Source organism: Juglans regia, chromosome 7 (assembly GCF_001411555.2).
Source record: "Juglans regia cultivar Chandler chromosome 7, Walnut 2.0, whole genome shotgun sequence".
NCBI lineage: Eukaryota > Viridiplantae > Streptophyta > Magnoliopsida > Fagales > Juglandaceae > Juglans > Juglans regia.
Window position 1 is genome coordinate 34,505,001 of NC_049907.1, and position 72,089 is coordinate 34,577,089.

The following is a 72,089-nucleotide window of genomic DNA, read 5'->3' on the forward strand; positions in this document are numbered from 1 at the left end:
GACGAGGCATGGTGCGATGTGATTCCTATGACCGTTTGTCACATGTTATTGGGGCATTCATGACTCTATGATCAGAAAGTTTCCTATGATGAGTATGCTAACACTTATTCCTTTAATCTCAAGGGTAAGAAGTTTGTTTTGGATCCTTTGAGTATTTTGGCATTTGAGACTCAAAGGAAAGATGTCCCAGTTTTGACCATGCGTCAATTTTCTCGATTCCTGCATGGTGAAGATATGGTGCTAATGGTAGTGAGGCGTGAAATGAAGCAAGATGATAGTTCTATTCCAGCATAACTCACCACAATGCTAAAAGAATTTCAGGACATTGTGTCGGATGAGATGTCGAAGCAACTTCCTCTAATGCGGGATGTGCAACATGCTATAGATTTGATTCCCAGATCAACCTTGCCTAATTTACCGCACTATCGCTTAAGCCCAATAGATAATGAAGAGTTCAGTCGGCAAATTCAGCAATTGTTAGACAAAGGCTTCATCTGAGAGAGTCTTAGTCCCTGTGCTATTCTGGTTTTACTTACACCCAAGTAGGATGGTAGTTGGAGGATGTGTGTAGATAGCCGAGTGATTAACAAGATCATAGTGAAATACCGATTTCCCATTCCCCTTCTTGACGACATGTTGGATTTGCTAAGTGGTGCATATATTTTCACTAAGCTCGACCTTCGAAGTGGATACCATCAAATTCGTATCCGTATGGGTGACGAGTGAAAGACGGTTTTCAAATTGAAAGATGGTTTGTTTGAATGGCTAGTCATGTCCTTCGGATTAACCAATGCGCCATGCAACTTCATGTGCTTTATGACACAAGCTCTCAAGCCATTCTTGGGCAAATTTGTCGCTGTTTATTTTGATGATATCCTAATCTTTAGCCGAAGTTTGCAGAACCATTTAGACTATGTCGAGTAAGTATTGAAGACTTTGAGAGTTGAACAACTCTATATCAATCGAGACAAGTGTTTGTTTATGAGACAAGCGCTAAATTTCTAGGTTTTATAATTTCTGATCAAGGTGTCAAGGCTGACTCCACAAAGGTGCAAACTGTTCAGAATTGGCCAACGCCCCAGAATTTTTTTGAAGTCAAGAGCTTTCACAGTTTTGCCGCGTTCTCTCGACGATTTATTCGCAGGTTCAACACTATAATGACCCCAATCATCGGGTGCTTGAAAGCAAATAATTTTTTGTGAAGTGTTGCAGCTGCCAAGGCCTTCACCTAAATTAAAGAGAAGATGGGGCAAGCACCAGTTCTTAAATTGCATGATTTTTCTAAAGTTTTTGAAGTGGCTTGTGATGCCTCACATGTGGGAATCAGAGGTGTATTGAGTCAAGAAGGTCACCCCATCGCTTTTTACAGCGAGAAGCTTAATGACACTCGCCGACAATATTCGGTATATGATATGGAATTCTATGCTTTAATTTAAACTCTTAAGCATTGGCGACCATATTTGATTCATAGAGAGTTTATTCTCTACACTGATCATGACTCTTTGAAACATCTAAATTTTCAAAGTAAGCTAAATTCCCGACATGCTCGCTGGATGGACTATTTGCAGCAGTTCGAGTTTGTTATTAGGCATAAGTCATGCACTAAAAATAAGGTGGCTGACGCCTTAAGCAGGAGACCTTACTTGTTACATATGTTTTCAGCTAATTTTGCTGGATTTGATAGTCTCAAAACGCAGTATGCTGATGATGAGGACTTCGACAACGTGTGGAGTAATCTATCTAGTCATGTACGCATATCTGGTGGTGTATATTCTATGAAGGATGAATATCTATTTTACAGGACACAGCTATGCATTCCGCGTGGATCTTTCTGTGAATTCTTAATTATGGAACTCCATAGTGAGGGTTTAGCTGGGCATTTCGAATATGACAAAACTTTTGCTATTGTTGTTGATCGGTTCTATTGGCCTCGGATGCGTAGAGACGTGCACACAATGGTTGATCGTTGTCAAATTTGCCAGATAAATAAAGGAACTAAGCAACAAGCAGGACTCTATACACCACTCCTATTCCAGACAAACCGTGGCAACATATTAGCATCGATTTTGTTCTTGGGTTGCCTAAAACTCTTCGGCAACATGACTCAATTATGGTGGTCGTGGATCATTTTTCAAAGATGTCGCATTTCATTCCATGTCACAAGACTTATGATGCCTCAAAGAAATAATCTGATTACATGGTGTTCCAACTTCTTTCATGTCTGATAGGAACGTAAAATTTGTGAGTTATTTTTGGAAGACATTGTAGACAAAAATGGAGACAAAGCTGAAGTTTTCTAGTGCATTCCATCCCCAAACAGATGGCTAAACTGAGGTAACTAACAGAAACTTGGAAAACTTATTACGTTGCCTCGTTACGGATCATATCACCAGCTGGGATCTAGTACTTCCACAAGCAGAATTTGCTTTCAATAATTCTTTTAACAGATCAACAGGGTGCACCCCATTCAAAGTGGTGTATGGTTTCCGGCCTAGCACTCCGCTCAATATCAACTCCTTACCGTTGCCCCACAGACCAAGTGAGGCTACACTATATTTTTCTAGCTATATGAGGGACGTTCATGAAGAATGCAAACGACGCCTTACCTTTAATACAGATTCTTAAGCAATTTCTACCAATGCAAGGTGCAAAGATAGGCAATTCAACATAGGTGATATGGTTCTTATTCGTTCAAGACCAGAGCGATTTCCTTCGGGGAGTTTTACCAAGCCTCATGCACGATGGACGGGTCCTTTTAAAGTCGCCAAGAAATTGGGCACCAACGCGTACGTCATTGAATTGCCCTCTGATTTTGGTATTAGCCCAATTTTTAACATTGAAGATCTCACTAAACTTAAGGTTGATGGAAACGAATTTTCCACATTCCAAGCTCCAAAAACATCATAGGCACCAATCATGTTCCAGAAAATACAACTCCTCGAGATGAGATTGCCGCCATACTTGATAATCAATTTGTTATAACCCGTCGAGGAGGATATTACAAGTTTTTAGTGCAATGGAAAAATCATCCAAATTCATAATCAATTTGGTTGCAAGTGTCGGAAGTCCAGCGTTTACATCTACATCTATTTGCTGCTTACTCTTGTCAAAACTTGCCAGAGTCAAGTTCTTTAGGGGAGCTGGCAATTGATGCAAATCAGGAGGATCCTCCATAATTAGTGGAGTTGTTTTAATTGATTGTTATCTTTTCTAAATTTATTGCTTTTCTAGTTAGATTAGTATTAGTATTTCTTAGTTTTATTCTATCTGCAATTGTTATTTCCTAGTTAGATTAGTATTCTATTTTGTTGGCTATTTAAGGATCAATGATGTACTATTAAAGACATTTTTTCAATAATTAATGAAATTGCATGAGACTAGCCTAGTGAGACGCCATAAACTTGTTAATTTATTTTCTTGGAGAGATTCCAACTATATAGAGAGGAATTATGTGCTTGTATTTTTTTTTTCTTTTCTTGGCATCGACGTGAGGTTGAATCAGGAAGTTGGCATTAGTAGACTTCCACATCAACAGTGTATTTGATGAGGTATCAATACTCAAATTTATAAATAGACTTAAGCTTGCAAGAATAAAAAATTATCCATGTCGAAAAGGTAAGCAAATTGGTGACACTTTGCATATGTTAACCAATTATATCATGAGGTTGGCACAGGATGTTGTTGAGACTCATGAAGTCCTTGGTTGCGTGATTGATATATCAGTCCAATGCATTGTTTGAAATTTTGAACTGTATGTGTCTAGCTATTTCTTTTATACTTGAATCCCTCTCAAGTTCGGACAATGATTTTGAGGAGGCCGTAAGAATCCAAACCATTATATAATATAAAGAGAAAATGAAGTGCTAATTCATGAGATGCATCCCTGATCGATCCCCATCATCTTTCTCGCTCCGAACATCATGTTCTTTTACAGCCATGTATGCATGGAAATGGATGAAAGAAACGCGTATCTTATTGCCTTGATTTTAGGCTCCACGAATGCTGAATGTACCACTTAATTGCTTTTACATAATTAAACAAAAATCTTTAAAATTCTTTCACCAATCAAATGATCAGGACCCATGCACTCTTTAGAACCCACTGCTCATGCTTTTCCCGCCTCCACTGTTCATGGATCTTTGGCCCCAATTGCACTTGGGATATATAAGTACAAAACTCATGTTGGTTGCTACTTTTTATCTTATGAAAAATTTGTTTATTACCACCATGCACTATAAATCATATGGCAATCTCATGAGCCCATCATCACCACCTATATATCATATGACCTCAGAAGCTCTCCTACTGATCGCTACTTCTCTCCATGGACTTCACAGTCTCCATAACCAACCAAGATGTTGCAACGGAAGAGCCACTGAAACTGGTGTCTCCAAATAATCCAGACCCCCCAGAAACCATTTTCTTATCAAATATTGATCTGGCAGTGGCTTTCCCTGTGGAAACAGTTTTCTTTTTTGAAGTACCTCCAGACAAGAGCTCCTCAACACTGAATATCTCTCACAGATTGGAAAAGGCAGTGGCTGAGGTGCTCTTAGTTCCTTACTATTTTATGGCTGGGAGACTCAACTTCAACCATCAGACAAGGAGGTTGGAGCTTCTCTGCAACAATGCCGGAGCTTTGTTTGTCAGTGCCACCTCGAGGCTTCGGTTGAAGGACCTTGGAAAGCTTTCTCTTCCGAATTCAACATTTCATCATTTTGTTCGTCGGCCTGGCCTTTACAAAACCCTCGCTGAAACTGCACTTCTTACCATCCAGGCAATGCTTTGCTAACTTATTCTCTTACCAATTAGATTGTTTTTTCCTCTATTAAGCAATTAGTTCTTTTTTCGAAAAAATAAACATTAGGTAATTTTGCAGGTCACCAGATTTTCCTGTGGAGGTTTCTCAGTCGGATTTGTGACAAATCACGGCATTCTTGATGGAAAATCAGCTAGTGAAATGTTCCAGAACCTTGCCTCTATATGCAGAGGTGAAAGCATAGTGAACCAAGTACTATACAATGACAGAACATTCTTCAGAGCAAGAATCCCGCCCCAAATCAAATACCCACATATGGAATATGTAAAGCTACAGGATATTTCATCTCTTGCCTCATCGTTCACTGCACCAAACCAGTTTTTTCCCTCTCCTTTAGTTTTTTCAGAAAAATTCACTCACAAGCTCTTCTCATTTACTCCTGAACTGATCGCCACTCTTAAAGAAAAAGCCATGAAAAGATGCTCAAGCTTTGAAGCCGTTGCAGCTCACCTTTGGAGAGCAAGAACAAAGGCTATTTTCACAAACCCAGATGAAGTCTCAACTGTTCTTTTTGCAGTGGACATAAGGTCTAAAACATCTCCACCTCTGCCAAATGGGTTTGTCGGGAATGCTGTGATCACAGCATTTGCGACCTCAAAAGTGGCTGATTTGGTGGAGAAGCCATTCTGTTTCTGCGTCGAGAAGATGAGGGAAGCAATTGAGAGAGTGACAGAGGAGTACGTGAGGTCAGTGATAGACTGGTTGGAGGTTTACAAAGGCGTCCCTGCAACTTGTAATGGGAACTTTTATGTTTCAGCATGGAGTAAACTGCCATTTGGTGAGCTTGACTTTGGGTTTGGGAAGCTTGCCCATGGCGGACCGGTGGCGAGTGGGAACGATGAGTTTGCGCTACTTCTTTCTGAGAGAAAAAGCGTGGGAAATGGGGGATGCATAAATGTATGGATGGGTCTCGAGCGAGACAAAATGAAGAAGTTCGCGGCCCATATTTTTGAAATATGACAACAGTCTTCCATGGCCAACATATATTGGCAATATTTTTCAACTGAAGCGGATTATTATGAAGGTTTTCAAGCTTTTGTCCTAATTAATCGTAGTGGACCGAGATCCCAATATCCGGATCAGAGGATTGGTTACTCCCATTAACCATTAATGCTAATTAGGATTTCCAATTGAGGCCATTTTTATTTACTTGATCGAATTGGAATTCGAAAGTTGAATGTAACGACATGAAGTACATAGTATTAATATCTATATAGAGTTTATTTTGTGAGAAAATCTTAATTAATATAATAGGATGATCTATTTCATGATGTGTATATTTATTTTCAAAATTAGACCATCAAATTTAAAATAATCTCTGTCCCTCTTGCCGATTTAAGTTGGAAGACGTGGAAACTTTGCCGGATAAAATTGCCTCTTAACAGATGATAGGATATTATTTCTCAATATCCTCGATATACTTTCATTTTTATTTTTTTTTCTAAGCAAACATTTCATAGATAAACTAATTAGTTACAAGATACTAGATTCAATGGGTTGTGAGCTCCCAACAGTCATTTCGAAACAAATAAAAGCAATACAAGAAAAATAAAAAAGAGGGACCTGGAGCAAAAAATTTGGCTCCCACCCATTTCTCACAAAGGGAAAGCCGCTTGAAATGGTTTTAGCATAGTCTAATAAACAAACTATAACACTAAGAATACAAGTCGCAATAGATTGGTTTGTACTACGTTTTGCTGGTATGGATTGGCTGAAGGAGACTTTCACAACCACTTCATCTTGATCCTTGCCACGGAGCTGCAAGAATTGGCAAGAAGTGGAAATATATTTAAATCACGAAAGTTCTTTAAGAAAATACTTACAGCGCTATATAATAATTTCTGAAGGATCACGGAGCTGCAAGAAGTGGCAACACAACAATAGAACAGTGTGACTTAAATGTATTTTTGCACTAACTCATTTTACTGTGATCTGGTTGGTTATGCCGGACTGAATCTGAGGAGTAAGGGGATCGGATGGATTGGAGAATGGAGTTGGTTGTGTGATTGGATTGTGTTGGCAATTTTTGGTTGTTGGTTACTGGTGTCGTTTCATGTACATGGCATATTTGCACGCATGATCATGTTTGTAAATGAAACTGGATTTTCGTGTAATTGCATTCATGTTCATGTGTTTATTGAAAACTGGGTTTTCATGTGTTAAAGGATTTTTGAGTGCGTGTGTGTCACGACCCCAAGCCGAAATGGGGCATTATCTCTGTGGAGCTCTTCTAGTCACTCAGGAGCAGAATATACTGAGTGACGTCCCCTGGGTTGTCGCTTGGCAACAACGGGATCGGACGGGATGGTCTCGTGCCGACTCCGTGGCCCTTCTGCTGGCGGGGGCTAGATGATGCTTGGCCATGAACGTGCTCGGTGCGGAACTGGGCATCGCGACGAAGCCAGGACGTGTGGATGGTCCTTAGGGGAGATTATGGTACATACGGTAAAATAGATTATTGAACTATTTTCTGGGAAAATAACATGTGTTGGATATGGATTTTGTGTGAATCATTTTCTGGGAAAATGATGGATTTTGTTTCGGAACATTTTCTGGGAAAATGTTTTACAGATATGTTTGGGCCAAAATGAGATTTTGGCTTGTGTTGGAAAATATTCATTTTCGGGGAAAATGACGTTTTGGGGCATAATGCATATTTCATCATATGCATGCATGTTGGTAGCATTAATGCATTATTAATCTCGTGGTTGTTTGGTTTATACTTACCTGTGGTACCGCTTTATGGCAACGTAGATTTCGATGTAGATGAAGGTGAGGGTGAGTCTGAGGATTCGGCTCCGCCCGAGGAGTGATTTATTTGGTTTGGACTTGTATTATATTTATTTGGGATGACTGTATAACTCTTTTAAAACTGCTTTTACTGATGTTTAAATTGTGTTAACAATTCTGGTACTTAGTTGACTTAAATTATCCGCTACGTTATTTTTGTATATTGTTGCATGTACACACACTTGGCACTATCGTTGGGATGCATGACCGTGTTGTCATCATCCTAGCGTTTCGATCCCCGAGTTTCCGTACATGGGGGTCGGGAGCGCCACAGGTGGTATCAGAGCAGTTCGGCTCTAGGTAAACTCACATGTCCCTTAGGTGAAGTACCAGAAATATTATTTTTTTTTTAAAAAAGTAGTAAGTTAAATTATTTATTTTAAAGTATGATATATTATGGGTTTATTATTTTATTTTACCTTATTTCATTTTTGGTGTTGCTTTCGGTTGTGTTTGATTTTGTTCGGAGATTTAAGCGGGGTTAAAGATTGCTCTATGACAGAAAGATGGTGAGACCAAGAAGGCCGGCTGATGAGCTCGATGATGAATTACCGAGAGGAGATGGAAATTATGCCATGGCGAGGGCGTTGAATAGGATGACGGAGTTCCTCCAACAGAATTTTCGATCACCGCAAGGAGATCTAAATAGAGCAGTCCAAGTTGGGTGCACCTATGAGCGCTTCCTAGCGCATAGGACCCCTGCCTTTAGTGGTGAAGAAGATCCACTACAGGCTAGAAGGTGGATTGAAGATCTTGAAAGGACATTTGAAGTCTGTGGTTGCACGGAGGCTTAGATGGTGTTGTATGAAAGTTACTTGCTGCAAGGTGAAGCGGCAAACGGGTGGCAGACTAAGTGACAACTCCTAGAGATGGAGTTGGGATCTTTTGCAGCTATGTCTTGGCATCGTTTCAAGAAAGAATTTGATGAACCGTTTCTTCCCTGTTTTTGTGAGACGGCAGAAGGCACAAGAATTCAATAGTTTGGTTCAAGGAGACATGACTGTCGAGCAATATGCCAGAAAATTTATGGAGCTTGGGCGGTTCGCTACCCACCTCATTGCCACTGAGGAGTTGCAAGCCGAACGTTTTTAGGAGGGCCTGCGACATGACATACGCAGAAAAGTAGCCTGTCTCCAGATTGTAGATTTTCAGAAGTTGGTGGATTTGGCCACTATTGTAGAGTGGGAAAATAGTTTTGTGGTAGGCTCCCCTCTAGGTCAGAAGAGGCGGAGTTTTGTTGGTGAGGGGAGTAGTTCTGGGTCGCCACATAAGTTTGTACAGAGGATTGTGGCCCGTTCACAGATAGCCTCTAGTGTTCGTGCAGGAGGCCGACCTCCAGTTTGTAACAGGTGTAATAGAGCACATGAAGGTGACTGCGGTCAGAGGGGGATCCAGTGTTTTAGACGTGGCCAGCCAGGTCACTATGCTCGTGAGTGTCCCAACCAAGCTCAGGGAGGTCAAGGAGGACGAGGAGGACGAGGAGGTCAATGAGGTGGGAGGAGTAGCCATAGACAGCGGGTACAAGCCCAGGTCTATGCTGTGACTCCTGGTGATGTGGATTACGAGGCTCTAGAGACTCACGATGTCGGGGTGATTACTGGTATGCTTTTAGTTTAATTTTTGGATTTGATGTTTGGCGTGGGTTGGTTTTTTTTTGAATTTTGCTGGTGTATGTGTTTTCCTCAGGTAGAGTTCGTCTATATGATTTTTATGCATATACCTTGTTTGACACTGGGGTGTCTCAATCTTTTGTGTCCGCAACTTTTGCATGGATGTGCAATCTAGTCACAGAGCCTTTATCACAATCCTTGGTTGTGACTCTTCCAAATGGCGAGATTGTGTGGTGCTCCAAAGTTGCTTTAGGTTGTCCTTTGGTTTTTGGTGAGAGGACACTTGAGGCGGATTTAATTGTATTCAAGCTTCTGGGGTTTGATATAATTCTGGGTATGGATTGGCTGCATCGTTATTCTGCTAACATCAATTGTAGGAGTCGGGTAATTGGCTTTCAACTTTCAGATGGAGACTATTTGGAATTTGTGGGAAGCAAGTTGAAAGTAAGACTGGCAGTTATATCGGCCGTTCAAGCAAGGAGAGACATTGCTTGTGGAGCAGATGCCTTTTTGGTTCAAGTGGTGTCTACACAAAAAGTCTTTAGTGGATATTCCAGTTGTGGAAGAATTTCCTGATGTGTTCGTGGATGGGTTGCTCGGGTTGCCTCCAGTTCGCGAGATGGAATTTGCTATTGATTTGGAACCTGGGGCGGCTCCTGTGTATAAGGCTCCTTATCGTATGGCACCGGCTGAGTTAAAAGAGTTGAAAACTCAATTGCAAGAACTGGTTGATAAGAGATTTATTCAACCTAGTACTTCGCCTTGGGGAGCGCCTGTTTTATTTGTCAAGAAGAAGGACGGTACTCTTAGAATGTGTATAGACTATCGAGAACTTAACAAGGTGACCATCAAGAACAAGTACTCACTTCCAAGAATCGATGATTTATTTGATCAGCTTCAAGGAGCAGTTGTCTTCTCAAAGCTTGACTTGAGATCAGGATACCATCAATTGAGGATAAGAGACAAGGATGTGCCCAAGACTACTTTTAGGACGAGGTATGGGCATTATGAATTTAAAGTAATGTCTTTTGGGTTAGCTAAAGCCCCTGCCGCTTTTATGGATTTGATGAATCGGGTGTTTCGTCCTTTTTTGGATTCTTTTGTGGTGGTGTTCCTTAATAACATTCTGATCTATTCTCGAGATTTAGAAGAGTATGCTTGTCACCTTCGTCGGGCACTTGGGAAGTTAAGAGAGCATCAGTTGTATGCTAAGCTAAGTAAGTGTGAATTTTGGTTAGAAGAAGTTAAGTTTCTTGGACATGTGATTTCCTAAGAGGGAGTGGCTGTAGATCCTAGTAAAGTGGAAGCTGTTTTGTCATGGCCTCGTCCTTCAATAGTTCATGAGATACGGAGTTTCTTGGGACATGCGGTTATTATCAAAGATTTGTGGAATGATTTTCTCGGCTATTCGGACCTCTCACTGCCTTGACTAGAAAGAATACTGAGTTTGTATGGTCAGTTAGATGCGAGAGAAGTTTCCTAGAGTTGAAGAGGAGATTGACAACAACACCTGTTTTGGCACTCCCAGAACCACACAAGCCCTTTGTGATTTTTAGTGATGCATCCAAGTTCAAGTTGGGATGCGTTCTTATGCAAGAGGGATGAGTTGTTGCTTATGCATCTTGTTAGTTGAAAACTCATGAGAGGAATTATCCCACGCACGATTTGGAATTGGCGGCATTATCTGTATGGCGAAGTCTGTGAAGTTTACACTGATTACAAGAGCTTGAAGCATCTGTTTACTCAGAAGAACCTCAATATGAGGCAGAGGCGGTGGTTAGAGTTGATTAGCGACTATCAATGTGAGATCAAGTATCATCCATGAAAGGCGAATCTAGTCGCTGATGCTTTGAGTAGGAAGTCTCAACAGGTGGACGAAGCAGAGTCATCAGGTTTGGACTCTCTCCTTTGTGGGATGAGAAGACTTCTTGTTGAGAGTTCGCAGCAAGAAGAATTGTTATCTTCGGTTTTTGATGTCCGAGTAGTTGATTTTGAAGAATTGAAGACTCTCCAAAGAAGGGATCCAAAGTTGTTAGCCATCAGGAAGAGAGTCAGGAAGTCTAGAGGACCTTTGCACTATAGTTTGGATAAGGATGGTATTCTTTAGTTTCAGGATTGTAGAATGATTCCCCGAGATTCAGAATTTAAAGAGCGAATTTTGGCAGAAGCTCATGCGACTCCCTATTCAGTTCATCCTGGAAGCATAAAGATGTACCGAGATTTAAAAGAAATTTATGGTGGGAAGGAATGAAGATGGACATCGCCATGTTTATTGAGAAATGTGACACATGCCGTCAAGTTAAGGCTGAGCATCAAAGACTTGCTGGTAAACTTCAACCTCTCCCTATTCCTGAGTGGATGTGGGATGATATTTCTATGGCTTTTGTTGTGGGCTTGCCGAGGACCCCTAGTGGAAAGAACTCAGTTTGGGCGATTGTTGATCGGTTGACCAAGAGTGCCCATTTCTTGCCTATCAATAATACCGACTCTTTGGGTAAGTTGACTTAGTTATATGTCAAAGAGATAGTGCATTTGCACGGAGTACCCAAGAGTATTGTGTCGGATCGGGACCCGCTGTTCACGTCCCATTTTTGGAAAAGTTTGCAGGCAGCTTTAGGCACTAAGTTGAAGTTTAGTACTGCATATCACCCTCAAACTGACGGTCAATCAGAGCATACTATCCAAACTCTTGAGGATATGTTGCGAGCTTGTGTCATGGAGTTTCAGGGGAGTTGGGAGAATCATCTGCCGCTAATTGTGTTTGCTTATAATAACAGCTTTCATTCCTCCATTTAGATGACCCCGTATGAAGCTTTGTATGAAAGGAAGTGTAGATCACCCTTGTGTTGGGATGAAGTTGGCAAGAGTAAATTGATTGGGCCTGAGATAATTCAAGAATGGAAGATCAAGTTTGGTTTATAAGGACTGATATGGCGGAAGCCCAAAGTCGCCAAAAGAGTTATGCAGATACAAAGAGAAGAGACTTATCCTTTGAGGTAGGTGATTGAGTTTATCTCAAAGTCTCTCCTATGAAGGGCGTTAAGTGCTTTGGTAAGAAGTGAAAGCTTAGTCCGAGGTATGTTGGCCCTTTTCAGATTGTAGAGAAAGTTGGGCTTGTCGCTTATAGAGTTGCATTGCCGGACTATTTTGGGGAAGTTCATGATGTGTTCCATGTGTCGTCATTGAAGAAGAGTTTTGGACAACAAGAACCACGTTTTGTTGACCCTGAACGCATTCAACTTCAGCCTAACCTTACTTATGAAGTTGCCCCAACGCAGATCGTGGATTGGAAATAGCAAAGGTTAAGGTCCAAGACAATACCTTTGGTGAAAGTGTCATGGGGCAATCCATTGGCTCAAGATTTCTCTTGGGAGAAAGAAGCCGACATAAGGGAGCAATATCCATATTTGTTTGATTGACTCTGGCGGTATGTTCCTTATGTCTTTTCTTAGTTGAATCTTATTCCTGTCCTAACTTAATGTTTGATCATGCCAATTTCGAGGATGAAATTTTATTTTAAGGGGGGAGGATGTAACACCCCGTATTTTAGTATATTTTTATTGAAAGATTATTTTTATTAATTCAAAATTTATTCTCTTGTTTTAAAGTTGTTGGATATTTAGTTGGTTTATTTTTATGATTTTTAATTTTGTGAAAATTAAATTGAATTGTTTCCTTAATATTTAATTATTGTTATGCATTTAAATTTCTCTTTATTCTAAATTAGTTTATTGTTAGGTTTAATTATTTTATTTTCATTTAATCACTACGTTTAAATTATTTTATTTAACTTGTTGTTTTGAAATTATTTTCGTTGGATCATTTTTTGTGACCCAAGATGTGAGGATTGGACCTCATTTCTTTCCCCGACTTTTCTTTTTCCCCTTTTTCTTTCTTCTTCTTTTCTTTCTCCCCTTTCTTTTCCCCTGCTCTTCTCGAGCGCGACGTCCCTCTCTCCCTCTTCCCCGTGTGTTTTCTTCTCCTACCCCAGCCAGCCGCCGCGCGCCGCCTGTGTCCGACACCGCCCACCACCACAGCTTCCCCTCTCCCCGGTCATCATCCCCCACCAAGCTCGGCCCCTAACTTGCTGCCATTCTCCTCCACGCACAGCTTGAAGCCGCGACTTTCTCTTTTCTCCAGTACCGCCGTCGCGCCACCTCTGGCCACCATTTCTTCACCACATCATTCTCGACCTGTTAGCAACCCAATGCACCCAACCCCAGCTCCGATCCACCACCGTTGAAGCCCCACCATCAACATTTCTGTTTTGGACTTTGTGGTCTTCGACTGCCCTCTACGCCGCCACCCACGGCCAACCACCACCACCATTAGCTTCACCAACATCCCTAAACCCTTCCCTAGCAATCTTGAGTCTTGGTTTGTCCCTATTCAAAAGTGAGTTTTGGAGACCCACGGCCACAGTACATTTGGTACTGTTCTGTTGCTGTGTTGCCACTTCTTGCAGCTCTGTGATCCTTCGAAAATTATTATATAGCGCTGTAAGTATTTTTTCAAAGAACTTTCATGATTTAAATGTATTTTTGCACTAACTCATTTTACTGTGATCTGGTTGGTTATGCTGGACTGAGTCCGAGGAATAAGGGGGTCGGATGGATTGGTGAATAGAGTTGGTTGTGTGATTGGACTGTGTTGGCAATTGTTGGTTGTTGGTTACTGGTGTCGTTTAATGTACATGGCATTTTTGCACGCATGATTAGGGGTGATAAACGGTCGGTCCTCTAAATTGTGGACCGGACCGAATGAAAAATAAAAAAGTATATATATATATTTTATATATAATAATTATACAATTAACAATATAAATTTTTAAATATATTATTAATACTTGTTAATATTCTATAAATTAACAATATATATCTTCATCTAACCTATCACTATTAACAATATAAAATTTTAAATATGTTATTAACACTTGTTAATATTTTATGAATTAACTAATATATAATATCAATTAGTTAATTACATAGTAATTATATAAATTAATAATATAATTTTCATCTAATTTATTATCAGACCATATAAAATATTTTTTTATTGAGTTTGTTACATAATCCACATTAATTTAATTTAGTATTTTAAATAAATTTTTTTTATTAATTATTTAAAAAAATAAAAAGATAAAAAAAAATTAGACCGGATTGGATCAGACCGGACCGATAGCTATCGGTCCGTTCCGGTCCCTTTGGGTGTTCGGTTAGGTCCGGTCCGGTCCAGAACAATGATGGACCGAAAATAGTTGGTCCTTTGCCGGATCGGACCGGACAGGACCATTTGCAGCCCTATGCATGATCATGTTTGTAAATGAAACTGGATTTTTGTGTAATTGTATTCATGTTCATGTGTTTATTGAAAATTGGGTTTTCATGTGTTAAAGGATTTTTGGGTGCGCGTGTGTCACGACCCTAAATCGAGATGGGGCATTATCTCGGTGGAGCTCCTCTGGTCACATGGGAGCGGAATATACTGAGTGACGTCCCCTGTGTTGTCACTCGACAACAACGGGATCGGACGAGATGGTTTCCTGCCGACTCCGTGGCTCCTCTGCTGGCAGGGGCTAGAGGATGCTTGGCCACGAATGCGTTGGGCGCGGAATTGGGCATCGCTCGTTGCGTAAAGGATGCTTGGCCATGAACACGTTGGGCGTGGAACTGGGCATCGCTATGAAGGCAGGATGTGCGGATGGTGCCTAGGAAAGATCATGGTGTATATGGTAAAATGGATTATTGGACTATTTTATGGGAAAATAACGTGCGTTGTATATGAATTTTGTGTGAATAATTTTCTGGGAAAATGATGAATTTTATTTTGGAACATTTTTTGGAAAAATCTTTTACGGATATGTTTGAGCCAAAATGAGATTTTGGCGTGTGTTGGAAAATTTTTAATTTCGGGAAAAATGACGTTTTGGGGCATAATGCATATTTCATCATATGCATGCATGTTGGTAGCATTAATGCATTATTAATCTCGTGGTTGTTTGGTTTATACTTACTTGCAGTATCGTTTTACGGTAACGCAGATTTCAGTACAGATGAAGGTGAGGGTGAGCCTGAGGATTCGGCTCCGCCCAAGGAGTGATTTGGGATCACTCGTTTTTGGTTTGGATTTGTATTATATTTATTTAGGATGACTGTATAACTTTTTTAAAATCGCTTTTACTGATGTTTAAATTGTATTATTAATTCTGGTACTTAGTTGACTTAAATTATCCGCTGCGTTGTTTTTGTACACTGTTGTATGTACACACATTTGGCACTATCGTTGGGATGCGTGATTGTGTTGTCATCATCATGGCGTTTCGATCCTCGAGTTTTCGTACATGGGGGTCGAGGGCACCACATCTCAAGTTTCGATCGAAGATCTGTTAGAGCCCTAATTTTCTCCATCACGGAGAAAACCTGGGGTTATGTTGGTGACAAAACGATTAAATGGAGACAATTATCATTCTTGGGGAAGATTGATGCCTAAAGCCCTTAGTGCAAAGAATAAGATGGGTTTTATTAATGGAACCCTCAAGAAACCCTCGAATGGAAAAGATCTAATTTGTCAGGCATGTATTCGGTGTAATGATATGGTAGTATCATGGATTATCCATTCAGTTGCAAATAATATTAGTTCAAGCAATTTATACATTGATGTAGTGACTTATATATGGAGAGATCTAAATGAGTGATTTTCCCAAGGAAATCGACCAATAATTTTTCAACTAAGGAAAGCAATCAGCTCTCTAAAGCAAGAACATAAATCGATTAGTGACTATTACACAGAGCTGAAGTCATATTGGTATGAATTATATAATTTCAAGAAAAATCCACTACTATGTTCCAGTGAAATCCTAATTTTTTTTGAAGAATCACAACAAGAAGAATATGTGATGAAGTTTCTTATGGGTTTGAACGAGTCTTTCAATAGTTTAAAGAGTCAAATTTTATTGATTGAACCGTTTCCCTCCATTAACAAAGTTATTGCACTTGTACTTCAAGAAGAGAAACAAAGAGAGGTGCTTATCAATTCTACATCAAATCTTGAATCAATTGTTGCACTACTGACAAAACAAGCACCGAATCTTGAATCCATTGTTGCGTTAATGACTAAATCTGGAAAACTTGGAAACTCTTCTTCCAAACAATCTGGCTTCCACAAAGATCGACCTATGTGGAGTCATTAATGAATACACAGGGCATACCTCTGATAAATGCTACAAAACTCATGGTTTTCCACTAGGCTTCAAGTTTAAAAGAGCTACAACTCATTTAGCAAATCAAACATGTTCTTCCTCTATGGGTCAAGGAAAGAATGAAGTTCCATAGTTGACATTTACTCAAGAGCAATGTCAGCAACTTCTTGCGATTCTTAAACCTTCTGTTGCTACCCTTCACTCTGGAAATCAGACTATTTCCTCTCCACAAGAATCAAACTCCACATTTCTTTCATAATCGGGTATTCTTCGAACTCCACAATCTTCTCCTTGTGAGAATTGTTCAGGTAAATCCACATCTTCAACATCTTCAATTTCTTCAAACCATATGCCTTGGATAATCGACACTAGAGCTACAGACAACATGGTTAATTTCATTCAATTATTTTCTTCAATTACCTCTGTAATTAAATCTTCAATAAAGTTACCAAATGGTAATCTTGTCGAAGTCACTCATATTGGGACGATTTCTCTTTCTAACAAATTAGTCATACACAATGTTCTTTGTGTTCCATCTTTCTCATTCAATCTTATATCAGCTAGTAAGTTAACCCATGATTCCTTTTGTTATCTCATTATCATTTATAATCTTTGTTTTCTTTAGGACCTATCTACATGGACAACGATTAAGATGAGTGAGGAAAGAGCTAGTTTATATCATTCTTGCAACAATCATTGGTTGGTTCTTCTATTGCTTCCTTAGTTCCTGAAGATTTTGATTTGTGACATTATAGACTAGGCCACATCTCTTATTCTAGACTGAAATTCCTCAATAAATCTGTATCAGAGATACAAATTTCATATTCTACAACTTCCTTTCCTTGTACAATTTTCCCATTAGCTAAACAGAAATGCTTGCCTTTTACACCTAGTGATAATGTTTCCACATCTCCTTTTCCTTTCATTCATTGTGATATATGGGGTCTATTTTCTGTCTTTGCTCTTGATGGTTCTAAATATTTTTTAACCATTGTGGATGAGTACTCAAAGTCTACTTGGGTTTACCTCATGCAATACAAATCTCAAACTAAGGCTGATTTACAGTCATTCTTTAATCTAGTGGAAACACAATTTCAAACACAAATTAGAAAAATTAGAATAGACAATGGAGTTGAGTTTCATATGCCTGAATATTTCTCAAACAAAGGTGTAACTCATCAAAGACATTGTGTGGAAAAACCTCAACAAAATGGTACAATTGAGAGAAAACATCAACATCTTTTGAATTCTGCCCATTCCTTACGTTTTCATGCACATCTACCATTGGAATTTTGGGGTGATTGCATCTTAACTGCAACCCACTTGATTAATCTAACTCCAACTTCTTTGTTGTCAAACAAGTCACCCTATGAAGTATTGCATTCCACTCCTTCCTATACTCATCTTAAAGTGTTTGGTTGCCTTTGTTTTGCATCTACCTTAACTAGAAATCGAACCAAATTTGATCCTAGAGCCAGAAAATGCATTTTCATTGGGTATCCATTTGCTGTCAAAGGATACAAACTATTTGATCTTGAGACTCACACTACTTTCATTTCTCGAGATGTTGTTTTTCAGGAAACAATTTTCCCTTTTCCTCCTTTACTTCTCACATTCTCTTCCACATCAATCTTCCTTTGTTCTACCAAAACTAGTACTAGATATTGCTGATTCTCTTTTCTCTACCTCCTCTTCTTCTACTACAAATCTTCCTTCTTCTCCTACTACTTCTACTTCTCTTCCCATTCGACAATCAACAAGGCCACGAAAACAACCAAAAGTTATTTGCAAGACTACCATTGTCAGCTGGCTGCCTCTCATCTATTACAATTTGTTTCCTTGGTAGATATTTTCTCAGGTACAAAGTTTTCTCTCTCTAACTTTCTTTCTCATCATAAACTCTCTCCCTCTCACAAACACTTTGCCTTAACTATTTCTTTACACACAGAGCCTACATTTTTTTCCTAAGCCTCCCATATACCTGAATGACAAACAACAATGAATGTTGAAATTAAAGCTCGTGAGGACAATGTGTAACGACCCGTTAGAAATTCAAAAGTGAGATTTCTATTGGCTTTAGGAACCTTGTGAAAACCCTATAAATTTTTACGAATTGATCAATCGCATAGGTTTTAGTCTGTCAATATAATTGGTGTTATCACTCACTATGATGCCAGAAGTACAATTCTAATTATTTGAGATAGGTATAAGCGTCGGAATGCGTTATGGTTTGTGCCATTAGACTCAGTTAATTATTTAAGATTTTATGGTTCAATAAGTCCATTTTCATATTTTCGGATGAAACGCATATTCAAAATTGTGAAATTACTTTTAGAGGCACTTCAGGGTTGAATTTCGGTAAACGATTTTCATCATAGGTTAATATGAATATTTATGAATTTTTAGTCCTAAGTTTATGATTCATTTTTCTAGAGTGAATATTAACCTCGATAAGCAAAACAAGTGCAGTGTTTCAAAATCACAATGTGAAATGTCCAAATTAGATTAGAAAAGTTTTATTTAGACACTTGGTAAGATCTTAGCCACATAGTGAATAGTATTAGACATTTGGTACCATGAGAAACGTTTGATGGATTTGAAGGAATCAAGGTGTGAGATCATGTCACCTAAGCAAAAACCAAAGCAAAAACCCTATTCCATCCGACCAATCAAATTGTGCCAAACCAAAGAGGATTCCCACCCTATTGAAATCCTATAAGGTTGAAATCCAATTGAGAACCCAAAAGTATGGTGGAAATCAAAATCCTAAACGGTTTTATCCAAACCATAAAGTTGACCTCCAAAAAACCTAAATGAATTAGTTTCTAGCATTGTGTTTAATCGCTTGATTAAATTACTTTCATATGCTATTAATCCTTCAAATTGGTGTTAAAATATCATTATCCAACCTTGTTAACCATGGAAAATTGATTGGGCCAAGAGATATTGGATTTGAGCTCGATAGCAAGCCAAACCCTATTAAAACCCCAAAATTTAGGCCCATTCGGTTTAGGCCCATTAAGGCGCACGAATTTGGTCATCTTAGCATTGCTTTTTGACTAAGCAAGTTCACTCCCCACATGGCTAACCAGATTTTTTCAAGAGGGACTAGAGGATTTTGAAGTAAAAAGCTAAATGGCAACCTCAGTCTTTCACTTCTACACTCCACCAAGAGAAATATCTTGGACTGATTTTTGTATAATGTAATGGGAAGAAAAGGCCAACACTCAACCTTTATTTCAGTCCTATCCCTTTCCATAACTTGTTTAAGAGGCTATCCAATCCACTTCCCATGAAAATCAACTCTACTTTACACTTTTCTTTGATTAAACACAAAAGACACTCTCTGGCAGTTTTTCTAAATTCTTTTGCACGCTCGATTCAAAGCTTTTGTAAGTGTTTCCTCAAAAATTTTCCTTCATTAAAGTTGTTCAGTTTTGAGTCTAGTCTACATTGATATCTTATTTGTTCCATTTGGAGATCATATCATTGGTAAAAAGTTATTTAAACCCCAGAAAGGTCATTCTGGACGAGAAAATGGAGAGTGCGTTATATTTTAGAACTTTTGACCGAGCTAATGAATAGATCTTGGTCCGAGATTTTTATGAAGTACTGTTAACATGTGTATATGATTATTGATTGAGGATTTGTTGCATGATTAAAAGTTTTGGTGAAAGATTTTCTTAGCTCTAGAAACTTAGAAACTGGAAGAGGAAAAACAGTTTGTGTTTTGAGAAAATTTAAATCTTTTATGGTTTTGAGAAAGGATATACTCAAGTTGAACTTTTTCTCTAGTTGCAAAATTGACCACAGTGCGATGTTTGTTAGCTTTGGCAGCTACAAAAAATTGGCATCTACATCAATTAGATGTAAATAATGCCTTCTTATATGGTGACCTCAATGAAAAAGTTTACATGGATATACCTCCTAGTAATGCATAAAAGGGCGACCATCTTGTTTGTAGACTCAAAAAGTCTCTTTATGGCCTACGACAAACATATAGACAGTGATTTCACAAATTATCTATTGCTATAGTTGATTATGGTTTTCATCAAGCACATTCAGATCATTCTTTGTTTATCAAGTCTGATGCTTCTTCTTTTATTGCTTTGCTAGTTTATGTTGATGACATAATCTTAGCAAGCAATGATCTTCAATCCATTATTGAATTGAAAACTTTTCTGGATAACAAATTAAAATCAAGGATTTGGGTGTTTTGAAGTATTTCCTTGGTTTAGAAGTGGCCAGATCATCCAAGAGCATCTCTTTATGTCAAAGCAAGTATGCCTTGGATATTTTGCAGGATTCTGGATTTTTAGCAACCAAAATGGTGAAATTTTCTATGGAGCAAAATGTCAAAATTTCCTCTACTGAAGGTGAACTTTTGGTAGATCCTTCTAGCTATCGCAGACCCAATGGTAGACTCATCTACCTTACTATATCCAGGCCTGATCTTGCATATGTTATTCGAGTTCTTAGTCAATATATGGACAAGCCGAGACAACCTCACCTAGATGATGTGCATAGAGTGCTTAAGTATTTAAAAGACACACCTGGTCAAGATCTTTTCTTTTCAGCCACTTCTAACCTTCACCTTAAAACTTTTTGTGACTCAGATTGGGATGGGTGTGTAGAGACTCGCAAGTCTATGACGGGTTTTTGTGTTTTTATTGGAGAATCTTTGATTTCCAAGAGATCAAAGAAACAAAAAATTGTTTCAAGGTCCTTAGCTGAAGCATAATATAGGGCAATGACTTCTACAACATGTAAACTTTCTTGGTTACTTGCCTTAATGTTAATAGATTTTTAGCTCCAACACTCTCAGCTATTACTTCTCTTTTGTGACAATAAAACTGCTCTTAATATTGCAGCCAACCTAGTTTTCCATAAAAGAATCAAACATATTGAAATAGACTGCCATATAGTTAAAGAAAAGTTACAGGCCAATATGATAAAAAATCTTCACGTTGCTTCTCACCACGAATTGGGTGATCTTTTCAAAAAAGCTTTTGGTTCTACTCAATTCTTTTCTTTGCTTAGCAAGATGGATGTTTTGGGTATATACACTCCATCTTTAGGGAGACTCTTAGAAATAACATACTGCCATGTTGGCACATTAGTTACATCCTATTGGCTGTTGACTGTAATAAGTTTTAGTTTTACTTTGAATTTTGGGATAAATACCCAACATGTATTTCATAACAGAAAGTGAAAATATTCACAGTTTCATAACAAATACGTGTTGATCAAGTTTTCTTTCTCATCTTCTCAACTTCTCTCTCGTAGACTTCCATGGCAGAGTTCAGAATTTGTCACAAAGTGCTCTATAGATTTGTTTTACAGGGCTTATTCTTGTTACCGGGCAGAGTCACTAAGACGCTAGCTTCTTGAAAACCAGTCAATGACTCAATGAATTGGATTTACTGTATGTATGCGTGCAGTATGTATGTATGTGTGTATACAAATCAGAGGGCTTTTTATTTATTTATTTTTATAAATAAATACACTAAATTATAAGCTAGACTCCTTTCTTTTCTCCCTTTTTGCTGAGACACAGACAAAGATCGGTGTGGAACTATAAAACCTTTTCTTGAGTCGACCGATCGATTCAAGCTCTTTTTGTTTTTTTGTTTGTGGAATAGTGAGATCAGTACTTTCGCAAGCCAAATGGCAGCATCAGGTGTAAATTCACATATCCATCACTATATAAATGATTTTGATTTTATTTTAAATGAATAAAATATTCTTATTTTTTTCTTAATTATCTTCGTTGTATGTATTTAATATTATCTGTGGTTATTTTTCTGCATTACAGTTATTTTTTGTTTACTTTCCCTACTTTGAATTTATTTACAGTTATTTTTAATTTTTTTTTTTTTTTCATTTTGAGCATTTGCTGGACCCTTAATATCGGGGCTTTTGGTCTTTGCAATGACTGGCGAGGGACGAATATGTCCTTCCAATATATATTCTTTGATTCATAAGTATGAAACGTAAGAGCATTGATACAGGTCTCTTCAAAATGAAGGAATCTTCAAAATTTAAATGATTTGTGATTAAAAATGCTGGATTGGATCGGGTAAACATCAATTAAAACTCCAATTTTAAGTTACAGTATATTTACTTTTATTTTCATATTTGAAGACACTCTGTTTATGATCTATTCTCATTCTTTTATTATAAAATCACTTCCTCAAACTTTCAAATTAATGTCATCACGGTTTAAGTATTAATCAAGATTAATTTAGTTGATAATATTTTTTTTTAAAAAATAATAATTTAAGTATCAAATTAAATTATTAATTAACATATTATTAGTGTAATTGTAAAATATGAAAAAAAAATTAAAAAAAATATTATATTATTATTTTGACTAATTCATTAATTGCCAATCTAATGTATGGTTATGATTAAGAAAGTTTTGAATTTATAAAAAAATATATTTTTTATTAAATTTCAGATATAATTTTAATGAAGTCTTAGGAGGAAAAACTAAAAAAAATCTAGTAATATATACGAAATTAATTAAACAGATCATCAAAGTGGATATGCCTGCATCATGCTCTTGACTTTTCAATATGGGAATGAAGTGGAAAGTGCCGGCAATCTTTGAGCTCATTGATGGTACTTAGCCATGGCTTTGTGTAGCACTAACTGTACGGCCTTGAAGTTTATTATAATATTTGAGACCCCACTAACTTTCATAATTAAAATATAACAAGAATTAGTACATTGCTGTCGTATAGAATGATGTAATCTCAAGTATTTAATTAGATCCTTCTTATTTTTTAAATCTTTTTGAAAGGTCTAGGACCTAGGTGGTTGGATCCATGCCACGACATGATGCATTCACAAAAGTCTCACCTTTAAAGCTCGTACGTGTTGACCAATGACCAATAATATTATTCTACCTTAATGTAGATTTATATGCTTAGCCTGCATGCGCTTGGTCATAATCCACACATGATGATGATCCTTGAGCTTGCTTTAGGGCCGGGCTAGCTGGTTCTTTACAGATCATAGAGCTTTGCAAAACCCTATCAGCATCCATTAGTTGTTCTACTGTTTGATCCTGCAGTCGAATCATTCTGCAAACTAGGTATTCTGGTTTGTCGTTTTACAATTAATATAAATTAGGTGGTCTTTATTTATCTAGTAAGGCTAGAAATAAGTCTCAAATTAATGAATAAATTTTAGATAAACTTTTTGTAAAATAGAGAATTTTATTGAGTTTTGTTATATATCAGTTATTATTTATTTTCATATATACATCATATCTGATAATTTTTTTTATAAAATATAGACTATAAAATAGTAAATAGAGATTAATGAAAAGAATTATTCCATTTTTATCTAATCAAATGATATTCTTGATTTCTTGTTGTCCAATGGATTTAGATGAGGTGAGGCCCCACCATTGATGCTGGCCTGTTCGGCACAGCCACGTTACATATTGAACTTTTGACCTGATCACCTTTAAAATTATGGTGGCGAGAAATATTAAAAATTTCCTTCAAAGGGAGTCATGTGTAGACCGACATCATGTGGCTCCGGCACTGATGTATATAAATATATAAAGAGGGCTTGTACTGATCCAGAAGGACCATTAGTACTGTATGCTCACTGGTCAGGAACAAGCAGTTTGCTGGAAATGGTCGATAATATGGGTGCTAGTGCTTCAAATGAAGATAATTACATGATCAACGAGCAAGAGAGATTGCTGCCGATAGCCAACGTTGGACGGATCATGAAGCAAATTCTGCCACCCAACGCAAAAATCTCCAAGGAGGCCAAGGAGACGATGCAAGAATGTGTTTCGGAATTCATTAGCTTTGTCACCTGCGAGGCATCCGAGAAGTGCCGGAAGGAAAGGCGCAAGACCGTGAACGGTGACGACGTCTGCTGGGCGCTGGAAACGCTAGGTTTTGATGACTACGCGGGGCCAATAAAAAGGTTTTTGCATAGATATAGAGAGCTAGAAGTAGATAGAGCCAATCAGGAAAATGGTAGGAACATACGGCCGAAAGATCTAGAATGATCATGAACCTGCATTTTAAAGTAGAATTAAGCACCAAAAATAAGAAAACAGGTTGCAGCTGATGATCTGAGTCGACCAAGAAAGTCAATGTGATCGAAACTGAAAGGCCTTTTTTTTTTTTTTTTTTATAATGTTTTTTTAAAAGATTAATAGACAATGTCGTGATTTCTATCTTCTAATTACGTACCTTTATTTGCTTATATATGATTAAAAAGACCATGGATCATTTATCTTTCATATGCTGCTCGAGCGCTTTCATTATATAGATATTAGATTTGCGAATATGGGCTTCGTTTCTGAACTTCACATGATGATGAGCTCAAGTTATGAAGATTCATAGGATGCAATTTATTTTTTTTCATATGCAGAAGTTGATCATGAGCTCAACTTCACGAATATTCATGTTAGAATTTATTTTTTTAATATTATTTTTATTTTAAAATTAAAAAAATTTAATTATTTACTTTATTTTATACGAGAATTTTAAAAAATTATAATGATTAGATGAAATGAATTGTGAAAACAATTGATCATCTTCTAGCACACGCGCAATTGGACGTACGGAGCGCAAAAGATCACTAGTACTAAATATCTTACATTTAGTCGGCATTTGGTCTGAGAAACAGATATAGATGATAATTAATATTGGAATTTGCTAACGCTGTGTTTGTATATTATTGATCTACTCTGGCCAGTATCGTTTGCATGAGTAATGATTTGTTTGCAAATTAATTAGCTCAAGCTGGCCTACTGCCGACACTAAACATGATGCATGCTGGTATGAAATCCTTGTCTAGGTTAATATTTTTATGTTGACCAGGCTAGCTAGGAGGTTGAAAGTGATTCCCAATGTCTAGGTGGCCAAAGTACATGCACCACTACACGTCAAATGAAAACACATTCAAATGTATATTAATGGGCATGTTGACCATCACATATATATATTGATGATTCAATATTAATGTATCCGGTTATTTTCGTAATCATAAGAAGACAAATAGATATATAGAAATTGAGAGGTGTTAAGGCATGGAATCTTTAAGTAATAGCTAGGACGTACGTAGCTTGTTCCTTAATTCGTGGGGCTTTTTAATTGGGATCCCTTAAATTGAGTTAAGACGTACGGTTTGAATGACAATAAGAAGAATAAAGGCTAAATCCACCAACCATGCATTCTCCAATACTAAATTGTCCGATATAGATAGATAGATAGACCGTGGACGTACGTTGCTACGTATATAGACCCGCATTTGCCCCCTGACGCGGCGGCCACATCAGCCATTATTAAAAAGAAAAAAAAAAAGAAGGGTCAAAACACGTCCCGGATCATTCATTTCGTCCCCATTTGAACCTGTTTCTGAAACCCTAAAACCTCATCCTGCGCCTCGATCGGCCAACTGCATCTTCGATAAAAACCGAGCTCCATTTCTGGAAAAAAAAAAAGAAAAGGAAAATACAACTATGCATGCATTCACTTTTGAAATAGACATGAGTTAATCTTCAAAATGGTCCGTCTATTAATGTTCAAAAAACAGCACACCAATAAGTAACTTACGCGTTGCCTCCTCGGCTTTCCTACCGTGTGTGCCCACCCAAGTACGCAATGGATCCCTCATCCCCTCACTCTCCACCCGAATCTAGATACGAATTTTCATCTCCCTACTCTCTTCGCCCCCTCTCTCCGTCATCAACACCCCCTTTCTTCGTCGTTGCACGAGGAAGGCGAATAATGAAATGAAGGCTTACCACACGAGAAACAGAGGCCACTGAGGGAAGAAGTGCACTGTGCAGCTGTAGCTCCAGGCGGCGGTGAAGCTGAGATAAGTCCAGGCGAAAAATCTGTTGATGTTTCGATCTTTCTATTCTTTTCTTCCTAAGTTTTTTTGACAACCAAACAGAGATGAGTTTCACTGTGATTTTGAATGGATTGTAGTTTGATTGTGGATTGATTTTGGTAGCCCGACGTAGCCACCCAATCCGAAGCCAAACATAATAATCATTGGAAAAACTTTCCCCATATTTACTTCCTTGCCTCTGGTTCACAACACCCACAAGCATGCAGACAACTCCCAAGAACCTGCATAGAACTCAGAACAATCACCAATGGCATTTTCTGTGTGCGACTTTAAACTCATGTAGCTTTTCAAGGCCATTGAATTCAAGATTTTTTTTTCTTTTTCCGATTTAATCTCTCTCTCTCTCTCTCTCTCTCTCTCCGTTTCTTTGTAAATGGCGGATGTTAATCAATTGTCGTTTCATTCTCTTCACTTCTCTCCTTCTCTGCTCATCTCCTTTGCATCCTCCTTAATTGTGGGTTGATTTTGGAGAGGAGATGGAGATGGAGATGATCGACGGAGATGGGGGAGATCAGCGACATAGATGGGTGACGACGGAGATTGATTGGCGGCAGAGATGCTTGCTAATGACGGAAAAAGAAGAGACTGAGAACATAGAAGAAGAAGATACAAATAAATAATCTAGTGTGATGCACTCCAATGACTTAATGTGAAATAGGTGAGGTGTCACAATTTAATTGGGGCTGTTTATAGGTCAACAACAGACCAACCGCTCCACAGCGGTTCTGAATAGAAATTGTTTAAGAAACTAGGAGCAATAGCACCAAGAAACATATACAATATTTTCTAGCTGTGAAAAGATTATCTAGAAGGTATATAAGACAAGAAGCCCAAAAACGAAAAAACTCAAGAAAATAAGAAATTTTAATTGGTAGTTTCAAACAACAAATAAAGAAACGAAATAAGAAATGGAGAAATGGTGCAGAAGAAAAGCAAATAAAATAGCAAGTACCTGAAAGCTGAAGAAGATTGGGTGAAGAATTGAGTTTTTGTGACGGTTTTGAATTTGTGACTGTCCTGAAACCGTCAACAAAAAATCATTTATGATTCCTGGCCATACCATAAAAAAATTTAGTATTCGCATCCCTTCCTTTATCCATTTTACCTTCGCCTTTTGAGCCATAAAGATTTCCTCTTGATGCATCCAATCATGCAAACTTTTACAAGCTTCTTGTAACAATTTTTCATCATCTATATCACCCGACTGTAGCACCTTGTCTTCCAATAAAATTATCCGATCTTCCCACTTAGTAATTTGCTGAAAAATATTGCCAAACACATTTCGATTCCACTCCTTTAGAGTATGGTTCAAACGCTTCAACTTGGTAGTCAAATTCAAAAGCCCCTCAAACTTTGTAGGTTCCATCTAACTCTTAGTAAGTACCTCTCTGAACTGCGTATGTGTAATCCACATATGTTGGAAAAAAAAAGGCTTTGGTCCATAAAATTGTCTAGCATTTGAAACACTAACGTGTAGCGGACAATGATCTGAAGTATTTCTAGCCAAAATAAAAACCTTCGCCGCAGGATATCTCAAAATAAATTCTTGATTAACAATGACCCGATCTAGCTTAGCCCATATTTGACCTCTTCCTTCTTGCCAATTACACCTTGAAAATCTTGAACCCTCCTCTTGAATCTCCAAAAGCCCACAATTCATTATACTAGTGTTAAAATCATCTTTAACACCCTGAGATTTTAATAGACCCCCAACTTTTTCATGATCATATCGAATGACATTAAAGTCACCACCAACCACCCACGAGATATCATGCCTTTGAATTGATTCTAGGTCTCTCCAAAGCTGCAAACGACCAGCTTGGAAACAACTCGCATATATAAAAGAAATTAACATCTCCCCTCACCTTCTTTATACAACTCAGAAATCTCTTGCTTAGAGCAGGAAATAGTTTGCATATCAACATCCTTCTGTCACAAAACCCAAATCTTACTTTCTTGTTGAAAATTAGTCATAAAGTTATCAAACTTCAACTTCCTAGCCCATTTCTTAATTTGACAATCTGCCACAAAAGGTTCCAATATTGCCAATACATCTGGCTTTATCTAAAAAATATGTTTCTGTAATTGTAAATAAGAACTACCCACCCCCTCACATTCCAAACTAAAATATTATCTAGCCTATCAGACCTGTTTAGAAGATCGAGTAAGCATACCTGGTGGCGCAGCTACAGCCTTTTTTTTCTTCTTTAACTTTATAATGGGCAAATCTGATTCATACTCTGTCTCTACTGCTACTTTTTCGGCATTGTCTACATTTTCTATACTTTCAACGCCGTCTATATCCTTCCCCAAACTCACCTCCATTTCTGCTACAAAAGACTCACTATTCGTATCTGCCCCTTTGAGAATCCCAGTCCATTTCTCGTTATTTTCCATAACTTAAATAACATCTGTACCCACATGTATATGATATGACCCATTGCTACATCATCAGTTTCTTGCTCCCTGGACTACACCTGAAAGTTTTCCCTGCCCTCCAATCCACTATCACCATCTACCACAAGATCTGAAATCCTATCCAAATCTGCATCCACAACTTCTTCCAAAATCAAATCTGCATCTCTTGGAATCTTTTCATCCTCAAATATATTATCCAAATCCTGAACTACATCCATGCTTTTTCCACTGTCACTTGGCACTACTTCTCCCTCAGTGCTTTGCAGAATATTTCCTTCCTGATGATCCACCATTTGATTGTCCGCTGCTAAGGATGGCATCATTATCCCGTCTTGCATTGCATAATAAACCAATGGCTCTGCTTCCTTTGGCTTCGGTTCTTGCACTTCAGTTTTTTTTTATTCACCACTTTCCACACCATCGAATTTTTTTCCTCTCTCTTCAGATCCTCACGCACCTGAGCCACACTTCCTTTTGGATTGCCTGCATGTAACTTCTCCTCCTTTCTACACGTAGTATTCGAGTGCCCTTGTTGACGGCACGTTGAACAATATGCTGAAAGAGTCTCAAAGATCACTTCTTGAAAATGACTTCCCAATTTATTCGGTATACCAATCCAAAAATAAAGCCTATGCTCCTTTGAAATATCCATTTCCACACACATTCTTGCTCCCTCTGGCCTTGAAACACAAGCTGTGGCATTATCTCTTTTCAGATATCTACCATACGGACCTGCAAAAATCTTCAACGTAGATTCATGAAAGAAATGAGGTTGTAATCCTGGTAGAAAAATTCACACCAGAGCTAACGGAGATTCCTCATATTCATTAAACGAAGGCGTCCAATGAAAAATTTTGTAAGGGACATTTGCAATATTCATCACTTCCCTAGACATAGCAGTAACAAAATCATCTTCATTCATCAACCGCACAAAAACATTTCAAGCCCTTCTCATAGCACCAACAACCGACATTGATGAAACACCCCAGCGATTTTTAATATATCCCTGGATCGCATCAAGTGAAGGACGACGCCATTGAAATGTTAAGACCATTGAAAAACGAAATGGAGTAGCCGTTCTTGTGATTTCTTCCTTGTTGAAAACAATGTACAAGTCTCCCTCAATCAGCTTTGCTTCACGCATGGAAACCTCTACCTCTGGAATAGGTTGAGGCCGCACTGAGGCATGCAAAGCTCCAGCCGCCATAACGATCAATACAGATCAGCTACTCTCTAAAATTTTTTTCCTGATTCTAACTATATAATATAGATCACTATCTATATATATACTACATTACTAAACTATACTATATATACTACATCAATGCACTATACTAATCTATATAGATTACTATACTAACTATATAGATCACTAACTATGTACTATATATACTACATTACTATACTATTATTTTATAAACCATTATTTATAAAAATATATATATATTTATGATATGTGGTCCACATTCGTACAAACAAATGTACGTTCGAATGATCCAACGGTGTACGTTGGAACGAAACGTTTGAACACTTTTGAAAAAATGGCAGACCTTTCTCACGTTATTTCTATGGCATCTGAACATTCGAACATTCTAGCATGACGTTCGAACATAAACACTAGTTAGGTTTGAACGTTTCTAAAAAAATTGGCTGCACCTTTCTCACGTTAATTCTATAGGAGATACATAAACCTAATTCCATACAAGTTTGCATGTCAACAGGTCTACGTTCAAACGTTGCGGAAAGTAAAAAAATTGGCGGGACATTTCCTTAAAAGGCTCCCACTCTGTTCTTGCATCCTTGTTTCCGTGTCGCACAATACATCGGAAAATGCTCAACTCGTGAGGCTCCACTCATTTGAACAAAAATCAATCTATTGGAGGCACTGTGCAAATGGGTAGAGATTTGATCGAGATAAATATAAGAACCGAGTGCAGAGCTAGGACATTGGCAACATAATGTGTGAAGATTGGAGAAATGCCTTGGACAAGCTTAGTGTAAAAATGTGCAAGACCTGAGACCAAGTGCATGCTAGTATCAAAAGCTATGTCAACTAATTTTACCAGAGAGATTTTTCTTGTTAAGATCATAAATGTAATTCTCTCGGTAGCCATAATTCCATAAATACATAATAGTCACTGTAACCTTGGCAAATAAAAAATGAAGATACTCTCCATAGATAAATTTGTAGAGTGCTGAGCTCAAGAATAGGAGTTCTAAGAGCTAGATAGATAGGGCATAGATGACTATCAACTACTTGCTTGTCTTCCATATGATTACCATCACAAGGACAAGAAATGCATATGTGATCGTAAATACAAACACCAGGAAATTCTTGTGAACAGAACAAAAATAGAGAAAATGGCTTCGATATAAAACTAGCAATGTATATAGTTTTGGCAACCCATTATAAAGTTCCAAAAATTGTATGCATACAAAAGATGATGGCTAAACTTGATGTGTTCAAAAGAAAGATCATCCTATGTATGATTTTCAAAATATTATTTAAAAGAAAATACTTTGATGATGAGAATTTTTTCCTAAATAGCAATGCAATTACCAACCCATGCAAGCTACCTCTTTCCAAGTTTTCAGTACATATTGATAATTTATTCATCAGCATCTCATTTAGTCAAGAGTTTGTAAAAAATATTGGAAATAAAATAAATGAAGACGTTGATGATGATAAGCATATATAGGAGACATCAAAAGAATACCACCACCACTATCGTTGGCTGCTAGAACAATGAAAACATACTTGATCAAAGTGATTAACATGAGCAAATAAAAGATAAGAGACAACACCCCAAATATATCATCATTCTTCTTAATCCTAGTAGGGAAAATGCCAGTAACATATATGAAGGTGAAGTGCCTAAATCACCATATACAACACCAATAATCTGAAATGCTAACTGAAAAGGTAAAGACAAAAACCACCGCACTTTTCTTGGTGGCATGCGTATTGTATTTATACAATATTCTGTACAATTTGATAGCTAGATGATTTACAACAGAATCAGACTATCCATCTATGCTATAGGCTATAATCAAGGGATTGCCTAGAATCATGTGATTGTGATATGGTGAGATTTGCTGAATTACTTGAGACGTGATTTTTGGATCCTTCCATGACCTTAATACCCCCGCAAGCCTAGCGACTGAGAATCTTAGACGCGTAGCTTAGATCGCAAAAAAATGAAGGCAGGTTTGCCGAGGCTCTTTGTGAACACATCTGCAACTTGGAGATTAGTAGGGACATAACGAATGTGCAGCTCTCCGGAAACCACCAGTTTTCTCACAAAATGATAATTCAAATCAATGTGCTTAGAACGTTTGTGAGAAACCGGATTAACAGCAAGAAAAATGGAACTTTGATTATCACAAAGCGTTACCGGAGAAGAGACCGAAGGCACATGAAGATCACGAAGGAGATGACGGAGCCATTTAACTTCAGCGGCTGTGAGAGCCAATGCCCGATATTTCGATTCATAACTGGAGTGAGACACTGTCGGTTGCTTTTTAGATCTCCAAGACACAAGATTATCACCAAAGTAAATTGCATAGCCAGAGATTGATCGACTTGTGTCGGGACACCCAACCCAATCGGCTTCAGAGTAAGCAAGGATCTCCGAGAAGAAGATGGAATAAAGACCAGTCCAAACCAAAGAGTTCCTTTAACAGAGCGAAGAATTCGCTTAATTGCTTGAAAATGAGAGACAAATGGTTTATGCATGTATTGACTGACGACAGTGACGGCATGAGCAATGTCCGGATGAGTGATAGTGAGATATTGAAGAGCTCCAACAAGTGATCGATAGAGAGAAGGATCATCAAAATTGGGACCAGCAGCCGATAGATGACGAGCGACCACCATTGGAGTACTGACCGGTTTGGAATCATGTAGCTGGGCACGCTGGAGTATTTCATGGGCGTAGTTGGCTTGACTGAGAAAAAGGCCAGCAGAGGTCCAATGGGCTTCTAGACCCAAAAAATAGTTCAAGGACCCGAGATCCTTGGTAGCAAATTCACATGTCAATTTGCCAATGAAACCATCAAGGAGAGACGAATTGTTGCTAGTGACCACAATATCATCAATATAGAGTAATAAATAAATTAAATCAGCACCTCTAGAGAGCACAAATAAAGATGAGTAGGCACGACTACAAGTAAAACACATAACCAAGAGAAAGGAGCTGAACCGATGAAACCAAGCACGTGGGGCTTGCTTGAGTCCATAGAGAGCTTGGCGAAGCCGACAGACATATGTAGGATTTTTGGAATCAACATAGCCAGGTGGCTGGTCCATATAGACTTCTTCTTGCAAAAAACCATTGAGAAAGGCATTCTTGACGTCGAGTTGATGAAGAGACCAATTATTAGAAACGACCAAGGAGAGGACGACCCGAACGGTAGAAGCCTTCACAACAAGGCTGAAAGTGTCATGGAAATCAAGACCCGGTTGTTGAGTATACCCCTTTGTAACAAGAAGAACTTTGAGACTGTCCACGGTGCCATCGGATAAATATTTAATACGGAAGACCCATTTAGAGCCCACAACATTTTTATTGGGCAGTCTCGGAACTAGATCCCATGTATGATTCATTTGAAGAGCTCGAATCTCTTCACCCGTGGCAGCAATCCAACCTGGATGTTTTGCAGCAGACTTAAAGCCTTTGGGTTCATTTGGTTGGGGTTGAAGATTCCTGACTTGGCCCGAGTTTGCATGGGGTGAGTGCCAAGAAGAAGAGGGTGGCCCAATGCTGGTCTGGAGGAGACTTTTGCAATGGGAGTGGGATCAGTAGGCAAGGAAGCAGATCCATTAGAAGACTCAGGCAGCTCAACAGAAGTATCCTGCAAAACAGAAGAGGGCACAAGACTAACGGAGTTGTCAGTTAAACAAGGTCCACACGAAAGCGGTAATGGACTGGATTGTGATGATAATGGAGCCTCTGAGCTAGTAGTGAGCTCAAGAAATGCACTAACGGGAGAATTAGGCAAGGGCCCAGAACATGGATTCCCCTTGAAAGGATAATTAAGTTCATAAAAAATAGCATGCCTGGAGATAAAAACTTGATTAGTAGATCGATCAAGGCAAAAAAATCCATGATGAGACATACTGTAACCCAGAAAAACACATGAACGACTGCGAGTGGTAAGTTTGTAAGGAGCATAATCGCATAAATAGGGAAATACAAGACAATCAAAGGGATGAAAATTGGAGTAAGTTGGAGTCTTACCATACATAATTTCATATAGAGATAGTCCATCAAGGGTGGGCATGGATAACTGGTTAATCGTGAAAGTGGCAGTGCTGAAAGCATCAACCCAAAATTTGAGTGGAACATGTGAGTGAAAAAACATCGCTAAACCAGTTTCAGTTATGTGAAGATGTTTGCGCTCAGCATGACCATTTTGAGATGGTGTGTGAGGACATGACATTTGATGACGAATCCAGGAGTTGATTAAGTGATCTCGAAAAGTGTGATTAGTAAACTGAGTGCTTCCATCACTTTGAAATATTTTGATTTTAATGGAAAATTGATTTTCTACAAGCTTCTGAAATTGAATAAAGGTTCTAAAGAAATCAAATTTTAATTTCAAAGGGTAGAGCCACGTAAAGCGAGAATAATCATCAACAAATATCACGTAATATTTAAAACCTGAGATGGAATTGACAAGGGATGGACCCCATAAATCATAGTGAATAAGAGCCAACACATGAGAAGCACGTTTTTCATTTGGTTGGAAGGGAAGTCAGTGACTTTTTGCAATTTGACAGCTAGAACAAATAGAAGGATTAGGAAGCAAAGAAGTCACAAATAAATGACGATTTTTATTCAAAAGAGAAATAATAGAATACGACACATGGCCCAGCTGAGCATGCCAAACATCAAAAGAGGCTCGGGGGAAATTATTGGAAAAAAAGAAACTAAAGAACGATGTCCACGCTCAAGCACATAAAGTCCATTCTCACATTTTCCGGTTGCCACCACCCTTCTTGTGACTTGATTTTGTATGATAAAACGATCATTAGTGAAAGTAATGGAGAAAGGAAAATCTGACGTAAGTTTACTAATGGAGATCAGATTTTTGGTAAGGCCAGGCACAGCTAAAACATCTTTTAAAGTAAGAGAAGAGGTGGGGGAGGTGGTACCAATATGAGATATAGGGAGAGCGGCACCATTGCCTACAATAACACAGTCCTTACCAGAGTACGTGTTAGCTTTGCCCAACTGAGCAACATCATGAGTCATGTGCGTCGTGGCACCGGTGTCTGTATACCAGTTGGAGTCTTGAGTGTCATTCAAAGAACAAGAGGTGAAAGCTTCCACCAGGTTGGCAACATTTGAAGCGTTGGAGGAGCGGGAGTAGCGCTCACGATAGAAAGTGGCATAGTGCCCTTTTTCACGACAAATCTGGCAAAGGATGGGGCGGTGACGTTGAGAGCGACCGCCTCCTCGTCCATGTCCACCACGGGAGTTGCGGCCATTACCACGGCTAGAAGCATATTTGAATTTGTAACTGCGAGAGGCAGTAAAAGCAGCAGTAGTAGATCCCATTGTAGGGGATGAGTCTAGTGATTTGACAAAAATTTCATAACTCTCTGCTTGGGGAACGACATCAGCAAATGAAGGAAGAGGAGTAATAGATAACTGAGTAGTAAAGAAAGCAGAGAAGGCAGAGCCAAGTCCACGTAAATACTAGTGAATTTTGTCAAGATCATCAATCAGACGACCCATGGCAGCAAGTTGGTCACAAATAGATTTAAATTCGCAAGAAAACTCAGCAACACTTTTATCAGCTTTCTTCAAGTGTTGTAGCTCATCTTTCAAGTGAAGTTATCATGATTTGGAACGATTGCTGAAGGTGTTCTCCAAAGTAGACCAAACAACATGTGAAGAAGTCAAGCCAACAACCGTGGACAGAGCCTCTTCCGTCAGCGAAGCAAAAAGAAGACTCATGATCAGTTGATCTGTTTGCTGCCATTCAACAAATTTTGGATTGACAGTGGCAGAGGCATCCGACCCAATGGTAGCAGGTGGAGATCGGAGAGAGCCATCCACATAACCAAGAAGGTTCTGACATTGCAGCAAAGGTAAAACTTGACTGCACCAAAGAAGGTAGTTAGAGGATGATAATTTGATGGTCAGGAGGTGGACCATAGTGTTGAAAGACAAGGTGGAGGAAGGGGTGTCAGAGGCCATTGGATCGAAGGAGGTAAGTCCAAAAAAGGCTCTATGATACCATGAAAAGGTAAAGACAATAACCACCGCACTTTTCTTGGTAGCATGCGTATTGTATTTATATAATATTCTGTACAATTTGATAGCTAGATGATTTACAACAGAGTCAGACTATTCATCTATGCTATAGGCTATAATCAAGGGATTGCCTAGAATCATGTGATTGTGATATGGTGAGGTTTGCTGAATTACTTGAGACGTGATTTTTGGATCCTTCCATGACCCTAATATTAACTTCATAATGGTTTCCCAATTTCTAGCAAGCAATCAATTGAATACCTTAAATCCCATATATGTAGTAAACTGAAAACTAATAATCATAATATGTAGATACAAAAACTAAAACCTAAAAAACATGGAGGAAATTAAAGAGAAAAAGAAAATTACCTGAGACAATCCATGGTCTTGGACGATCGTGGTAAATAAACTTGCCTCCTAATTGAAAGAATCACATTTAACAAAGTTTTCGCAAGATACTAGGTTCATACTTTTGAGTCTTTCATCTTTCTGTGCTTCTAATATTTCTTGATCTACGTGATGTTCTTCTCTCGACCTTTCTTCTTCTATGGCATCACCAACCTCCATTGTACCCAGTCCTTACAAGAAAAATGAATCTTTCTAGCGACAAGAAGTTGCTGCAAAGTGTAAAAAAATCGTCGAAAATAGTTATTTTCGGCTATAGAAAAACTTGCCATTGAGTCACCGCAATTGTTGTGCCACACAAATGCATTTTTGGCGATTTTTAAATGGTCGCAAATATGGAAGATTATCATTAGAAGAAGTGATGATTTTTTTCGACGACTTTTCGAGGTGGGAAAAATCATTTCCGGCAACTTTTCCCACTAAGAATAAGCATTTTCGACTAGTTCTGCCAGTTGGAAATAGTCATGAACAATATGAAGCAAGGTCATAAGCGAAATGAAACACTTTATAGTTGGCTATTTTCGAATATGGAGTTAACAAAGGATACCCTCTTGAGCTGTCAATTTGGCACATCTACTAGGGATGTCAAATCGTGTTTACGGGTCGTGATTGTGTGATGTCAAAACATGTACATTATATTTAATGGGTCAACCCGAACAGGACCCGTTAAGGATTTCGTGTCAAAATCTCAAACCTAACACGACCCATTAAGATAACAGGTTGACATGACACGGCCTATTTTGACTTCGTTACTGAATATGAAATAGATTGACATGATACGACATGACCTAACCCGTTTGACCTGATTGATTTTATATAAATATTAAAATATAAACAATATCTATAGAAAATAAAAAACTAACTACAATAAAAATACCAGCATTAAAATCTCAATAATACCAAATATGATAAACACACAAACTCAAATATGATAAACACACAATCCCAAATATGATAAACACACATCTTAAAATATTAACGTTACAAGGGTTACTAGTTAAGGGCGGCAGCGTGAGACTTGGTCACTTGAGTAGTTGAGACTTGAGAAAACTGAGGGACTCGAGGGCCGTATGCTTATTAGGTTAGAGTTTTTTGAATTTTTTCAATTTTAGGTCTAAGAATATAAATGTAAATTCAACTTTTTTAATGGGTCATAACGGATCAAAACTGGTTGACCCATTAGTGACCCGTTAAGTAATCGTGTCTTAATGGGTCAACCCGTTTTGACCCAAACCTACTTTTATCGTGTCATGTTCATATTGGATTAACGAATCGTGTCACATATTACCACCCCTAACATCTAGTCGGTAGTTAGACATTTCTTTGTCTTCATCCTGTTGATTGGATGTCAAGCTTGCCTTGACATAGCAGCACAAGAGAGAATACAGAGCAAAAGTTCATTCAATGTATAATTTTCAAAATATTAATTAACAGAAAATACTTTGATGATGAGTATTCTTTCCAAAATAGCAATGCAATAACAAGCCCATGCAAGCCACCTTTTTTTGAGTTTGCACTACATATTGATAATTAATTCATTAGGATCTCATTTATTCAAGAGTTTGTAAAAAATTATGGAAGCGGAAACTAAATAGAAACGCTGACGGTGATAAGCATATATAGGAAACAAGAAGATAACCATCGCCATTATCGTTGGCCGCGAGCACAATGAAAACATACTTAATTAAAGTGATTCACACGGGCGAGTAAAAGATAAGAAACAACACTCCAAGTATATCATCTTTGTGCTTAATCCCAGTAGGGAAGCCTGGTAAAACATACAAAAGTGAAGTGCCTAAATCACCATATACAACACCGATGCTCCAAAATGCTAAAAGCCCCTATGGTATCACAATCTCTGGCCTGAAATCAATAGAATACTTTAAATCCCATATATGTAGAAAACTGAAAAATAATGATCATAACATGGAGATACGAAAACAAAAACTTAAAATAATGGAGGAAGATAAAGAAAAAAAAAAAAAAAGTAAATTACCAGAGACGATTCAAGGCCTTGGACATTCGTGGTGAATCTACTTGCCTCCAAATCGAAAGAATCACATTTAACAAAGCTTAAAATCACCGAAAATAGTTTCATTACAAGAAAACTGTTTACTTGCTGCCAGCTATTTCCTGTGAAAATGATTATTTCCTATTAAAATGAGTCTATTTTTGTCTCAAATAGTCATTCTCGTCACAAATAATCTGTCTCAAATGCCTTTTTTCTTGTAGTGTTTTTGCCTACGATAAAAAACTCACAATTGTAGTGCCACAAAAACACATTTTTGGAAATTTTTTAAATGATCACAAATAATGTCAGATTATTTCCAATAAAATTATTGATTTATTTCAGAAATTTTTCTAGTCGGAAAAAATCATTTCAGGTAAATTTTCCCGCCTGAAATAGTCATGAACAGTATGAAGCAAGGTCATGAACAATAGGGAATGAAATCACTATTAGAGTTTTAGAGAAAAGAAGAATGACACACCTGTAAGGCAATAAGGGAGAGAGAAAGTTGATCAACTTTCCTTACGTGAACGTCTGCTGCATGCTCTGCTAGGGTTTTGTGCGCGGCGCTTGTCTTCGTGGGCTATGATGAACGGCCCTCCGGTGGCCTCTGGGACCGGTGGGCTGGACAAGATTCCGGTAGGGCCCCCTCTGGTGGGGTTGGAGATTACAGTCGGCAATGAGAACGGCGAGAGGCGTACGTTTGCGGAGGCGTTGCAGCGGCCTATTCCTCCCCCAAAATTCAAACTTCCAGTCCGGCGTCCTGAGGTAATTAATGGTGAGCTTGGTTTCATCTTCTCGGATCTTGAGATGGAAAAGGCAGCCGAAGATTTAAAATTTGCTTTGGTCCTTAAGTTTTTATCCACCAGACCTTCCATTGATGTTTTACGGAAGAATATTATCAAAACTTGGGGGTTTAGTGAGGTGCCGATGATCAGTTTTATGGATGATTTCCATGTTTTATTACACCTTGCTAATGAAAAAGACTACTTACATGCATGGGCACGTGAAGGCAGGGTGGTGGCAGGCGTTCCGTTCCGGTTGTTCAACTGGTCCGTGGGTTTTGATCTGAAACGAGAACCAACCATTGCTCCTCAATGGATTTTTTTGCCTGGTTTACCTTTGCATTTGTATCGGTTGGATTGTCTTCAAAGCTTTGCCACACGTTTTGGGAAGTTTTTGGGAACGGACAATGCTACGGTTTATAGAACCCGGGCCACCGGGGCACGGTTGTGTGTTGCTGTTGATCTCAGAGACGAGCAGATTAAAGGATTTCCTGTGATGTTTGGTTCGCAGCAGATTTGGCAGTCGGTGGTCTATGAGAAGCCAGGGTTTTATTGTAATAAATGTTATAGGCAAGGCCATACGGAGGTGGCTTGTAGAACGGGACAGCGTGCAAGCCGTGTGCATGTCGGGAAACAGACCAGAAATGGGGAAGGAAATAAGGATGATGGAAAAATATGGAGGGAAGTGGGTCGGAAGAATTCTGCCGTGGTGATATCCAAAGAAGATGACCATGCGAAAATGAATCTTGAGCAAAAACCTGAGAAACCCGAATCAAGTAATGCAGGGGAAAAAACAGAGGAGGGTGCAGAGTTTTCTGTTAAGCTTATCAACTCTCTTGTGACGGGCAGCAAAGAAGGGACGTGTGTTAGTAGGCTGGGGGCATCATCTCCTCTTTGCTCTGATGAGAATATCCACCCATCGGATTTGTTGGAAAATAATCTTGCCGTGTGCGTCGCCCAGCAGGAACCTGGTATCAACCGTGCCGTGTGCGTCGTCCAGCAGGAACCTGGTATTACTCTTTCGTTGGAGGACGTTGTGGCTGTGGAGCTATGCGAGTATGCTACTGCTGTTACTAATTTGGATGCTGGCCAGCAATTGAATGATATTAGCGCCAAAGATAGTGAAGATGATTGTGAGGAAGTTTGGTGTGATAGTGTTCCGCAGGTGCAAGCTGATGGTGAAAAGGTGCAGGAAGTCTCGCCGAGTTCGCGTACGCGTGTTTTCCATGGGGAGAGGGCGCGGTTTTATGATTCTGAAAATGAGGAGGGTGCTCTACCTGCTGTGATGGGCAAAGAAAAGTGTTATGCCTCGGATGCGGATCATATTTCGGCCAATGAGAATTTAAATATGAAGGAGGATAAGGCGTTGAGAAAATCACAACGGGTTCATACCCGCTCCCAAAAATTGAATTTATGACTGATAAGATTTTTTTCTGGAATATTAGAGGGCTGGGCAGTTCTAGAGGTATTTTGAAGAAGTTACTTATTAAATTCAAGGTTTCTTTATTTGCTATCTCGGAACCTTTTGTTGATGATTCTCGTATGGCTTCTCTTGGGTGTTATTTGGATTTTAATTATTATGCTTCTAATGCTAATCAGGGTGGTAAGTTGTGGGTTTTCTGGAATATTCCTAACATTTTTGAGATTGTGCTTTGTACGACCCAATCCGTGTCTGGTTGGTTCAAGTGGGATGCTCATCGTGTTTTTGTTACTTTTGTCTATGCTAAGTGTTCATATGTTGAGAGAAGAGAACTTTGGCATGATTTAGAGGAGTGGACTGTTTTGGATCAGCCTTGGTTAGTTTTGGGTGATTTTAATGTTATTCGCAGGGACTCGGAAAGAGTTGGTGGGAATCCTCGGCCTTTTATCTCGATGCTTGAATTCAACGATTGTATTGATCGTTGTGGTCTGTTAGAGGTTTCTAGTTCTGGCCAGCGCATGTCGTGGTGTAATGGACATGGGGGAGTGTCCAGAAGTTGGGCTAAATTAGACAGAGTGCTCATGAATAATTTTTTTGCCAGTATCTTTCCTTCTGTTCATTTCAATTATTTGAGCCGAAAATCTTCTGATCATTGCCCGATGGTTGTTTGCTCGGATCATACAGCTTTGTCCTATGGCCCCTCTCCTTTTCGTTTTTTGAATATGTGGTGCTCACATGATGGTTTTCTTATGTGTGTGAAGGAAGCTTGGAACCAGCAAGATACGGCGTCTGGCCTTCTTAAGCTCTCTATTCGTCTGAAAAGAACCAAGATAGCGCTTCGTGCCTGGAATAAAAATGTTTTTGGTAGGGTGGATGTGAATATTCGTGCGTTGGAAGAGAGGTTAGAATTTTTAGATACCCAACTTCAATCTGGTTTTTCTGAGGAGATTGAGGATGATTTTGTGGCTACTAAGACCGAAATTGAAATATGGGAGAAAAGGGAAGCTTCTCGTCTTGCCCAAATTGCTAAAAAGAAATGGTTGACTGAGGGAGATCAAAATTCGAAGTTTTTTCATTCAGTTATTAACCAGAGGCATAACAAGGGGCATATTAGTAAAATGGTCCTTGCTGATGGGAGAGTTTTGTGTACTGCTGAAGAGGTTCATGAGGAGGCCGTGATTTATTTTCGTAACTTCCTTTCTGATGTCTCTACTGTGGATCACTGTGACTTGTCGAGGATTATTGAGAAGAAAATTTCAGATGAAGAAAATCTTTGGTTATGCGCGGTTCCTTCTGAGTTGGAAGTGAAACAAGCTGTTTTTTCTATTCCGAAGAATAGTAGCCCGGGGCCTGATGGTTTTGGTTCGGGCTTTTATATGTCTTGCTGGGATATTATCAAAGAGGATGTGGTAGCGGCTGCTGGAGATTTCTTCAGGGGTGTTCCCCTATCCAGGTTTTATTCTTCCTCTTTTATTGTTCTTATCCCTAAAGTGCCTGAGCCTTCTGGTTTTGATAAATTCCGTCCTATTAGTTTGTGCTCTGTGGCTTATAAAATTTTTTCTAAGATTTTTGTGAATCGTCTTAATTCTGTTCTTGATGTTTTGGTCTCTCATGAACAAGGTGCGTTTCTTCCCGGGCGTAGTATTTTTGAAAATATTACCCTTGCTCAAGAGATGGTTCAGTCGATTCATAAAAAATCTGTTGGTGGTAATGTTTTGATTAAACTTGATATGGCTAAGGCTTATGATAGGGTGAATTGGGATTTTTTATTGAATGTGATCCGAGCTTTTGGTTTTTCTGATTCTGTTTGTCAGATTATTGCTAACTGTGTGCAGTCTCAATGGTTTTCTGTCATGATGAATGGTACCTTAAAAGGTTTTTTCCAGTCTGCCAGGGGTCTTCGTCAAGGGGATCCTCTTTCTCCCTACCTTTTCATCCTCATGGAAGAAGTTTTGTCTCCGTTGCTCAGGAGTAATTTTCAGGATGGTCGGATTGGCAAATTTAGCCATCCTATTGGTGCCCCTTTGGTTTCTCATTTACTTTATGCTGATGATATCCTTATTTTTACTAATGGGGGTAAGAGGTCTATTACTAATTTGCTGCATACGCTTGATACTTATGAGAGGTGGTCCGGTCAAAAAATCAACAGGGATAAATCTGCTCTTTTTCTTTCTAAGCTTATTTCTAATTTACGTAAGAGGAGTTTGCTGAGTCTTACGGGCTTTAAGGAAGGTAAGTTTCCTACTACTTATTTGGGTGTGCCGTTGGTTTCTGGTAGATTGACTACCCGGGTTTTTGAGCCGTTAATTGATAAAATCAGAAAAAAAGTTGCCGGTTGGAAGTTTAAATTGTTATCCTCGGGTGGGAGATTGATTTTAATTAAACATGTTTTAAATAGTATGCCTATCCATTTATTATCTGTTATGTGTGTGCCTTCCATATCTTTGTCTCGTATTCATGCTTTGTTAGCTAATTTTTTTTGGGGTGAGAATGATGGTAAAAGGAAATATCATTGGAGGTCGTGGAGGCGTATTTGTGTGCCTACCAAAGATGGTGGTTTGGGCATGAAAGATCTTAAAGAGGTTCAAAAATCTCTCCATATGAAGTTTGCTTTCCGTATTTTGTCTTCTAACAATCTTTGGTCTGATTTTTTTCGTGCTAAATATATTCGTCATAGCCATTTTTCTACTTACAAGGTGAAGCCAACTGATTCTAGATTCTGGAGATCGCTTGTAAAGGTGCTTCCGGAAGTTATGGACAATGTGAAGGTCCTTGTGCGTGGTGGTAATGCTTCTTTTTGGTTTGATAGATGGTTGGCTTCAGGCCCCCTTTCCATTCGGGTGGATGAGATTACTAATAACAGGCTGCGTCTTCAAGATTGTTGGTCCAATAATTCCTGGGATGAGGACTTACTTAGGGAACTGGTTAGTGAGGAGGTTGTTGAGGAAATTATTCAGATGCCTATTAATGTTACTCCTGGTCCGGATTTATTTGTGTGGAAGCCTTCTACTGATGGCCGGTTTTCTACTCGTACAGCTTGGGAGGTGGTGAGAAAGAGAGGACAGGAATTACCTTGGCATGATTGGTTTTGGCACCAGCTTCTTCCTAAGCGTATTTCTATATGTTTGTGGAAAATTTGGTTCAATTGTCTGCCTGTGGACGTTCAGGTTCAAAGTAAAGGTGTGTCTCTTGCCTCTGCGTGTGACTGTTGTGAGAGGAGGTGTATGGAAGATATTGACCATATTTTTTCTATGGGGGCAGTGGCTTTTGAGGTCTGGTTGAAAGCCAGTACTGTTCTGGGTATCCCTTGTAGTTGCAATCTTCCTTGGAAAAATAGAGTAGCTGGCTGGTTTTCTTATGCTAAAAAATCCTCTTTTAAAGGTACTCTTGTTGGCTTAATTCCTTGTATCATCACTTGGTGCCTTTGGAAGAGACGTTGTAAGGCTAGAATGGATGGCAAATATGATTCGGCAGTGATTGTTTGGAGAAGTGTTCGGGTGTGGATTCAATCTTTGGCGAATAATATTAATTCTGTTAGTCCTTTATCCATGCACGACTTGAAGATTTTGGAAGATTTTAATTTAGAGAGGCCTCACATTTCTATGCGTCCTAGTAAAATTGTTAAATGGTCCAGGCCCCCTTCGGGCTGGGTGAAGCTTAATTGCGATGGGAGTTGTAGAGGTAATCCGGGTAATTCGGGAGGGGTGGCATTATTAGAGATTGGAATGGTCTGGTTAAAGGGGCTTTTTCTGCCCATTATGGGGTGGGAACGAATAATGGCGCTGAAATGAAAGCTATTCTGGATGGTATTAGATTGTGTAAACGGCTCCATTTGATTAATGTGATTATTGAAAGTGATTCTCATATTGTTGTTGATTGGCTTTGTAAGGGTAAATGCTCTGTGTGGTATCTTTGGGATTTTTGGGAGGCTTTGCGCAAGGAACTCGAGGGGCTTAATTTTGTTGTGGTTCATCAATTGCGGGAAGGTAACAGTGCAGCGGATTTTCTTGCTAGAGAAGGTGAAATGGGTTTGAATGTCACGTATAACGGCAATCAAGATTTTCCCAGGTATTTAAAAGGTATTGTGCGGCTGGATTTTCTTGGCATTCCGTACTTGCGTTGTTAGTCTGAGGTCCAGGTTTGTTTTTGTTGTTTCTGGTTATTTAGTTTTTATTTGTTAGGCTTGTTTAGATGCTTTTTTGTTTTGTTATAGGCCTCTTTAGTTTTATTTTCGTATTTTTTTAGGCCTGTTAGTTTCTGTTTTGTTGTTTTTCCGTCTTGCCGTTTTTGGTTCTTAGGTTGGTTTGTATTTGGGAGGTTTTTGTTTTCTTTTCTGTAAACTCCCTCATACTTGGCTTGTAACCATGGTATTCCTCCGCCATAAGTGAGGGCTTATTAATAAACTTGGGACGGGGCCACTTCCATATGGCTACCGGCTCTTTTTTTTTAAAAAAAAAAAAAAAAAGGTCATGAACAATAGGAAACACTTGATAGTTTGGCTATTTTTTAGCATGGACTTCACAAAGGATGCCCTCTTGAGCCATCGATCTTGCACATCTAGTCGGTAGTTGGACATTTCTTTTTCTTCAACCTGCTGGTTGGATGTCAAGCTTTCTTTGGCATAGCGGCATAGAAAAGAAAACGGAGCAAAAGTTCTTCCCATGTATGATCTTCAAAATATTAATTAACAAAAAATATTTTGATAATGAGTATTCTTTAATTTCCTACATAGCAATGCAATAACAAGCCGCCAGCACAATGGAAACGTACTTGATCAAAGTGATTAACATGAGCGAGTAAAAGATAGGAGACATGACCCCAAGTATATCATCATTGTGCTTAATCCCAATAGGAAAAATGCACCGTAACACATACAAAGGAGAAGTGCCCAAATTGCCAACCGATGCACTGAAATGCTAACCCAATGATGCTTTTGCAATCTCGATCCGTCCTGCAGTAAATTGAATACCTTAAATCCCATATACGAAGGAAATGAAAGATAAGAATCACAACATGTAAATGCTAAAAGTAAAACCTAAACAAAATTGAGGAAACAAAAGGGAAAAAGTAAATTACCATAGACGATCCATGGCTTTGGATGTTCGTGGTGACTCTACTTGCCTCCAAATCAAAAGAATCAAGTTTAACAAAATTTTTGCAAGATAGCAGCTTCTTACCTTTGAGTCTACCATCTTTCTATTCTTCTAATATTTCTTGATCTTCGTGATATTCTTCTCCTAACCATTCTTCTTCTATGCATCACCAACCTCCAATGTTCTCAAAACACTACAAGAAAAGGACTCTTTCCAGCTACATGAAGTCGCCGCAAAAAGTCCTAAAATTTCCAAAAATACAATGACTCGGAAGAGAAGAATCAATAGAATCATAGAGAGACAGACAGAGAGAGAGCTATGAAAATGTCAGAGCATGAAAGATTTTACACAAGGAGAGATCAGCGGAGAGACGAAAAGAATCGAGATGATGATGCGCACAAGAACAACGGCTATGACAATGGGGTGTTGACATCAGCATTGAAGGCAGCAGCGACGTCGTCCACGTTGCATGACATCGGCTTCATCCGTGATGAATGTGCAATCTCATATGCTGAAGACATACTTCAAAAACCCAGGGGGATGGTACAAGCTCCATTACGAGAAGACTCATTCCCTTGTTCTCCTCCCTTATTCCCACGGAAAATTCCTTGCACAGGTTGGGCTTTCTTTTTATTGTTTTTTTTAATGTTTCTGCTTTGGTCTTTCTTATTCCTTTGCAACAGCCCAGAGGTGATTCTGGCTCTTTTGAGTTCTAAACCCATCTCTATTTGTAGCATCTGCGTTTTGATTTCCTTGATCGAAAAGCAACTTGATCAAACATCCAGGATCTGCTATTGAAGATAGCATACAAAAGCTGTATAATTAATTGGGAAGTTTCCCTAATTGATTTCAAATAGCTTTGCCATGTTATGCATGTTATTGCTTGGCATTATGTATTTTTCTTTTTAGAGTTTTGCTACTCGTCATTTCCATACATCATACTTTTTTGGTTTTATTCTTCTTAAACTAAGTAAATTATTTTTTTCATCATCCATATACCACACATTTAGTAAGAGAAAAAAATAAAATAAAAAATAAAAATAAGTGTGATGTGTGGGGATGATAAATAAATTTTTTTATAGACTTGTAAGAAATTTGTAAATTTCGAGGTTTCGCACGTGCAAATTCCAATTGCTTGTTTTGCATTCACTTTTTACCTGGGAGTTTCCTTGTTCCCATAAGATACTTGTTGTAGTCCCAATAACCAATAGGCGTGTAGTGCTTAAAAACTACTGGAGGTTAATATTCTTCAATAAGTTCTTGCTATTTTCCTCTTCTGTAAAACCTATTGTATTTTGTAATGGATCAAGCAGTTTTCACGTGCTTGACCTTACTTGTCACATATGAGTGTAGGCTACATATTTAGGTGAAGTTGAATCTTTGCAAAAATGTTTCAGTTTGTACAAGTCTGAGCTAAGTCAAGTATTTCATAATTATAAACATCATTTACTTGCATAATATGAGTGTTGTAGATGTACTTAGAATAAAATGAGCATTTTAGATGTTGAGAGTCTTCCTAATTGGTTCAAACTTATGAGTTCCTTTTGGTTCATTCCACTCTTGTTATTAACTAGTTGTTATTCAGGTACCCATATCCTTTCTATCGTATAATGTGTGCTTCACATTGTGCTTCTTGGGTAGGCTTGCAGGCTAGCACATGGACGTCGATGGCACAATAGGCCCAAATACGAAAATAGAGCAAGGAAAACAAAGATGAAAGTGTTAAAAGACCCAACCATTGATCCAAAAGCTCTAGGACCGTTGGATGCTAATTTGGTTAAACATTTAACCCTCAAGATCATAACAATCCACCACGCTTTTGAATTTGACGTCCACGGTGGCTCACTCATCTATTCAACGAATTAACACTATGCCCATACAAAGTACCGAGACATTTTAATCTTACCTATAGATCGCCCCCTCCGTGACTTGAACCCATGATGCGGTCCCTGTTCTGATACTAATTTGTAACATACCACAAAAACTTGAAAGAATAATCTAACTTCGAGGGTGAGGACCTCTGGGAAGAAGAAGATGATAGAAGAAGAAATTCAACTTTTGATTCAGATTTTGCATGCCTTACAAATGCGTACTCCACACTACAAATGCTGACCCCTTTCGGCCTCTACTAACTAATAGGCCAGAGGCCAACTTAACCAAATAATAAAATGAGGCAATTCAAGATTCTCTAATAACAATAAATGGGCCTTGGCTTGACTCGAGAATAACGTTCACATAAAAGAAATGGCCAAGGCCCACACACAACTATGGGATTGAGCCCAATGACTAAACCTTTATTGCTTAAACCCAAGCCACAATGCAATGGTCCACTACTGTGATGTACTGAACTGTGACAAACCCTCCCCCTTTAGTATACATATGTTTTTTTATTCAGACATCAAAAGCCTTTCATATAATAGCCATCTTGAAGGTGAAAGCAAACTTTGGACAAAAGTGAAAATCCAATATTTGACAATCAATTTCAACTTGTTTTCCATCTGTATTTTCAAACAAACCAACCACAGAGTTTAATACTTTGTACTGTCTACTGTATTTTCCTTTGGTTTGAGATTATAGAGGAGATCATCCCCTTGGCTTGGGGATAGACAGACTCTCTTGAATCTTGAACACAATAATTAAGAGAAAAAAAAGTTCTAAAAATATTATTGGAGAATGGTAAAGATCCTTTGAAAGATTTTTTTTTTTTCAAAGTTTCATAACTTATTTCCGTTTGTGGGTGTTTTCTTATCACATAAATATTGCCAAGTGTGAGCAAAAATTTTCACTGGTGTTAATGAATTCAAAAAATGGGGCTTGAGCAACAAATTTATCGTCAATATATTTATGCAATGAACCATTGACTATTATTTTGCACTTCAAAGAACAATGAAAGAAAACAAAAGTTGGCACATCTTGAAAATGTGGAAACTCGCCCTGTGGGAAAACCCTTTACAGCGACGAGCACTTGTCTTCAATGGAGAAGCTCGACGGGGAGGAGCCCAAATCAATGGCACCCAAATCTATTGCACAAGTAAATTTGACTATACGAAACTTGTGATTATTGCCCAAACAAACAGAGCAAAATGAACCCAATCTTCAAAATCAAGGCTAGGGTTTCTAATGTTACCTTCTTGCTGGTATATGATCTGAAGAGAAGCTTTAAGGACTTGCTGGAAATGGAGTTATGGGATTTTTTGCGGGAAGGAAAAGGAAAAGAGGCATGCGGGAGATAGGGAGAAGGAGATGTGTAGGAAAAGAGATGTGCAGGAGAAGGAGATGTGCGACTGTCGGAAAGAGGTGTTGCAGGAAAACTGTGCAAGAGATCTGGATTTTGTCGTCGTGTGGGAGAAGGTTGAGAGAAGAACTTGGAAACACAGTCATGGGAAGGAAAAGAGCTGTGAGATACACTAGCGGGAAAGAAGATAAAAATAATAAAATATTAGAATGAAGATTTTCCGTCATATGTGAATCTAGGGATGAGATTATTGTAGCTCAAATTCTAGGTGAATTGTGTTTAGTTAATCCAATGTAGAAGAAATTTAGTATACATTCTTCAAAATTTAACTTTTACTAGCATTTGGCTAAGCCAATACCAGTGTACACCCTACTTAAAAATCACATACCTCTACTTTCGTACTTTTGCAAAGAAAATTGACAATGACCTCCACGTAGGGATAGGCAAATTTTTTTATTTTTTGAATCCAGCAGAATCCTGACAAGACTTCGACTCCGAAAGAGTCAGAGTTTGCAGAATTCAAAGTCGGAGTCAAAGTTACTTTTACTCCACTAGTCAAAGTCAGAGCCCACATGGGCTCCGAACTCCGATATTTATTTCAAAAAAAACATATAATCAAAATAACTTCCTTCCACTTTAAGAGTAACGACGTCATTTTGCTCAAGCGGGTCCAAAACACTAGGGGTTGTTTTGGTCCAGTAACTAAATGACGTCGTTCCGCTTGAGCAGGACCAACATAGGGGGATGTTCTAGTGGAATGATGTCGTTTCATGGAGAAGGGGGTCCAAAACGCAGGACCCTTTTCTTCCCCCTCACTTTTGCACAGCAGACCTGCAACTCCCTAGTCTCCCTTTGTCTCCACACTTCACCTCCCCCAATCCTCCGTCATCTGCCGTCACCTGAGGCCACCGCGAGCCACCTTTCGGAGTTCATCACAAAATTTAAGTCACTCGGCCACTCAATTTTTTTTTGTAAAATTTTAGGGTTCCAAAATCATTTAATTGTCACATTGTGATTTGAAATTTGTGAAATGTGTTTGATTTGTTGTTCATTTAAATGATTTATTGTTTGCATTTCAATGATTTCAATTTTTAGGTTATTAAATTTAGAAATTGAGGGATTTAAGTTTTGAAAAAATCGGGTGTTTTTGTTTCAGGTGACACTCACTCTAGTGTCGCTCGATTATTGCTCGAGCGAATGTCACACAAATTGTTCGATCGAGCCTTCACTCGAGTGTGGTTCGAGTGAATATCACACAGATTGTTCGCTTGAGTGTGGCTCAAGCAAATATCGCATAGATTGTTCGCTTGAGCATTTGCTCGAGTGTGGCTCAAGCAGACGCTCATTTTTTTGTGTTTTAAAGTCACAAAAACGAATAGACACATATGTTTTTCCTTTTCAATATGTTTTTAATTTGTACATAATTTTCATAACATGTTAAATGACGGTTGTTTGTTAATTGGTTCAAATTATTTGCTCAAATTATAGGTGCTACACCATCACGCTGCAATTCTCCACAAGAGGATGACGCACAGCTGTTGACGTCACTGACAGGTAATTCAGGCTGTAGACCCCCATCTAGAGCAGCTACCTCCTGTGTAAGTAGTCAAGTCCCAATAGATCTAGATGATGTTGATATGCTTAATGAGGAGTAGGAGTTGATGAATCTTGAGTTCAATCCACCAGCACGACCTAGTAAAAGAAGGTCGTGGAAATGAGAACATTTCACTAAAGTTTCCGATGATCGTGAGAACTCACAGGCTCGATGACACTACTATGGGCAACTATGCGGTTGTCATTCAAAGAACCAAGGTATGCCAGTATTAATAGTATATCTTACGGGCTGCTAGCGATATAAGATACACAAAGGGCTAGTGGCAAGTAATTAGACGAAACTGAGTTATGAGACTTCTACGACCATTGATGGCACGCAGATTAAGAAGCTATCAATCCTTCAATACAGTGAGAAGATGTTGAGGGATGTTCTTTCAGAGATCGTCATCACTGATTAAATTTCTTTTACCACGGTTGACAAGGCAGGCTTCCACAAATTTGTGCACACTTTAAAGCCACGATTTCCCATGCCTTCACTGTATACTATGATGCTCGATTGTTTGAAGAGGCATGTTAAGGAGAAGGTAGCGATGAAAGAAATGTTTGACATCATTGACTAGTGAGTGTTATTTATGACTGATACATAGACCTCCATACAAAATGTGGGCTACGTGTGTATCACAACCCACTTTATTGACAGTAAGTGGAAGTTGCAGAAGCAGATTATTGACTTCAAAGAAATTGTTGGTCGCAAGGGTTCATCCATTGACAAGGAGATGGATGACTGTATAAAGGATTGGGGGATTATAAAAGTACTTTGTATTACGGTTGACAATGCTAGTGCGAATGACGTTGTCATTGATTGGTTTAGTCAGAATACGACAGTAAAGGAGGATATCATTCGTGAGAACTAGTTTATCTATGTTCGATGTTGTGCCTATATCATCAACCTTGTAGTTTCTGAGGGTTCATGGAGGTTGATGATTCCATTATTAAAGTTCAAAATCTTGTGAGATATGTGAGGGATTCCTCCCAACGGCTCCGCCAGTTTAAGGCAATAGCCGAACAACTTGAGATCCCATCTCCAATATGTTACAACTGGATGTTCCGACTTGATGGAACTCTACATACATGATGTTGGATGTAGTGCAGAAGTACCAAACAACATTTGAGTGGATGGAGGTCAAGGATAGGGCATTAGGTATGCTTTGCTTGAGTCAATTAGGGCGAGAGGGGCTCGGTGCGCCCGACACAGTTGATTGGGTCAATGTCAGGTATTTTGTTCAATTTTTAAAATTAATTTATAACATAACTATGTAGATATTTGTGACAAAATATTATACTACGAACAAGTACTTCGAGAAGCTCTCGGGGCTTTACGACCACTTGCAACAGAATTGTGCTGACAATGTGGGTTTGTTGAATGCAATGGCTATGAGAATGAAATACAAATATAACAAATATTGAGGGGATGTGGAGAAGATAAATAGATTATTATTTGTATCTGCGATCCTTGACCCCCGATATAAGTTGTCAATTGTAGAAGATTGGATTAGGGATGTCCTCGGTGATGAGGACGCTGATCAGTTTATTAGATCACTTAAATGTGATATTGATGATTTATATAGCCATTACAACAACAGTGGTCAATCTTCAACTGAAGGTGGTAGCTCCTCACGCCCGACCAGCTTGATATCTTCCTGGGATGACACACAAGTACAAAGTTCAAATTTATTACAGCTAAGACGATATCATCAAAATTGTGCATTGAGGAATATTATGCAGTGTAAGTCTGAGGTTGAGCATTAGTTTATGGAAGATATCGAGGCACCTAGTAATATATTTCAGATATGAACTTGGTGGAAGGTGAATTCTGACAAGTTTTCAGTCATTTTTCGAATAGTCAGGGATGTACTAGTCATTCATATCACTACGGTTGCCTCTAAGTCTGCGTTTAGCACCAAAGGTCGTGTATTGAATGCTTATCGGAGTTCATTGTCTCTAACCACCGTCGAGACCCTCGTTTGCACACAGAACTGGTTAAGTTCAACGCCCATTGGAGTAAATATCATTGATGCCGAGAGCTATAGGCTTAAATCATGTAACTTTATGATTTTAAATGATTTTGTACATAATTTTAATGTTTTTATTATTTAATTTATAATTTATATAATTTTGTAGACCTAGCTGTGAACCCATACTAATTGTGAATGACTGAGCGGATGCAATGTGGGATGGCCCCTTTATTGGTAAGAAACTCAATACCGTGACTACCATCATTTCTTACACTTTTAATTTCGTTTCTTAAGAAGGTGCAGTCATCTTCTAAATATTTTATTGCCGCTTGTCTACTTTGATAGATATGATATTTAGTCATCATTAATGTATAATCTTGTCTCATCAATTGTTGTTGTTTCTTAAGATCCTCTATGTTATTCATTAATATTTCTAATTCAAGTCTTAGATTATAATCTAGACATCTTAACTCGTATAAATCGGGAAAACCAGTACTAAGAGCATAATAATTATCCATCATAAAGTATTTAATTCAAAATTAAATAGCAAGTAAAATAGCAATATAAAAGGCAAAATAATAAAATACAACAATATAATCACCAATGGCTTTGATACCAAAGACATATATCTTAGGTAATAAATATATAAATAGATAATAATGGATAATATTAATAGAAATAATAGGCGGTAAAACCCACCATATGCATGATAGCAGATAGAGCAGGTGGTATAACCGACCATATGCACAAGAAAGTAAATAATATAAGAAAGAGATATGAAATAAACTTCTTCATTAAAAACATAATACTTACAAGGAGACTAATTCTCAATGGGTTGGAGACATAAGGAAAAGAAGATTGGGAGATTTACAAAGTGAGGAGGATTGAAACAGAGAGGTTTGGGTGAGAGAGGAAGGGATTTCAGATCAAGCCCCTTTGTTTGTTCCCCATGAGATTCTATCTCATTTAAAAACAATTTTTTCCAAAAACAAAAATGATTTGTTAGAACAAATCTCTAGTAGATTAGAAAAAATAACTATTAGTAATGTTGCATCTACCTCAAAATAACCACATATTAATGTATTAAGTAAAACATATTCACCTGTATTATCTGACTCTGAAATTAGTAATATTGAAATCCAATTTAAAAATCTAGATTTAAAAATAAATAAGATTAGAGGAGATCATGTTAATAACTTTTCAGCTAAAGATTCTAAACGTCATGTTTCCATTACTCGTAATTAGTATCCGAGACCTACTCCTCCAGATATGCAATTTGAAGAGAGAGAGCATATAGTAAGATCTGCATTCGTACCAGATGTATTATATAAATGGAATATAGATGGATTATCTGAGTATGAAATATTAAATCATTTCCAAGAAATGATTATGGTTGCTAACGTCTATAAAAGTAATAAAAAACTGATCATCAAGTAGCACACATTATTGTCACAGGGTTTATTGGCCAATTAAAAGGCTGGTAGGATCACTATCTTTCATAGGAACAAAGGTCACAAATATTAACTGCTTATAAATATGGTGAAAACATGTAAGTGATTAAAACAGGAAATGATTTACCTTCAGAAGATGTTGTAAATACTTTAATATATGCATTAACTAAAAACTTTGTTGGTGATCTCGTTCAATTCAAAGAAAGAACTAGTAATTTATTAATTAATTTAAAATGCCCTCAATTATCTAATTTCCGTTGGTATAAAGATGTATTTTTAACTAAAGTTATGATCAGAAATGATTGCCAACAGCCATACTGAAAAGAAAAGCTCAAAGTCGGACTTCTTTATTACTTCACCCAAAAGGTACGAGAATCATTATCAAAATCAAATGGTACTATTGATTTTCATAATCTCACATATGGTGATATAATAAGTAATATTAATAGAACTGGTTTAACTATGTGTAATGATTTAAGATTAAAAAAGCAAATGGAGAAAGAAAAGAGATTTGCTAAAAAAAATTTAGGTACCTTTTGTGAACAGTTTGGTTATACTCTATTATTAGCCCCTTCAAGAAGACACAAAAAAAGGAAAAGAATTTATAAGAATTATTCTAACAAAAAAGAAAATACAGAAAACCCTATAAAAAGATAAAAAAATAAACAAACATATAATAAACCACTAAAAAGTCTTAAAAAGGCCAATAAAAAAAAACAATTTGTTTGTTATAAATGCGGAAAAGTTGGACATTATAAATTAAATTGTAAATTCAAACAACAGATTAATGAACTGGATAGATCTGAAGCATTAAAAGACATTATTAGACAATTTTATAATACATTCAAGTAAAGAGGAAGATAGTTCTTCTGCAGAAGAAGAAATCTATCAATTAAAATAATCAAGTTTTTCAGAGCCATCTTCTGATAGTGAATCTGAAGAAGATGAAGTACAAATTTGTAATTGTCTAAATAAGGATAATTTTATCTGTAACAAAACTATTAATATACTTTCAAAACAAGAAGACATTATATTACAATTAATAGACAAAATTAGTAACCCTCAAGAAAGAAATATTACTTAGAAAAGTTAAAAGATACTTTTAATAATCAAAATACTTCAGTAACATTATCCTCAACACCTTACAAATTTTCAGAAATAATAGGAAGATTTAAAATCGACAAACAAAAAATTACGACACAAGATATACAACAAGAAATCAATGAAATAAAACAGGAGATTAGAAATTTAAAAACATCAAATCTTAAATTAGAAGTTTTAAATGAAAAATTATTATAAGAAATTATATTATTAAAAATAGAGAAAAACAGAAATAATTTTCATGATAAATAACATAATAAAGAACAAGGAGAATGTTCAACTTTAGTTATAAAAGATGAAACAGATAATTTCATTAATATCCTTGATAAAATAAATTTTCAAAAATGGTATGTTGAAGTAACAATTTCAATTAATCAAGAATTTTCTTTTATTACAATTGTCATATTAGATACATGAGCATATTTAAATTGTATACAAGAAGGATTAATACCTTCTAAATATTTTGAAAAAACAAAAGAAATATTATCTCAAGCCAATGGAACAAAATTAAATATAAATTACAAATTATCCAATGCACATATCTGTAATAATGGATTTTTTTTTAAAACAACATTTATTTTAGTAAAAAATATTAATACTAAAGTAATATTAGGAAATCATTTTCTTGCCCTACTTAATCATTTCTCTGTAACAGAAGAATGAATTTTTACTAAAATATTTGGACAAGAAATTCAATTTAAATTCTTATTCCCTCCATTATCAAAAGAAATTAACTCTTTGAAAGAAGTCTCATTAACCAAAGAAATTAATTTTTTAACAAAAAATAGAATTAAAATAAAAGAAAATCAGATAAGTTTCTTAAAATAAGAATTAAAATTTAAAAGAATTCATGAACAATTGAAAGATATGTTATTAACCCAAAAAATTGAAAATTTTAAAACTATAATTGAAAATGAAGTATGTTCTAACATGTCTAATGCTTTTTTGGAACAGAAAACAACATATAGTTGAATTACCCTATGAAAAAAAAAATTTCTGAGAAAAATTTTTCAACCAAAGCTAGTCCTATTCAAATGAATAATGAATTATTAGAATACTGTAAAAAATAAATTAATGATTTAAGATCAAAATGATTAATAAGGAAAAGTAAATCACCATGGAGTTGTGCTGCCTTTTATGTTAAAAAATAAGCAGAATTAGAAAGAGGAGTTTCTCATCTGGTCATCAATTATAAACTTTTAAATAAAGTATTACAATGGATTAGATATACAATTCCTAATAAAAAAGATTTATTATCCCGACTATATGAAAATTGGCTTTTGGCAAATCCAAATTGTTGAAAAAGACCATTATGAAACAACATTTACAGTTCCCTTTGGACATTTTGAGTAGAACGTTATGCCATTTGGATTAAAAAATGCTCCTAGTGAATTTCAAAATATTATGAATGAGATATTTACCCCTTTTACTCATTTTTCAATAGTTTATATAGATGATGTATTAATATTTTCTTCAGCCATTGGATAACATTAGAAACAATTAAATACTTTCGTTCAAATCATCAAACAAAATGGATTAGTCATTTCATCACCTAAAATAAAATTATTTCAAGATAAAATTAGATTCCTTGTACATGAGATTTATCAAGGAACTATTACACCAATTAGCAGAGCAATAGAATTTGCTAAAAAATTTCCAGATGAAATAAAGACAAGCAACAACTACAAAGATTTTTAGGAAGCCTCAATTATGTTGCAGACTTTTATCAATCTCTCAGGCCATTATATAAACCATTATTTAAAAGATTAAAAATGAATTCACCTCCTTGAACAGAAAAACATACGAATATTATAAAACAAATTAAGACTTATGTTAAGAAATTATCATGCTTAGGAATCTCATCTCCTCATACTTTTAAAATCGTTGAAACAGATGCCTCTGATCTTGGATATGGAGGAATTATGAAACAAAAATTATCAACTGATTTGGAACAGATTGTTCGATTCCATTCCGGATGTTGGAATCCTGCCCAAAAGAATTACAGTACTATTAAAAAAAAATTTAGCTATTGTATTATGTATTTCCAAATTTCAAGATGATTTGTTGAATCAAAAGTTTTTACTTAGAATAGATTGTAAATCAGCCAATGAAGTTTTGATTAAAGATGTGAAAAATTTGACTGCTAAGCAAATATTTACTAGATGGCAAGCAATATTAAGTATTTTTTATTTTGATATTCAACATATTAAAGGAGAATCTAATTCTCTTCCTGATTTTTTATACCAAGAATTCTTACAGGGAAAATCATGTCAATTTCAAAGTCAAAAGTAAAGTCCAAATCTTCATATGCACGGCCACCATCTTCCTCCCTATCCTTCACCTTGTCCTTTTGCAACTCCAAGACCATATACGGTATTGGGGTTATTACAACAAAATATTAGATCATCTTACAATTCATTTTCACCATTAGCCTCTCCAAAATTACCAACATATTCCAAAGTTGTTTCTCCTTCTTCCTTATTTCCTTCTCAAATTATTAATCCTCCATTACTATCTCAGCCTTCTTCATCTCCTATTATCGTCAAATCTCATTGGCACCCAGTCTTCCCCATCGAATTTTAAATCCAACACTTGTCTGACCCTCAAAAATTACTTAATGTCTTTCTTTTACCAGACTGGCATTATGTTTCGCAAAATATTAAGAAAACTCAGCATTTTTATGAATTCATATTAGTAGATACAGACTCAATTATTCTCTCTGAAATTCCTTGTTCTCTTCAAACTCAGCCTTCTCCACTGCTTCTCCAATTATTGTTTTTCATAAAGTCACCATTAAACAGGTTCTCACTCTAGAACAATGAAAAAAAAATTAAACCATTGTTCACCACTTGTATTTTTCTTTCTCAAAACAAAATTAAATTGGATTATGAAATGGGAAAACGTCATCAAACGTCATCACTCTCTCAAATCCATTATGTTTCTAGCCCTCCAAGTTTCTGTCAAATGGTGGGAAAAATACAATTATGATCATTTATTAAAGATGTTTTCAAAAGTTACTAAAACCCCAGAAATTTTAGTCCAACAAAGCAGATTTCAAGCGCAACTAACATCCATTACCAATAAGAAGAATTTGAAAAAAATTAAATGAAGCAATGTCACAGGTTTCAGACAATGACGATGAAGAAGAAGCACAACATCTAGCCAGATTATCTTAGACCTGTTTGAATTGGAATTAGCGAATTATGACCATCAAATTATGTGATTCCAAAAAATTACTACTTTCTCAATTAGTCAGCATGACGAATCGAAGTTGACAGGAATATTATCTCTCCAGAATATTATTCATGTTAGATTATTATACAGACTAGTTTACGTGTCATGTACTGTGTTAATTTATTTTTAGTGTCGGCTAATACTGTTCTTGTTTTGTCTAACCCTCAAAAATTACTTTATGCCTTTTTTTTACCGGACTGGCATTATGTTCTGCAAAATATTAAGAAAACTCAACATTTTTATGAATTTATATTAGTAGATGCAGACTCAATTATTCTCTTTGAAATTCCTTCTACTCTTCAAACTCAGTCTTCTCCGCTTGCATCTCCAATTATTATTTTTCATAAAGTCACCATTAAACAACATCATATAGTCGGGGTAATAAATCTTTTTTATTAAGAATTGGGTATCTAATCTATTGTAATACTTTATTTAAAGGTTTATAATTGATGACTAGACGAGAAACTCCTCTTTCTAATTCTGCATATTTTTTAACATAAAAGGCAGCACAACTCCATGGTGATTTACTTTTCCTTATTAATCATTTTGATCTTAAATCATTAATTTATTTTTTACAGTATTCTAATAATTCATTATTCATTTGAATAGGTCTAACCTTTGTTCGAATATTTTTCTCAGAAAAATCTTTTTCATAGGGTAATTCAACTATATGATGTTTTCTGTTCAATAATATAGCATTAACTATAGTTATATTCTATATGTATTACATATAGTTACTATATATATATTAATAAGTTATGATAATTATACTCATATAAGTTAAATAATAATATAATACTAACTTTGTTATAAGTACTATATATTAATAATTAGTATATATAGTATAAGTATTATATTAACTATTAGACCAAAAGTATGTTATATATTATATATTATCAATTATAATATAAAATAGTTGCTATAGTGTATATATATTACATATTATATACTATAAAATATTAAAATATTTTATACAATAGATTATTAAAATTATAGGAAATTACTTATAAATATAATAATATTATTATTAGTTTGAACCCAATAACGTCCCTTTCGAACGGATTAATCTCGTGGAATGTGTTTGGGGGGAAACTACACACCAAATACTCTGAATGTTAGTTTATTCGAACGTAAAAATTCCTCATTCGAACGCACTGGTCGAATAGTGTCACAAAAATACCCTTTGAGCTTCTCTACATTTGAAAAATATGCTAAAGAATATTCTGATTTGTTAGTTCGAACGTGTAATAACAACAATATTACACGTTCGAACGTGAATTAAATCGCGGCAAATTTGGCGCCTATTCGAAATTTTCTTGTTCGAATGTGTAAATGTCCAATTCAAACGGGACTTCATAGATTCAAATACTACAACCTCCAGTTCATTTTGACAATTAACTTGGATTTCTTCGGAGGCAGAGCACGGCAGACAATTTTGTGTGTGTGAGTGTTGTGGAGAGAGAGAGAGAGAGGAACAGACTTAGTGAGAGAGAATGGATTCTTAAGAGAGAGGAGAAGTTTATAAGAAGTATTGCTTTTTTTTTCGTTTTTTTTTTCTTTTTTGCATTTCAAGTTTCATTAATGTTAGTTTATTGCACATGATTTAGGATTTTCTCATAATGCATTTTATGCTTATGTATGTATTGTGGATTCATATTTTGTTTGGATTGCTTAAATTTGAGATAATATTTATAATTTTTTGATTTTTTATAATTTATAGTTTTTAATTAATTATTTTAAGACTTTTGATATCTTTGTGTTTGTGCAATCCCATTTAAAATGAGTCGTCAACCAGTATACATCTTATGAGATTGTGTTTGTAATAATTGTATTTTGTGGCAAATGTTTTGTCTCTGTTTTGTATCTGAAATCTGGGTTTGTCCCGTTCTAACGCTATAATATTAATTTGAACGGGATCCTGTCCGAACAGAATCTTATTCGAACAGAATCCTGTTAGAACAGACTAATAATATAGTATAATTATAAAATATTTTGCACTAAAATTAAAATGGAAACTTAAAATATAAGTATAACATAGCAATTGTTAATACTTAAATTAATGTTTAATACTTATAAAATATTTATAATATTTGTATTAAACATTCACATGATAATAGTATCTTTAAGTTTATTTATAATAATATAGTATAACTTCATACAAATTAACCATTCACATGATCATGAATACCAAACATATACAACTACTTCTCTCGAATGGTGTAACTGACGTAAAAAAGATGCACGAAGAGGAATTTGCCTCATGGTTTGAACATACGGTATTATTAATCCACATTTTATAATACGAACTTTATACCACTAAATTCTATTTTTTTCTATATAATAATATTTATTGATCCCCATTTTATAATATGAACTTCATACCACTAAATTCTACTTTTTTTATATATAATAATATTTATTGACATAGGTTGTATTGAAATATGGTGAAAATTCAAAAGAAATCTAACCAGAACTGTATGCTCTAGCATGTGGTCCGTCCAGGTGGGCCATCCAGTACTCAAGATGTTTGGTGTGTGGATATAAATTTCACACAACTAATAGAGAACGATATAGGAAAACTCAAAATTGTGGGGTCATAGTCGAAGGAAGCCATGAGGATGATAACATTGACTTTTACAGAATTGTGGAAGATATCATAGCGTTACAGTATGTGTAGGGATATATGTTTTGGTTGTTTAAATGTAATTGGTGGGATGTCTCAAATACTAGGTTGGGAGTGTATAATGATGATTATTTTGTGAGTGTCAATACATCTCACACATGGTATGAGGACGATCCATTCGTTCTTGCTTGCCAAGCGAATCAAGTTTTTTATTTAGATGATCCGGAGTACGAAAACCCATGGTGGGATGTGGAGAAATTTGCACCAAGAAATGTATATGATTACATTCCAGAGGTAGACGAAACACATGAAGAAGTTGATAGTCCAGCAAATGAAGAAGCATATCAAGAAAACGAAGTAGGCATCAATATATTTGTTGATCTAAGCCAATATGATATGGTCTCATTGCATAGAGAAGATGTTCAACCCGAAGTAATTGAGGGTGAAATATCGGAAGAAGATGAATCAATTGAAGTGTCTAGGGAGGATGAGGGCGACTGGTCCAGCAAATCGGATAGTGAATGAATTTCAAACATGAATTTTTGTAAGTATTATTCTTATAAATATGTATAACGTTTGTTTGAATAATTTTGTTACAATTTCAAATAGATATGCCTCATAAATGCAAAGGAACACATGTGTCATCCTCATCCATTATTGACTCCCCGTGTGGTTCACCTGCCATGAATAGCAAGACAACATACCAGGCCCAGAACAATGTATTTTATCCAATTAAATATCATATTTTATACTCAATTTAAGTAATATATCTATAAAAATAAAATATTTAATTAAAAAGTTATGATTTAATTGCTATATATATAGCTGTTGTAAGCAAGCGTCAAGGTAGAGGCGCTACGAGGGGTGTTTGCATAGAGAAAGTAAGGAAAATGGATAAAATCAATGTTGATATTCCTAATGATCACACCGGTGGCTCCGGAGATTCGACAGCGTGGCTTGCTTCTTATGTTGGTACCCATACTCGCACGTATGCACTGATTGCTACATCCTCTTGGTCTAAAGTTCCCCAAGATGGGAAAGACCACATCAAAAGGCGTTGCTTGGTAATAAGCTACATCTTAAACAACTAAGTATATAACATGTTACTTTCAAGTCAATCATCAAGTGACGCAGACTAAAAGCATGTTTAAATCAAGTAGGCTTACCTAGGCTCCAAGAACGCTCCAAGAATTTGAGAAGTTGACAAGAGATAGGCTTCGTGGTCTCCCGAAGGGGGCCATGGCGGCCAAGGATTTTGGTCGACGTTCCTTTGCTGATCTGGTATCTGTGGTTCCGCAACCACTTCCAGAATTATTGGTGCCTCATCGTGGGCCAAAGTACGTGGATGGAGAAATGTGTTTTCAGTTCACCAAGGAGGAAATCGCTCGATCTGCAGAACCTTTTCGGTTCTCTATTGTGCTGAAGTTTATAAGACAGAGACCTTCGTTGGATGGGATTCGGTCGTTTATACATCTTCGCTGGGGATTATCTTGCATGCCAATGGTTACAGCTATGCGGAGATCAAGAAATGTTTTCATTCGAATGACCAATGAGCAAGATTTCGTCAAAGCAATTTCTCGTGAATCTTGTGAAGTAAATGGGAATCAGTATCGTGTTTTTCACTGGAATCCAGAGTTTAATGAAGATGAGGAACCGTCTTTGGTCCCAGTTTGGATTGTGCTGCCGGGGCTTCCTCCAAATTTCTATCATGAATCTTTTCTAAAGATTTTAACTGCTCCGATTGGTAAGTTCATTAGAAGAGATAATACAACCAAATGTGCAACTCGCACGGATGGAGCTCGTTTATGTTTGGAGATGGATGCATCAAAAAAACCAATTTATTATTTTTGGATTGGGATGCCTGGATCGGGACGCAAGCAAGAAATCATTTATGAGACGCTTCCAGCATTTTTTACTCATTGTAAAATTCAAGGGCACAATGCTCGTACTTGTAAATTGCATAATCGGAGTGATGGAGAAAAGATTTGGATACGAAAGAATGTAAAAGATTCTGAAGAAAAAAAAACAGAGATACAAGCGGAAAATAATGTTGAGTTGGATAAAGGCAAGGGAGTGATGATGATGGAAGCAGGAATGGATCAGGGAGACACGGAAAAAATAGTTTTGTCGCAGGATCAAACTCGGGATTATGGTGCTCAAGAAATGGGTGAAAAGGAGGGGGAACCTCTGGATAAGTTGGAGGGTCAAGAAATGGATGTTAGGTTGATTGAAGAAAATGAATTATCTGGTAAGGATTATCATGTAGAGGAGATAGAAGATGAAGAAACAGAGGGATTAAAAATGAATGAATTGGTGAAGCTGGCAGGGGAGGGGTCGACGGAAGAGAGGTTTGCTGGGGTTGTTAATACAGAAAATTTGGATAGTAATTTGATTTTTGAAAAGGAATTAGAGCCGATAGTTTCTGATTCGGAGCTAGGAAAAATACCTGAGGAGAATACTGAATGTATGGAGGATACGGTTTCTGAACCAGATACGGAGCTAAACGTGGAACATTTCTCGAAACAAAAAGACTATGCTTCGGATAATGAGGGTGAGAATGTTAAGCGAAAAGGAACGAGGAAAATATTTCAAAAAGTTCGAAGTTCGAATCGGGTAAGTTCTCGGCCAAATAAATTTTCTTTATGATTGGTCCAATTTTATCATGGAATATTAGAGGATTTGGAACTTCTAGAGGTCGTTTAAAAAGTTTGGTTAGGAAATTAAATCCGAAAATTGTTGCGTTAATGGAACCTTTTGCTTCATCGGATAAGGTGCAGGAGGTCGCTCGGTTTCTTCATATGGATAAGTTTATTATAAATGATGGGGAGTCTGGTAAGATTTGGGTGTTTTGGCATGATGATATTTCAGTTCAGCCGATTATTTGCAAAGAACAATATATTTTAATTCGTGTTGGAGTGGGAAATAACGCTGTCATTTGTTGTTTTGTTTATGCAAAATGTAATTTGGGTGAGAGGAGAGAATTGTGGGAGTCTCTCAATGGTCAACTAATAGGTAATGAGCCTTGTATTGTTGTAGGGGATTTTAATATTATAAGGGAAGACTCGGAGCGTAGAGGTGGTAGACCACGTCCGAGAATGGCTATGGAGGATTTCAATAATTGGATTGATAATTGTGGTTTAATGGACATGAAGTCGTCGGGAAGAATATTTTCTTGGTGTAATGGCCAAAGAGGGTTAGCATGTAGTTGGGCAAAATTGGATAGAGGTTTAGTTAATGCCAGTTGCTTGACTAGATTTCCATATATGAATAATTGTTATTTATCGAGATCAACTTCTGATCATTCGCCTATGTTTATTCAATTTTAGTCTGATCTTTTTAAGTATGGTCATTCTCCATTTCGGTTTCAGCAGATGTGGATAGAGCATCCAGATTTTCATCAGTTTGTGGGTAGGATTTGGACAGAGCAGGTGGGTGGTTTTGGTCTTCTGAAGCTGGCTTTTAAGCTTAAAAAATTAAGAGGTTCTTTACGTGAATGGAATAAGTGTATTTTTGGTAGAACTGAAGCTCATATTCAGGGGTTAGAAAATAAAATTGAGGAATTGGAATCTGATCTACAACAGCATTGGAATCCGGCGATTGAACAGGATCTTGTGAGTAAAAATATGGAGTTAGCTAGTTGGCGTAGACGGGAAGAAATTAGATTGGCTCAATTGGCTAAAATTAAATGGCGGGCAGAAGGGGACCAAAATTCATCTTTCTTTCAGGCGATTTTGTCTGTTAAACGGAAACAAAGAGTCTCGGACATGAGACTACAAGATGGAACTTATTTGGGATCTCCTGAGGAGATCCATTTAAGTGCTGTCAATTATTTTTCAAATTTTTTACAAACTGAAAGTCATGATAGTTTACCGGATTTATCTCATATTATTTCGGATGTTATTTCTTTGGAGGATAATGAGATTATTGGGGCTATTCCTTCGATTAATGAAGTGAAAAATGCTCTGGATTCCATTCCTTCTAATAGTGCGCCAGGACCGGATGGTTTTGGTTCGGGTTTTTTTAAGAGTGTCTGGGATATTATTAAGATGGATATTATGGCAGCGGTGGAAGAGTTTTTTAGAGGTGGTAAATGGTCGAGATTTTATACGTCGTCTTATGTGGTCTTAATTCCTAAGATGGATAAGCCTAATGGGTTTGATAAATTTAGACCAATAAGTCTTTGTTCGGTGTTTTATAAAATTTGCTCTAAGGTACTTGTAAACCGTTTGGCTGTTTTGCTTCCTAAAATTATTTCTGTTGAACAAGGTGCGTTTATTCCTGGAAGAAGTATTTTTGAGAACATTAGTCTAAGACAAGAAATGGTCCATTCTATTAATAAAAAAATTCATGGGGGTAACGTGGTATTGAAACTTGATATGGCCAAGGCTTATGATCGTGTTGAGTGGGATTTTCTATTGAAGGTACTTCAATCTTTTGGGTTTTCTCCTGCTGTTTGTGGTCTTATTAAGGAGTGTATTACTACGCCTTGGTACTCGATATTAATGAATGGTACTACAAAAGGTTTTTTTAAAGGTGGTAGAGGATTGAGGCAAGGTGATCCTTTGTCGCCTTATTTGTTTATTATTTTACAGGAGGTTTTGTCTCGTCTTATAAAACAAAAAGTGGAAGAAAAAAGTTTTGGACATTTTTCTCAACCTAGAGGTACGATTTTAGTATCTCATCTAATGTATGCGGATGATGTGGTCATATTCACTAATGGTGGTTGTCGATCAATTCGGTGTCTACTAAATATTTTGAATACATATGAGAAGTGGTCTGGTCAATTGATTAATAAAGAGAAAACTGCTATGTATTTTTCCAAAAATCTTTCAATGGCTAGAAGAAGGAATCTTAAACGATTGGCAGGATTTTCGGAAGGTAAGTTTCCTTTTAAATATTTGGGGGTGCCTATTGTGTCGGGTAGAATGAAAATCAGTGATTTGGAAGAGTTGGAGAACAAGGTTAAAAGAAAAATTAGTGGTTGGAAAATGAAATTACTTTCAGCAGGGGGCCGAGTGATTTTATTGAGGCATGTTTTGGCTAGTATGGCGTTGCATCAACTAGCAGTTTTACAAGTTCCAATGTTAATTATTTCATCATTAAATCAGTTAATGAGTGCTTTCTTTTGGGGAGAAAGGGATGGAAAGGGTAAGAAAAAATGGGTTGCTTGGAGGAATATTTGTATGCCAATAGAAGAAGGAGGTTTGGGTATTAGATCGTTTGATGATATGCAAAAGGCTCTTCATTTAAAGCTTGCCTGGAAATTGATGCATGAAGATTCTCTTTGGACAAATTTTTTTCGCTCAAAATATGTGGGGAATAAACCTTTGATGTTGTTGGATTCTAAAAAGGGGACAAGTATTTGGCGGATGATTGTTAGAAACATTCCTACAGTTTTGAGCAATTCTAAATGGAAAATTCGAGAAGGTAATGTATTTTTTTGGTATGATAAATGGTTGGATCAGGGGCCTCTTGCTGATAATGTTTTGGTAAGTGAGCAACCTCTTTTGAAGATAAAAGATTGTATATTGGATAGAGGATGGGATATGGCTCGGTTAGAGAGGCTTGTGGGGTCTGAAGCTGCAGAGAGGGTATTAGAGGTTTTTGCAAATTGTAAAGAAGGCAGTGATTTGTTAATCTGGACTACTAGTGAAAGTGGACAGTTTTCAACAAAATCAGCTTGGGATTGTGTTCGTGTTAGAGGTCAGAATTTTGAGGGGAATAAGTGGATTTGGAATAGCATTCTTCCAAAAAAATTTTCGGTATTTATGTGGAAGGCTTGGCATGGAGCTTTAGCAGTGGATGATAAAATTCGGAGAATTGGTATTCCTTTAGTCTCGAGATGCAACTGTTGTATTCAAGGACAATATGAAGACTTAAATCATGTTTTATTTGCTGGTGAAGAGACTGCCGAAGTCTGGAAAAAAATTGGAGTTATGCTTGGGCTACCTATTGGAAGGAACTGGTATGAAACATGTCTTAGTTGGTTTAGGAGAGCTTCTAATGCCTCTCAATCTGGTGTCATTTTGGGTGTATTACCTACTGTGATTTCGTGGAGGCTTTGGACTAGGAGATGTAAAGCCCGTATGGAAGGGAAGATTGAATCTGGTCAAGTTGTGTGGCAATCTATCAAACAGTGGGTGGGCGTTATTTGTCAAGGGTTTTCAAAGCCTAAGAAATTTAATCAGATTGACCTTTACATTCTTAATTGTTTTAATTTACAGCAAGTTCCAATCAAAAAACAAAAGACTGATTACATAGCTTGGTCTAAGCCGGAACCAGGTCGTGTGAAGCTCAACACGGATGGAAGTAGTCTTGGGAATCCAGGTGTGGCAGGGGCAGGAGGTGTGATCCGGGATATGCATGGTAATCTGTTGTTAGCATTTTCAAATAACATTGGTTACGGTACCAGTAACTATGCAGAGTTGAGAGCTCTAGTGGAGGGTGTCAAACATTGTAAGAATTTGAATTTTATTGCAGTAGATGTTGAAATGGATTCTAAAGTGGTTCTGGCATGGTTAGATAATAAACGCTGTGGTAGCTGGTATTTGGAGGATTATTGGGAGGAATTGCAACTTCAGATCATTAATATGGATATACGGTTTATGCACATCCATAGGGAAGGAAATGGGGCTGCGGATTGGTTAGCTAAAAGGGGGGCAATTGATGGTGATGTGGTATGGCAGAGCATGGGTGAGGTTTCTCCTCTGTTACGGGGTTTGATTAGAGTTGATAAATGGGGACTTCCTTCTGTTAGGCGGAAGAAATAGATGAGTCTTGTGATTGTTTCTGGTTTTCGTTTCGTGCAGAGTTGCTTTGCGGTTGAGTGGTTCGGGGTTCGGTCTTGTTTTTGCTGGTATAAGCAGGTTTTTTTTTTCTCTTTTCCAGTTTTCGTTTTGCTGGTTTGGGTCTGTAGTTTTAGTTGGATTTGTATTTTGTTTTTGGGTTTTGGTTTAGATACAAGGGATGGTCTGTATCCTGAGTGTCAGTTTTGTTACCACGGTTTTCCTCCGCCATAAGTGAGGTTGATTAATAAAATTGGGACGGGGCCGCTAATGGACAGGTGGTTTCCGGCTCTTCTATAAAAAAAAAAAATGTTACTTTCAAGTTACTTTATATTTATACTAATTGTTTATATTTTTTGAAATGATGAGTTTGAGTTTAATTTTGGCCGACGAGAGGATCGATTAATGGTTGAGATGATGTCAAATGCATTTCGGAGGTACAAAGGTCGATGCCATGCACACTATAAGAAGTTCAGTACTACAATAGAGGCGCGCCAAATTCCATTCTAAGGTTTTCCACCAAACAAATAGGAGAAGGTTTGTGATATGTTTGAAGATCCTGCTTATTAGGTAATATCGTTGTTATCTTTTTTTAATAGTTTATGATAGATGTATTAAACATATAAACTAATATTTTTTTTAGCAACAGAATACTGTGTACAAAGCAAATAGATCAAATTTAAAGATAAATCATCATGCGGGTTCTCGATCTTTTTATCGTTTGTCTAACAAAATGGTAAGTTATTTTAGTGCCCGTTAAATATTAACATATAATACATTTTTCTGATTTAAGTTCTAATATAGATTTTTCTTTTGTAGAAATAAGAAAGTCTTGTTGACTATGATCTGACCCAATTGTATGCTAAAGCACATAAAAATCGTGATGATATTTGGGCCAGTCCCGAATCAGAGGCAAATTATGTAAGTTTAAGTTTCTTTAATTCTATTGTCACATAATATTTTTATTACTTATACTAACTTTATCGTTTTTGTTTTTGTAAGACAAGATGATATCTCTTAAGAAAACTGTTGTGGATCCATCTGATGCATCATCTGTTAACGATGCTCATATCATTTCTCAAGTTCTTGGATCACGTTCTGGATATTTGAGGGGCTTAGGACATTGCGTAAAACCATCATCAACATCATCATCCTATTCTCGAGCCAGATCGAATGACGATAAGACTAAAGAATTGGAGGAAGTAACACTTGAGATAGAATGATTGAGGTCCAAGAAAAAATAGTAGCTAACCCGATTGGATCAAACAGCGAATCTTGAGGCGAGATTAGAAGAGATAATGCAGTTGAATAACCTAAATATGTTTGAACAGTTCCAGTCAATGACGTTCCAAAACTCTATGCCACCACCATAGTCTTAAAATTTATCTTTTCTTTAATTGCATTTATATTATGATGTTCCAAAACATTTGAACAATTGATGTTTGAATTACAATTTGAGTAATAATACTATGATATTTTTAATTAAATTCTTATTTATATGATTAATACCGTTCGAACATTAAATAACCAATTCGAACGATAAATTATCATTTATAACTCCATTTGAACCAAAACCAACCCATTCGAACAAAAACTAACACATTCGAACAACAACTGAGAAATATGGACGTTCGAACAATAAAATATTTGTTCGAACAATATTAATATGCAAAACCCTGTTCGAACGGATATAATTTTCGAAAATAAAATTTATGTTCGAACTGATATAATTTTTGTTCAAACACAATCATTTGAAAATTTTCTTAATTCGAACGAATAAAATTTATTCGAACATTCCGTTCGTTCAAACAGGATCAAATATGGTCATTAGTTCGAATAATTATTTCATATTGTTCGAATGGACGTCTCGGTTTGAACCAAGAAATATTCTATTCAAACAATGTATTGAGACGAAATCAGTTCGTCTCAAAAAAAAATTGGTTCAAATAGTTTCGACTGCATCCGCTCAATTTCTTCTCTAAAAATGATTTTTTTGAGACAAAATTTGATTTTCGTTTCCAAAAAAACTTTTGAGATGGTCTTTCCGAGACGAAATTTTTTTATCTCCAAATATTATTTGGGGCGAAATTTGAGCTTTTTGAGATAAGATATTTTGTCTCAATACAAAATCCAATCTCTTGTAGTGGGAATGGAGTACTTAATTTTTCCGTTTGTGGCCACATTAATGTTCAAAAGTATTACGGCTTCCGTACGTGCAATATGCTTAATTTGTTGTAGACATTAATTCGGAATTTTGAATTGAAAAGGAAACCTAATTTTTCTAATGTTAATTTTACTTATACACAAATGGGAGATTGATTTAACAAAATATAGCTAGATTTGATTTCATTTAATCAGGCAACAACTTTATCCTAGTATTCGCATTCAGTTGAAGTAGTCATTTAATATTATAAACGTATATATATTTAAAACATAACGTGATTGGGACTAAATATAATATTAATCAAAGATAATAATCCGATTACCTTTAGGATAATTATGACAGCTACTAATCAATGATAATAATCCGAAAGCTAAAAAAAATGATAATAATATGAAAATTTCTTTTAGTTTATGCTTTTTTATAATAAATTTTAATAAACGGTCATTAATTATGACAGCTTAATCACTAATCAATTGATTTTGTCCAATTAATTCTAATATAATATAAGTGGATTGAAAATTTTAATATGAATCAACCAAGCAATATAATTTTATCATTAAAGTGTTGTTAAGGTTATTTAAATACTTCTTAAGATTTCTGACGCAACCACAAACAAGTATTTAAATTGAATTTTTTTTTAAATTATTATACAATTAAAGCACGTTTGTTGTTTTTTCTCAATCGTGCTTTTTATCTTATTTAAGATCAAAACATACTTTAACATCATTCAAACAACTTAATTTTTTGAGTTTTGCTATGTACAAGCAAGTTTGCATACCAATCTGCGTATTAATATTGTTGCTTTCATATTCTAAATTTAAATTAGCATTGTTTTCAATAAAATCTACTTTCTAGCCAATCATATTGACTAGGTGCATGTATTAGTGTACAGAATCGCTTACAATTAAATTTTTTCTAATTTTTTTTATTAAAGAGCTTTTAATGTTATTTAAACACTTATTAAGACTCCTAACGCAACCCAAAGCCTATTTGGGAATGTGTTGGGTCGTAAAAAGTGGTTAATATCCTTAAAAGTTCTTTAATAGCAAAATTATAAATCACCCTCCCATTTGGCAAAAATGATTGGAGGAATATATATTAGGCTCAAGTCTATGTTTCTCTCAATTCGTTTTTGCACTCCTAGCACTCTGCATCATGGCTACCACCCGCGACTTCCCTTCTATCATCGCTTTCTAGTAACCATGGACATCATTACTTTTTCATATTTTCTTAATTTCGTTTTCTAGATTTTTCTGGTAGCATAAGTTCCCGGAATTTATTAAGTATGAGCCTATAATCGGCGCAATGCGCGAACCGTTATTTATACTAAATTTTATAAATCTAAATAGTTTATTATATATAATCACTACTACAACTATTAAAAAAATATCTAAAATATATATATATATATAATGAAAAATACCTATATAAAAGAGTTCACTTTACCGATAAATATTTCATGAAAAATGCCTGATTGCACACCTTTTTTCTTCACCGACTTATGTTGCACCGAAACAATCAGAGATTCAAACACATTAAAGTTAATTTTTTCTTTAATATATATTTTATTTAAACAAAATGGAAGAGTGTCAAACAATCCAATCCAGGACTTATATTGGAAAGGAAATTAAAAAGGCATGCATTTTGAATAGAAAAATATTACCATCCAATAAAGACGATCCAAATGGGAAGTTTGAGAGAATCTAAGATTTGAGAAGAGTCTTAAGAAGAAGAAAGAAATTACTAATTACTCACAGAACTTCGAATTGAAGTTTTTGTCACGGACCCAACGTGAAATCCCTCATTCGATACTTTCTTTAGAGAGCAAGAGACTGCGAGAGAAGGTCTCGTGGAGGGTTGCTCGGCGCGATGCGTGGAGGCTAGGTGACACAGAATGCTGAGGTCGTATTGCGATGCCATGGGCTTCAAATGGCGGATTGTCGCGCCTTATAAACCCTTGTCCTCCATTCTTCTACTTCCCATCAAAACCCTGTCGAGAGTTCTTCGATTTCTTTTACCTAGGTTCGAATGTCTCTCTTTGTTTTGTTTTCCTCTATTTTATTTCCGCCGATCATCTCCGCTGTGAAATTTGGGTTTTCTCTTCTAATTGCGTTGGCCGTTGGTTGAAAGTGAAAAACTTTCTTTACCGTCAAAGATTCAGATTTTCCTTCATCACTTACCATTGTTGATGGTTTTCTTATGATATCGTTTATGTATGGAGA

The 72,089-nt window shown here is 36.8% G+C and overlaps 4 protein-coding genes across 4 annotated transcripts; all 4 read left to right on the top strand.

Moving 5' to 3' along the window:
• The first annotated feature begins 4,259 nt into the window (after positions 1-4,259).
• Positions 4,260-6,003, top strand: LOC108995009 (omega-hydroxypalmitate O-feruloyl transferase-like). Its single transcript, XM_018970466.2, has 2 exons — positions 4,260-4,777; positions 4,880-6,003. Exons 1-2 carry the CDS (start codon positions 4,325-4,327, stop codon positions 5,777-5,779), a joined length of 1,353 nt encoding a protein of 450 aa, XP_018826011.2. The 5' UTR covers positions 4,260-4,324; the 3' UTR covers positions 5,780-6,003.
• An 18,038-nt stretch (positions 6,004-24,041) lies between these two features.
• On the top strand, positions 24,042-24,482 carry LOC108995019 (nuclear transcription factor Y subunit B-5-like). Its single transcript, XM_018970477.2, has one exon. It carries the CDS (start codon positions 24,069-24,071, stop codon positions 24,453-24,455), a length of 387 nt encoding a protein of 128 aa, XP_018826022.1. The 5' UTR covers positions 24,042-24,068; the 3' UTR covers positions 24,456-24,482.
• Positions 24,483-40,734: 16,252 nt separating this feature from the next.
• On the top strand, positions 40,735-44,403 carry LOC108994996. Its single transcript, XM_018970447.2, has 4 exons — positions 40,735-42,118; positions 42,233-42,288; positions 42,427-42,844; positions 43,082-44,403. The coding sequence occupies exons 1-4, from the start codon at positions 40,735-40,737 to the stop codon at positions 44,401-44,403; spliced, it is 3,180 nt and encodes a 1,059-aa protein (XP_018825992.2).
• On the top strand, positions 44,400-44,738 carry LOC118348932. Its single transcript, XM_035691523.1, has one exon. The coding sequence runs from the start codon at positions 44,400-44,402 to the stop codon at positions 44,736-44,738; it is 339 nt and encodes a 112-aa protein (XP_035547416.1).
• Positions 44,739-72,089: the final 27,351 nt, after the last annotated feature.

Excerpts from the sequence above, each read along its gene's own strand:
- LOC108994996 (XM_018970447.2), top strand. The coding sequence starts at position 40,735 with ATGGCTTCTCTTGGGTGTTATTTGGATTTTAATTATTATGCTTCTAAT. Across the intron at positions 42,289-42,426 it reads TTACCCTTGCTCAAGAGATG|ATTATTGCTAACTGTGTGCA; the intron begins GTTCAGTCGATT and ends TCTGTTTGTCAG. Across the intron at positions 42,845-43,081 it reads TCTTACGGGCTTTAAGGAAG|CTAATTTTTTTTGGGGTGAG; the intron begins GTAAGTTTCCTA and ends ATGCTTTGTTAG.
- LOC118348932 (XM_035691523.1), top strand. The coding sequence starts at position 44,400 with ATGAAAGCTATTCTGGATGGTATTAGATTGTGTAAACGGCTCCATTTG.
- LOC108995009 (XM_018970466.2), top strand. The coding sequence starts at position 4,325 with ATGGACTTCACAGTCTCCATAACCAACCAAGATGTTGCAACGGAAGAG. Across the intron at positions 4,778-4,879 it reads CTGCACTTCTTACCATCCAG|GTCACCAGATTTTCCTGTGG; the intron begins GCAATGCTTTGC and ends GTAATTTTGCAG.
- LOC108995019 (XM_018970477.2), top strand. The coding sequence starts at position 24,069 with ATGGTCGATAATATGGGTGCTAGTGCTTCAAATGAAGATAATTACATG.